Below are 72,089 nucleotides of genomic sequence, written 5' to 3'. Positions count from 1 at the left end.
GGATAAACCAGGGTCTAAACCACAAATGGGCCAGCTCCTAAACTTTACATTCCTGCTTAGTGATGTCGTGAACATAAAAATTTGGGTTTGCGAACGGCGAACGCGAACTTCCCCAACTGTTCGCGAATGGGCGAACCGGGCGAACCGCCATAGACTTCAATAGGCAGGCGAATTTTAAATCCCACAGGGACTCTTTCTGGCCACAATAGTGATGGAAAAGTTGTTTCAAGGGGACTAACACCTGGACTGTGGCATGCCGGAGGGGGATCCATGGCAAAACTCCCATGGAAAATTACATAGTTGATGCAGAGTCTGTTTTTAATCCATAAAGGGCATAAATCACCTAACATTCCTAAATTATTTGGAATAACGTGCTTTAAAACATCAGGTATGGTGTTTTATTGATCAGGTAGTGTAAGGGTTACGCCCGCTTCACAGTGACAGACCAAACTCCCCGTTTAAAGGGACAGTCTACACCAGAATTTTTATTGTTTTAAAAGATAGATAATCCCTTTATTACCCATTTCCCAGTTTTGCATAACTAACACCATTATAATAATATACTTTTAACCTCTGTGATTATCTTGTATCTAAGCCTCTGCAAACTGCCCCTTTTTTCAGTTCTTTTGACAGACTTGCAGTCTAGCCAATCAGGGCCTGCTCCCAGATAACTTCTCGTGCACAAGCACAGTGTTATCTATATGAAATACGTGAACTAACACCCTCTAGTGGTGAAAAACTGTTAAAATGCAATCTGAAAGAGGTGGGCTTCAAGGTCTAAGAAATTAGCATATGAACCTCCTAGGTTAAGCTTTCAACTAAGAATACCAAGAGAACAAAGCAAAATTGGTGATAAAAGTAAATTGGAAAATTGTTTAAAATTACATGCTCTATCTGAATCATGAAAGTTTATTTTGGCCTAGACTGTCCCTTTAACGCACCGCAAACAGTCCATTTGCACAACCGCAAACTCCCCATTTGCAAAAGGATGGATACCAAGCTAGCCATGTCCCCTTCCTTGTCTTCACTGATGTCATTGAAGGTCTCTTCCTCCACCCAGCCACGTACAACACCAAGGGTCCCCGAAAGGGGACAACAAGCCCCCTGGGATGCCTGCTGTGTTTGGTCTTCCACCTCCTCAAAGCCACATTCCTCCTCTGACTCCTCTTCTTCAGACTCCTCTCTCTGCATTGCCTCTCTCTGCGTTATTATAAGGTGTGTTAAGTAGTACTATTCCTATCAGTTTAATCCCTGTTACGTCCCCTATCAGGGGACGTGTATATGGCATCGATTTTAGGAACCGGGAAATGGAAAAAGATTCTTGGTCGGTCCTCCTACTTCAAATTTGGGGCACTGCGCATGCAATCTAATATGCCACCAGATAGGAGTGGTGTGTTAAGTAGTACTATTCTTATCAGTTTAATCCCTGTTACGTCCCCTATCAGGGGACGTGTATATGGCATCGATTTTAGGAACCGGGAGATGGAAAAAGATGCTTGGTCGGTCCTCCTACTTCAAATTTGGGGCACTGCGCGTGCAATCTAATGTGCCACCAGATAGGAGTGGTGTGTTAAGTAGTTCTATTCTTATCAGTTTAATCCCTGTTACGTCCCCTATCAGGGGACGTGTATATGGCATCGATTTTAGGAACCGGGAGATGGAAAAAGATTCTTGGTCGGTCCTCCTACTTCAAATTTGGGGCACTGCGCGTGCAATCTAATGTGCCACCAGATAGGAGTGATGTGTTAAGTAGTACTATTCTTATCAGTTTAATCCCTGTTACGTCCCCTATCAGGGGACGTGTATATGGCATCGATTTTAGGAACCGGGAGATGGAAAAAGATTCTTGGTCAGTCCTCCTACTTCAAATTTGGGGCACTGCGCGTGCAATCTAATGTGCCACCAGATAGGAGTGGTGTGTTAAGTAGTTCTATTCTTATCAGTTTAATCCCTGTTACGTCCCCTATCAGGGGACGTGTATATGGCATCGATTTTAGGAACCGGGAGATGGAAAAAGATGCTTGGTCGGTCCTCCTACTTCAAATTTGGGGCACTGCGCATGCAATCTAATGTGCCACCAGATAGGAGTGGTGTGTTAAGTAATACTATTCTTATCAGTTTAATCCCTGTTACATCTCCTATCAGGGGACGTGTATATGGCATCGATTTTAGGAACCGGGAGATGGAAAAAGATGCTTGGTCGGTCCTCCTACTTCAAATTTGGGGCACTGCGCGTGCAATCTAATGTGCCACCAGATAGGAGTGGTGTGTTAAGTAGTTCTATTCTTATCAGTTTAATCCCTGTTACGTCCCCTATCAGGGGACGTGTATATGGCATCGATTTTAGGAACCGGGAGATGGAAAAAGATGCTTGGTCGGTCCTCCTACTTCAAATTTGGGGCACTGCACATGCAATCTAATGTGCCACCAGATAGGAGTGGTGTGTTAAGTGCTTCTATTCTTATCAGTTTAATCCCTGTTACATCCCCTATCAGGGGACGTGTATATGGCATCAATTTTAGGAACCAGGAGATGGAAAAAGATTCTTGGTCGGTCCTCCTACTTCAAATTTGGGGCACTGCGCATGCAATCTAATGTGCCACCAGATAGGAGTGGTGTGTTAAGTAGTTCTATTCTTATCAGTTTAATCCCTGTTACGTCCCCTATCAGAGGACCTGTATATGGCATTGATTTTAGGAACCGGGAGATAGAAAAAGATTCTTGGTTGGTCCTCCTACTTCAAATTTGGGGCACTGCGCGTGCAATCTAATGTGCCACCAGATAGGAGTGGTGTGTTAAGTAGTACTATTCTTATCAGTTTAATCCTTGTTATGTGCCTTTTTTTTGGTTTGGTTTTGAAGCCACCGTGCAGCACCAGAGGCCAGAAAAATTAGGCATGTACACACGGCTGAAAAATTAGGTATTGTTGCAGCCGCTGCTGTAGCAGCGGCCAGAAAAATTGATGTTTGTTTCCCAGGCAGAAAGTGCCCTAAAACATTGCAGCTTGAACCCTAGTTGGTGGCGGATAAGTGACGCAAGTCATCCGGCATTCAGAGATAAAATACAGCAGCGTGTGGACCATTTTTAGCCCAAGGCAGCTCATCTCATCAGGCCTTTTTTAGTCAAATGTATCGCCCACTGTCAGTCCCTTCGGGATCCATCCCTCATTCATCTTAATAAAGGTGAGGTAATCTAGACTTTTTTTACCTAGGCGAGTTCTTTTCTCAGTGACAATGCCTCCTGCTGCACTGAAGGTCCTCTCTGACAGGACACTTGAAGCGGGGCAGGCCAGAAGTTTTATCGCAAATTGGGATAGCTCAGGCCACAGGTCAAGCCTGCACACCCAGTAGTCAAGGGGTTCATCGCTCCTCAGAGTGTCGATATCTGCAGTTAAGGCGAGGTAGTCTGCTACCTGTCGGTCGAGTCATTCTCTGAGGGTGGACCCCGAAGGGCTGTGGCGATGCGTAGGACTTAAAAAGCTCCGCATGTCCTCCATCAACAACACGTCTGTAAAGCGTCCTGTCCTTGCCGGCGTGGTCATGGGAGGAGGAGGATTACTTTCACCTCTTCCCCTGTTAGATTCCCGTTGTGCTGTGACATCACCCTTATACGCTGTGTAAAGCATACTTTTTAATTTATTTTGGAACTGCTGCATCCTTTCAGACTTGCAGTAATTCGGTAACATTTCAGGCACTTTATGCTTATACCGGGGGTCTAGTAGCGTGGACACCCAGTACAGGTCATTCTCCTTCAGCCTTTTTATATGAGGGTCCCTCAACAGGCACGACAGCATGAAAGACCCCATTTGCACAAGGTTGGATGCCGAGCTACTCATGTCCCGTTCCTCATCCTCAGTGATCTCACTGAAGGTATCTTCTTCCCCCCAGCCACGTACAACACCACGGGTACCAGATAGGTGACAACGAGCACCCTGGGATGCCTGTTGTGGTTGGTCTTTCTCCTCCTCCTCAAAGCCACATTCCTCCTCTGACTCCTCTTCCTCACAATCCACTTCCAGCGTTGCCGCAGGTCCAGCAAGCGATGCTGATAAGGCTGTTTCTGGTGGTGATGGTGACCACAACTCTTCCTCTTCACGCTCATCTATGGCCTGATCCAGCACTCTTCGCAGGGCACGCTCCAGGAAGAAAACAAATGGTATGATGTCGCTGATGGTGCCTTCGGTGCGACTGACTAGGTTTGTCACCTCCTCAAAAGGACGCATGAGCCTACAGGCATTGCGCATGAGCGTCCAGTAACATGGCAAAAAAATTCCCAGCTCCGCAGAGGCTGTCCTAGCACCCCGTTCATACAAATAGTCGTTAACGGCTTTTTCTTGTTGGATCAGGCGGTTGAACATTAGGAGTGTTGAATTCCAACGTGTCGGGCTGTCGCAAATCAAGCGCCTCACTGGCATGTTGTTTCACTGCTGTATATCTGAAAAGTGCGTCATGGCCATGTAGGAACGCCTAAATGGCCACACACCTTCCTTGCCTGCTTCAGGATGTCCTGTAAGCCTGGGTACTTATGCACAAAGCTTTGTACGATCAGATTACACACATGTGCCATGCACGGCACATGTGTCAACTTGCCCAAATTCAATGCCGCCACCAAATTACTTCCGTTGTCACTAACCACTTTGCCGATCTCCAGTTGGTGCGGAGTCAGCCACTGATCCACCTGTGCGTTCAGGGCGGACAGGAGTGCTGGTCCGGTGTGACTCTCTGCTTTCAGGCAAGTCAATCCCAAGACGGCATGACACTGCCGTATCCGGGATGTGGAATAGTACCTGGGGAGCTGGGGGGGTGCCGTTGATGTGGAGCAAGACACAGCAGCAGAAGAGGACTCAGCCGAGGAGGTTATGGAAGAGGAAGGAGTAGGAGGAGTAGAGGAGGTGGCAGCAGGCCTGCCTGCAAGTCGTGGCGGTGTCACCAACTCCTCTACAGAGCCACGCATTCCATGCTTGGCAGCCGTCAGCAGGTTTACCCAATGTGCAGTGTAGGTGATATACCTGCCCTGACCATGCTTTGCAAACCAGGTATCAGTGGTCAGATGGACCCTTGCCCCAACACTGTGTGCCAGACATGCCATTACTTCCTTTTGCACAATCGTGTACAGGTTGGGGATTGCCTTTTGTGCAAAGAAATTTCGGCCGGGTACCTTCCACTGCGGTGTCCCAATAACTACACATTTTTTGAACGCCTCAGACTCCACCAGCTTGTATGGTAAAAGCTGGCGGGTTAAGAGTTCAGTCAAGCCAGCTGTCAGATGCCGGGCAAGGGGGTGACTTTGTGACATTGGCTTCTTACGCTCAAACATGTCCTTGACAGACACCTGACTGTGGGCAGATGAGCAGGAACTGCTCAAGGCGAGACACGGAGTGACGGATGCTTGAGAGGGGGCAAGGAGGATAGCAGTGGTTGACGTGGCTGAAGATGCTGGACCAGGAGGAGGATGGCGGCTTTGAGTTTGTGTGCTGCTTGTACTCATGTGTTGATCCCATAGGCGTTTGTGATGTGCGATCATGTGCCTTCGCAAAGCAGTTGTACCTAGGTGGGTGTTGGACTTCCCACGACTCAGTTTCTTTTGGCACAGGTTGCAAATGGCATCGCTGTTGTCAGAGGCAGACACGCAAAAAAATGCCACACTGCTGAGCTCTGCAATGACGGCATTCTGGTGGTGGCAACAGCATGCGTTGATTGGCGTGCTGTCTGGCTGACCCCGGGTGCCGATGCATGCTGTCTGACTGTGCCACTTGCTCCTTGCGACGACCTCCCCCTCCTTCCAACTCGTCTCCTCCTCCTCTCTGTCTCCCCATTTGAACTTTCCCCCTCTTCTTCTTCTCTTCTAGCGGGCACCCACATGACATCCACGGACACATCGTCATCATCAACCGCTTCACTTGTATCTGACAACTCAGCAAAGGAAGCATCATCATCATCATCACACCGTACGTCCATGTGTGTAATGCTGCCTGACTGAGACATATCCCTGTTATCTACATCCTCTGTCAATAATGGTTGCGCATCACTATCACTCATTTCTCCCAACTGATGTGTAAATAACTCCTCTGACAGATCAAGTAAAGCGGCTGTGGTGCTAGTGTTGCTGGTGGCGGCAGGCGGGCGAGTGGTAACTTGAGAGGTGCCCGAAGGTAAGTTGGAGGAGGATGGTGCGTCAAGGTTCCGAGCGGAAGCTATAGAAGATTGGGTGTCCTGTGTTAGCCAGTCAACTATGTCCTCAGAAATGTTCGAGTTCGGGGTACGTGGCCTCTGAACACTGGGCATTATTCTAGGGCCAAAGGGAATCACAGTACCACGAACACAACGGCCCCTGCGGGGTGGCCTGCCTCTACCTGTCATTTTTTTTTCGATTAGTGGTACTATGCGTGCAAGCTACTGTGACAACAGATATGAGTGGCACTGTGCACTGGCAGAAGTTGGCAGAGTAGACGCTGTAGGCCTGACACACACGCTTGCAGACAACTAACTGCTATTCAATCTATTAAAGTCAAAATTGTATTTTTTTTTTTAATGTACACTACTGTTACACCAGATATGAGTGGTGGCACTGGGGTGACACTGTGCCCTGGCAGGCAGGCACTGAAACGCACACGTGTGAAGGAAACTGACTGCTATTATTTAACACAGTCAAAAAAGTGTTTTTTTTTTTTTTAAATCTACACTACTGTTACACCAGATATGAGTGGTGGCACTGGGGTGACACTGTGCCCTGGCAGGCAGGCACTGAAACGCACACGTGTGAAGGAAACTGACTGCTATTATTCAACACAGTCAAAAAAGTGTTGTTTTTTTAAAATCTACACTACTGTTACACCAGATATGAGTGGTGGCACTGGGGTGACACTGTGCCCTGGCAGGCAGGCACTGAAACGCACACGTGTGAAGGAAACTGACTGCTATTATTTAACACAGTCAAAAAGTGTTGTTTTTTTTAAATCTACACTACGGTTACACCAGATATGAGTTGCACTGGGGTGACACTGTGCCCTGGCAGGCAGGCAGGCACTGAAATGCACACGTGTGAAGGAAACTGACTGCTATTATTTAACACAGTCAAAAAAGTGTTTTTTTTTTAAAATCTACACTACTGTTATACCAGATATGAGTGGTGGCACTGGGGTGACACTGTGCCCTGGCAGGCAGGCAGGCACTGAAACGCACACGTGTGAAGGAAACTGACTGCTATTATTTAACACAGTCAAAAAAGTGTTGTTTTTTTTAAATCTACACTACTGTTGCACCAGATATGAGTGGTGGCACTGGGGTGACACTGTGCCCTGGCAGGCAGGCACTGAAACGCACACGTGTGAAGGAAACTGACTGCTATTATTTAACACAGTCAAAAAAGTGTTGTTTTTTTTTAAATCTACACCACTGTTACACCAGATATGAGTGGTGGCACTGGGGTGACTCAAACTCAAACGCAATTTCTTGATTCAAAAATACTTAAAGATCATGAAGGCAAAATTTCAACAGGCCTTTATAGAAAAGAGACGGCTACCAATAGTCTATTTCATCACAATAGCTCACATGCTCGAGGTACTATTAAATCCTTACTGACAGGGGAATTCTTAAGAATTCAAAGAAACTATAGCAATCAGGAACTCTTTATTCAACAAACAAAAGACATGGAAAATAGACTATTGGAGAGAGGATACAGCAGAAGGAGTATCAAGAAAGCCAAATCCTGGGCTATGAACAAGAACAGACAATTGTTACTCAAGAAAAAGAAAAAGAAAAACTGACACTCAAACTAGGCTAATCCTAACATATAGCCCCCAAATACACCAGATTGTTCAAATTTTGAACAAATACTGGAATATTTTTATGACTGATCCTGATCTCAAGTCTATAGTGGGTACAAAAGTTGAGGTAGGCTATCGACGTACAAAGAACATTAAAGATAAAGTATCTAGTTGTCATTTCTATCTTCCTAAAACCCGAACTGCTTTTAATCCAGGATCCTTCCCATGTGGTACTTGCTCCATGTGCCCACTTATAAAAAAGACCAACATGATCCTTGATCGATTTAATAAACATCACACACTTTTTAATTACATCAGCTGCTTTACTGAAGGAGTAATATATGTGCTTACCTGTACATGCCCCAAAATCTATGTAGGCATGACCAGTAGAAAACTAAGGGTCAGATTACAAGAGAATATTAGGAATATAAAAAATGCAGCCAAGGACAAAGAGAAAGGTAAAAATATTACCTCTATGGCTTCTCATTTTTTTACAATATCACCAATCCAATCCCACAAGCCTCCAATGTATGGGAGTGGAAAAAATCAGTCTAGGTATCAGAGGAGGTAATTTAGAAAAAGCATTACTACAAGCTGAATGCAAGTGGATCTATTTACTTAACTCTGTATATCCTAGAGGTATGAATGAACAAAATAATTATTTTTGCTTCTTATAATCAATATATTAACAATGTTTATCCAATGGGGAGGATTTTTTGAAACCTCATAAAATAAAAAGGCATACTCTCTTTTGTAATTGCTCTATTTCACATTCGAAGTAGTATCTATATCTCTATTGCTTTTTCACGAGTTTATCACAATAATTTTGTTGTTTTTCACTTTGAACACATATGCTACCTTTATTGGCAGCCTTATGCGAGTTCTGAATATTAACCAAGTATGGTAATTTTCTATTTTCCCTTCATTTAACTTATTTTTTCTTCAAAACAATGGGAAAATGTAGCATTCCTTTGCAAACTCACATAGCACTTTCACCATTTCACTCTTTCTTTCATTATAATTTTTGTAATGCCCCTAACTCTATGGGGAATGGAATTACATTGATTACACTGTTTACCTAATATAGTAGGTGGACAGTGTCCTAGAGACACTAGCGTAACATCGCACTAATATTCTGACAGTATCTCCACTAGTTTATCCACTATATCTAGAGAGTAGAGACACTCATAACCTAGTTTGTCCTCCTTACAGTGTAACTGTCCAATAGCTATATCTTATGAGAACCGAGTGGACTAGTCCACTTAATACTGCAGACGGACAGTGTCTCAGTGATGCCAGCACTATACCTGTTTCTACCATTAGATTATGAAGTGCCAGTATGCCATCACTCACATAGTTGAAGAAGCCTAACAACTGTTTAAATATATTCATTATAAATTATAATTCTATTGTGTACATACTGGCTATGCTCCTATTAACAGGTGATCACATTCACCACAAATACTAGTCTAATATTATTTAGTACCCAAGCCGGTACATATTGGTATATTATATTGATCATCCTTGCACAACCCATTTCTTTTGCAAGATGTACCGAGTCCATGGTTTCATCTTTACTTGTGGGATATTATCCTTCCTAACAGGAAGTGACAAAGAGAGCACCACAACAGAGCTGTCTATATAGCTCCCCCCTTAACTCCACCCCCCAGTCATTCTCTTTGCCGGCTCTAAGCAGGAAGGGTAAAGTGAAAGAGGTGATAAACTGTTAGTTTTTATTTTTCTTCAAGCAAGAATTTGTTATTTTTAAATGGTACCGGTGTTGTACTATTTACTCTCAGGCAGGAGATGGATGAAGATTTCTGCCTAGAGGATGATGATCTTAGCAATTGTAACTAAGGTCCACTGCTGTTCCCACAGAAGCTGAGGAGTACAGGAAAACTTCAGTGTGAGGAACGGTTTCTTGCTATACAGCAATGAGGTATGTTCAGTCGTTTTTTCTGGAGAGACTGTGATATTTCAGAAAGGCTGACAGTATCCCCATGAGGGAAGGGTAAGCAGTAATCCTAGTCTTATAAGGGGCATTACTAAGCTTGCATAAAGTGGCTAAATTTATGGTTGACACTCAGTTTGAATGAGATATAGCAAACTGTTGTGTGTTCTGGGAGTACAGTTTATAACACTTTAAGGGACAACTGTATTGAGGGTACACTTGGCTTTTTGAGGTTTTTATAACTCACATGGCTGCAAAAATGCTTGGTATGTTTCTTTGAAGGCCTTAGTAACATCGAGTGAGATGGGCGGGGCCTATTTTCACGCCTCAGTTGCGCAGTTGTTTTCTCTATACAAGCAGCAAGCTTCAACACCAGAGGGTCCCGGTGAAGTTTACACAGTAGGTAAGCGCGGTGTAGCGGCGTCCGGAACCGGAACCGGTAATGGTAGGTAAAATGCTCCAATGGAATGGTCTGGCAGAGTGCCGTAGCCAGCGATCAACTCAAAATCGCTGTATATACAAGAACAGGAGGGCAAATGGCAGGTACTCCAATAACCAGATAGGCGCAACTATATTCGGTAAAAAATTCAAAACTTTAATGAAAAAATGTTTAAAAATTGTATATAAAATACACAATCAAGCTGGACACAAAGACAGGGGGTGAAAAAGACAGGCCTGACGCGTTTCGCGCCCCCTAGTGGCGCTTATTCATAGGCTGCAGCACCTAGTGTGTGGTGCCTTTTTAAAGGGCAAGGAAAACCATTAACCCTTAGTGTGCAAATCATTATTAAAAACAGTAACAAAATAAAAACAACAACAAATTTACATTGGGATTACTTACAAAAAATATAAATACAGATTCAGATACAGACATACCTGAGCCAGTGTGTGGAATAATGTGATACCTAGACATAATAATGAGAAATTCAGTGTGAGGAACGGCGAAACGCGTCAGGCCTGTCTTTTTCACCCCCTGTCTTTGTGTCCAGCTTGATTGTGTATTTTATATACAATTTTTAAACATTTTTTCATTAAAGTTTTGAATTTTTTACCGAATATAGTTGCGCCTATCTGGTTATTGGAGTACCTGCCATTTGCCCTCCTGTTCTGGTCCTGGTGAAGTTCTTGGGCTAAATTGAAGCTTTATCCCCACATTTCCAATCCCTAAGGCAGGTAGGCGCCACAGCAGAGCTGTGGCAAGGTGCTGACAGGGGTTTTACTGGTTTTTGACACTTTGTCAATCCGGTTTCCATATTTGGGGGTTAATTGGTTAAATTGCTTGTGGTGCAATCTTACTAAAGCTTATTGATTATACTGTAAAAATTTCGGAAAATTTGAGATAATTTTAAGCAGTTTTGCAGTTTGTGTATGCCTTTTTTTCTCTTAAAGGCACAGTACCGTTTATTTTATCATTGTTGTTTTTTCATTCAATAAAGTGTTTTCCAAGCTTGCCTGTTTCATTACTAGCCTGTTCAACATGTCTGACATTGAGGAAACTCAATATGCTCAATATGTTTAGAAGCCATTGTGGAACCCCCTCTTAGAATGTGTCCCACATGTACTGATATGTCTATAAATTGCAAACAGCATATTTTGACTTATAAGAGTTTGGCACTGGATGATTCTCAGACAGAGGGAAATCAGGTTTTGCCATCTAGTTCTCCCCAAGTGTCACAACCAGTAACGCCCGCACAAGTGACGCCAAGTACCTCTAGTGCGTCTAATTCTTTTACCCTGCAAGATATGGCCTCAGTTATGAATACTACCCTCACAGAGGTGTTATCTAAACTGCCTGGGTTGCAAGGGAAGTGCAGTAGCTCTGGGTTAAGAACAAATGCTGAGCCTTCTGACGCTTTAGTAGCCGTATCCGATATACCCTCACAATGTTCAGAGGTAGGGATGAGGGATTTGCTATCTGAGGGAGAGATTTCTGATTCCCTCAGATTCAGATATGACGACATTTGAATGATTGTGACCCTATTGTAGTTCCAGAGAAATTGTGTAAAATGGACAAATATTTGGAGGTTCCTGTTTACACTGATGTTTTTCCGGTCCCTAAGAGGATTTCGGACATTGTTACTAAGGAATGGGATAGACCAGGTATTCCGTTCGCTCCCCCTCCTATTTTTAAGAAGATATTTCCCATATCCGACACCATGCGGGACTCGTGGCAGGCGGTCCCTAAGGTGGAGGGAGCTATTTCTACTCTGGCTAAGCATACAACTATACCTATTGAGGACAGTTGTGCTTTCAAAGATCCTATGGATAAAAAATTAGAGGGTCTCCTAAAGAAAATTTTTGTTCATCAGGGTTTTCTTCTCCAGCCTATAGCGTGCATTGTTCCTGTAACCACTGCAGCTGCCTCTGGAAGAGGCTCTTCAGGTGGAGACCCCATTAAACGATATTCTGGATAGAATTATGGCTCTTAAGCTAGCTAATTATTTCATTAAAGATGCCGCTTTTCATCTGGCTAAATTAGCGGCAAATAATTCAGGTTTTGCCATTTTAGCGCGTAGAGCGTTATGGCTTAAGTCCTGGTCGCCTGATGTGTCATCAAAATCTAAGCTTTTGACCATCCCTTTCAAGGGTAAGACCCTATTTGGGCCTGAACTGAAAGAGATCATTTCAGATATCACTAGACGGAAGGGTCATGCCCTCCCTCAGGATAAGTCAAATAAGATGAGGACCAAACTAAATATTTTTCGTTCCTTTCGAAACTTCAAAGGTGGTCCCACTTCCTCTTCCCCTACTGCAAGGCAAGAGGGGAACTTTGCTCAATCCAAGCCAGTCTAGAAACCTAACCAGGCTTGGAACAAAGGTAAACAGGCCAAGAAGCCTGCTGCTTCCACCAAGACAGCATGAAGGGGTAGCCCCCAATCCGGGAGCGGATCTAGTAGGGGGCAGACTTTCTTTCTTTGCTCAGGCTTGGGCAAGAGACGTTCAGGACTCCTGGGCTGTAGATATCGTAACCCAGGGGTATCTTCTAGATTTTAAAGATTCTCCTCCAAGGGGGAGATTCCATCTTTCTCAATTGTCTGTAAACCAGACAAAAAGAGAGGCATTCTTACGCTGTATAGAAGATCTATTTACCATCTGCCCAGTTCCAAAAACAGAACAGGGGCAGGGGTTCTTCTCCAATCTGTTTGTGGTTCCCAAAAAAGAGAGAACCTTCAGACCAATTTTAGATCTCAAGATCCTAAACCAATTCATAAAAGTTCCATCCTTCAAGATGGAGACCATTCGGACTATTTTACCAATGATCCAGGAGGGTCAATATATGACCACCGTGGACTTAAAGGATGTGTATCTACACATTCCTATCCACAAAGATCATCACCAGTTCCTCAGGTTTGCCTTTCTGGACAAGCATTACCAGTTTGTGGCTCTTCCCTTCGGGTTGGCCACGGCGCCAAGAATCTTCACAAAGGTGCTAGGGTCTCTTCTGGCTGTCCTAGGGCATAGCAGTGGTGCCTTATCTAGATGACATCCTAATTCAAGCGTCGACTTTCCAACTAGCCAAGTCTCACACGGACATCGTGTTGGCCTTTTTAAGATCTCATGGGTGGAAGGTGAACGTAAAAAAGAGTTCTATTTCCCCTCTCACAAGAGTTTCATTTCTAGGGACTCTGATAGACTCAGTGGACATGAAAATATTTCTGACGGAGGTCAGGAAATCAAAGATTTTGACCACCTGCCGAGCTCTTCATTCCATTCCTCGGCCGTCAGTGGCTCAGTGTATGGAGGTAATTGGATTAATGGTAGCGGCAATGGACGTAGTTCCATATGCTCGCTTACATCTCAAACCACTGCAACTATGCATGATCAGACAGTGGATTGGGGATTATGCAGATTTATCTCCTCAGATAAATCTGGATCTAGAGACCAGAGACTCTCTTCTTTGGTGGTTGTCACAGGATCACCTGTCCCGGGGAATGTGTTTCCGCAGGCCAGCGTGGGTTATAGTGACGACGGACGCCAGCCTACTTGGCTTGGGTGCAGTCTGGAATTCCCTGAAAGCACAGGGTTTGTGGACTCAGGAGGAGGCTCTCCTACCAATAAATATTCTGGAATTAAGAGCAATATTCAATGCTCTTCAGGCGTGGTCTCAGCTGGCTTCGGACGGATTCATCAGATTACAGTCGGACAACATCACGACTGTGGCTTATATCAATCATCAGGGGGGAACAAGGAGTTCCTTAGCGATGATAGAAGTTTCCAGGATAATCCGATGGGCAGAGACTCACTCTTGCCATCTATCAGCGATCTATATCCCAGGGGTAGAGAACTGGGAGGCAGATTTTCTAAGTCGTCAGACTTTTCATCCGGGGGAGTGGTAGCTCCATCCGGAGGTGTTTGCTCAATTGGTTCAGTTATGGGGCACACCAGAATTGGATTTGATGGCGTCTCGTCAGAACGCCAAACTTCCTTGTTACGGATCCAGGTCAAGGGATCCTCAGGCAGTACTGATAGATGCTCTAGCAGTACCCTGGTCATTGAACCTGGCTTATGTGTTTCCACCTTTCCCTCTCCTTCCACGTCTGATTGCCAGAATCAAACAGGAGAGAGCTTTGGTGATTTTGATAGCACCTGCGTGGCCACGCAGGACTTGGTATGCAGACCTGGTGGACATCATGGACTCTGCCACTAAGACAGGACCTTCTGATTTAAGGTCCGTTTAAGCATCCAAATCTAATTTCTCTGCAACTGACTGCTTGGAGATTAAACGCTTGATTTTATCAAAGCGGGGTTTCTCTGAGTCGGTCATAGATACCTTGATTCAGGCTCGAAAGCCTGTCACCAGGAAAATCTATCATAAGATATGGTGCAAATCCAAAGGCTACTCATGGAGTAAGATCAGGATTCCTAGGGTTTTGTCCTTTCTTCAAGAGGGATTGGAGAAAGCATTGTCAGCTAGTTCCTTAAAAAGACAGATATCTGCTTTCTCTATTCTATTGCACAAGCATCTGGCAGATGTCCCAGACGTTCGGGCTTTTTGTCAGGCTTTAGTTATAATCAAGCCTGTGTTTAAACCTGTTGCTCCACCATGGAGTTTAAATTTAGTTCTTAAAGTTCTTCAGGGGGTTCTGTTTGAACCCATGCATTCCATAGATATTAAGCTTCTATCTTGGAAAGTTCTGTTTCTAGTTGCTATCTCTTCAGCTCAAAGAGTTTCTGAACTATCTGCATTACAATGTGACTCTCCTTATCTTGTTTTCCATGCTGATAAGGTGGTTTTGCGTACCAAACCTGGGTTCCTCCCTAAGGTTGTTACTAACAGGAATATCAATCAGGAGATTGTTGTTCCTTCTCTGTGTCCTAATCCTTCTTCTAAGAAGGAACGTTTATTGCACAACTTGGACGTGGTTCGTGCTTTGAAGTTCTATTTGCAGGCAACCAAAGATTTTCGTCAAACATCTCCTTTGTTTGTTGTCTATTCTGGAAAGCATAGGGGTCAAAAGGTTATGGCTACCTCTCTTTCCTTTTGGCTGAAAAGCATCATCCATTTGGCTTATGAGACTGCTGGACAGCAGCCTCCTGAAAGAATTACTGCTCACTCTACTAGAGCGGTGGCTTCCAAATGGGCTCTTAAAAATTATGCTTCTGTTGAACAGATTTGAAAGGCTGCGACTTGGTCTTCTCTTCATACCTTTTCCAAATTTTCCAAATTTGATACTTTTGCTTCTTCAAAGGCTATTTTTGGGAGAAAGGTTTTGCAAGCAGTGGTGCCTTCCATTTAGGCTCCTGTCTTGTCCCTTCCTTCATCCGTGTCCTAAAGCTTTGGTATTGGTATCCCACAAGTAAGGATGAAACCGTGGACTCGGTACATCTTGCAAAAGAAAACAAAATTTATGCTTACCTGATAAATTTCTTTCTTTTGCGATGTACCGAGTCCACAGCCCGCCCTGTCTATTCAAGACAGATAGTATTTTTTATTGAAAACTTCAGTCACCTCTGCAACTTAAAGTTTCTCCTTTTTCTTCCTTGGCCTTTGGTCGAATGACTGGGGGTGGAGTTAAGGGGGGAGCTATATAGACAGCTCTGCTGTGGTTCTCTCTTTGCCACTTCCTGTTAGGAAGGATAATATTCCACAAGTAAGGATGAAACCGTGGACTCGGTACATCGCAAAAGAAAGAAATTTATCAGGTAAGCATAAATTTTGTTTTCTCTACACTGGGGATATTCCATTAGCCTTATGATACTGAGATACTTGGGTCAGTGATATTTCACAATATATTAGAAGCTGGCATCTTTTAGGTTCTTCTCATTTCTACCCTCTGGTTACTATTTGCTGAATTTAACATAGTCCACCAGTGATTCTCCAATTTCTATATTGTGAATGTCTTATTACTTATGGGCAGTATTTGCTAATTTATATCTGTTCTAAATTCATGCTGACATACAAACCTCACCGCATTAGTTAGATTTCTGTTTTTCTATGGGTATTTTTCCTTTTTTTAACCATTTCTATTAAAAGTTCATTTTTAAATCACCTTCTTGTCCCTTTTTTATGTATATATGGTTTAATTTCTATCATGGATAATATAGAGTGGCTGAGTGCTATTATGTACACGTTTTTTGTAGTGTGACTCTCACATTACTATTGGTGTATAGTATTTTCTGTGTACAGCACCTCTCCCCCTGAGAATACTTTATTCTACTGAGATTTACATTATATTCTGTAGGATTCACTATAAAGGTATTTTGGTATTTGGTACAATATATATCTATACCTATATATATAGGAATATCTATTTATAAATATAGAACATATTCTGCTATGTGCAGAACATTAGAATGTGACATATTTACAGTAAATACATAGTTAAACCCTTTGAATATTGCATAAATAAGCTTTTACATGTTTTCATCTACTTAACGGGATACTAAACCCTTCTTTTCTTTAATTATTCAGATAGAGCATGCAATTTTAAGCAACTGTCTGATTTACTCCTATTATCAATTTGTCTTAGTTCGCTTGCTATCTTTATTTAAAAAGCAGGAATAGTGATGTCGCGAATAGTTTGCCGGCGAATAGTTCCCGGCGAACATAGCATGTTCGCGTTCGCCGCGGCTTGCGAACATATGCGATGTTCGATCCGCCCCCTATTCGCCATCATTGAGTAATACTTGACCCTGTACCTCACAGTCAGCAGACACATTCCAGCCAATCAGCAGCAGACCCTCCCTCCCAGACCCTCCTACCTCCTGGACAGCAGTCATTTTAGATTCATTCGGAAGCTGCATTGTTAGTGAGAGGAGGGACAGTGTAGCTGCTGCTGATTTAGTAAGGAAATCGATAGCTAGGCTAGTGTATTCAGTATCCACTACAGTCCTGAAGGACTCATCTGATCTCTGCTGTAAGGACAGCACCCCAAAAGCCCTTTTTAGGGCTAGAACATCAGTCTGCTTTTTTTTTTTTCCTGTGTAATCTAATTGCAGTTGCCTGCCTGCCAGCGTGTGTGTCAGGCTCACAGCGTATACTGTGCCCACTTGCCCAGTGCCACCACTCATATCTGGTGTAACAGTAGTGTAGATTTAAAAACAAACAAACACTTTTTTGACTGTGTTAAATAATAGCAGTCAGTTTCCTTCAAACGTGTGCGTTTCAGTGCCTGCCTGCCAGGGCACAGTGTCCCCCCAGTGCAACTCATATCTGGTGTAACAGTAGTGTAGATTAAAAAAAAAAAACACTTTTTTGACTGTGTTAAATAATAGCGGTCAGTTTCCTTCACACGTGTGCGTTTCAGTGCCTGCCTGCCAGGGTACAGTGTCACCCCAGTGCCACCACTCATATCTGGTGTAACAGTAGTGTGGATTTAAAAAAAAACAACACTTTTTTGACTGTGTTAAATAATAGCAGTCAGTTTCCTTCACACGTGTGCGTTTCAGTGCCTGCCTGCCAGGGCACAGTGTCACCCCAGTGCCACCACTCATATCTGGTGTAACAGTAGTGTAGATTTAAAAAAAAAAAAAAAACACATTTTTGACTGTGTTAAATAATAGCAGTCAGTTTCCTTCACACGTGTGCGTTTCAGTGCCTGCCTGCCAGGGCACAGTGTCACCCCAGTGCAACTCATATCTGGTGTAACAGTAGTGTAGATTAAAAAAAACAAACACTTTTTTGACTGTGTTAAATAATAGCAGTCAGTTTCCTTCACACGTGTGCGTTTCAGTGCCTGCCTGCCAGGGCACAGTGTCACCCCAGTGCCACCACTCATATCTGGTGTAACAGTAGTGTAGATTTAAAAAAAACAACACTTTTTTGACTGTGTTAAATAATAGCGGTCAGTTTCCTTCACACGTGTGCGTTTCAGTGCCTGCCTGCCAGGGTACAGTGTCACCCCAGTGCCACCACTCATATCTGGTGTAACAGTAGTGTGGATTTAAAAAAAACAACACTTTTTTGACTGTGTTAAATAATAGCAGTCAGTTTCCTTCACACGTGTGCGTTTCAGTGCCTGCCTGCCAGGGCACAGTGTCACCCCAGTGCCACCACTCATATCTGGTGTAACAGTAGTGTAGATTTAAAAAAAAAAAAAACTTTTTTGACTGTGTTAAATAATAGCAGTCAGTTTCCTTCACACGTGTGCGTTTCAGTGCCTGCCTGCCAGGGCACAGTGTCACCCCAGTGCCACCACTCATATCTGGTGTAACAGTAGTGTAGATTTAAAAAAAAAAAAAAAAACACATTTTTGACTGTGTTAAATAATAGCAGTCAGTTTCCTTCACACGTGTGCGTTTCAGTGCCTGCCTGCCAGGGCACAGTGTCACCCCAGTGCAACTCATATCTGGTGTAACAGTAGTGTAGATTAAAAAAAACAAACACTTTTTTGACTGTGTTAAATAATAGCAGTCAGTTTCCTTCACACGTGTGCGTTTCAGTGCCTGCCTGCCAGGGCACAGTGTCACCCCAGTGCCACCAATCATATCTGGTGTAACAGTAGTGTAGATTTAAAAAAAACAACACTTTTTTGACTGTGTTAAATAATAGCAGTCAGTTTCCTTCACACGTATGCGTTTCAGTGCCTGCCTGCCAGGGCACAGTGTCACCCCAGTGCCACCACTCATATCTGGTGTAACAGTAGTGTAGATTTAAAAAAAACAACACTTTTTTGACTGTGTTAAATAATAGCAGTCAGTTTCCTTCACACGTGTGCATTTCAGTGCCTGCCTGCCAGGGCACAGTGTCACCCCAGTGCCACCACTCATATCTGGTGTAACAGTAGTGTAGATTTAAAAAACAACAACACTTTTTTGACTGTAGAATGCTTAATAGAATAATAATAGAATGCATCAGCCAATCCCATTTTTCCTACCTTAATTCCGATTGGCTGATAGAATCCTATCCGCCAATTGGAATTCGAGGGACGCCATCTTGGATGACGTCACTTAAAGGAATATCCATTCGTTGGGTAGGCGTCGTTGGAAGAGGATGGCTCCACGTCGGCTCGTTTGAAGAAGGCTCCACTCCACTTCGGATGGATGAAGATTGAAGACGCCGCATGGATGAAGACTTCTATCGGATGGAAGACCTCTTCAGCGCCCCTTGGATGATGACTTCGGCTGCTGCGGATGTCCTCTTCTGTTCCATCGTTGGTCGGCTGGCTGAAGACGACTAAAGGTAGGGAGATCTTCAGGGGGTTAGTGTTAGGTTTTTTTAAGGGGGGTTTGGGTGGGTTAGAGTAGGGGTATGTGGGTGGTGGGTTTTAATGTTGGGGGGTTGTATTTTTTTTTACATGCAAAAGAGCTGATTACTTTGGGGCATGCCCCGCAAAAGGCCCTTTTAAGGGCTGGTAAGGTAATAGAGCTGTTAACTTTTGTAATTTAGAATAGGGTAGGGCATTTTTTTATTTTGGGAGGCTTTGTTATTTTATTAGGGGGCTTAGATTAGGTGTAATTAGATTAAAAATCTTGTAATATTTTTTTATTTTTTGTAACTTAGTTTTTTTATTTTTTGTACTTTAGTTAGTTTATTTAATTGTATTTAATTGTAGGTATTTGTAGTTAATTAATTTATTTAATGATAGTGTAGTGTTAGGTTTAATTGTAACGTAGGTTAGGATTTATTTTACAGGTAAATTTGTATTTCTTTTAGCTAGGTAGTTATTAAATAGTTAATAACTATTTAACAACTATTCTACCTAGTTAAAATAAATACAAAGTTACCTGTAAAATAAATATGAATCCTAAGATAGCTACAATGTAATTATTAATTACATTGTAGCTATCTTAGGGTTTATTTTACAGGTAAGTATTTATTTTTAAATAGGAATAATTTATTTAATGGTAGTGTAGTGTTAGGTGTAATTGTAACTTAGGTTAGTTTTTATTTTACAGGTAAATTTGACTTTATTTTATCTAGGTAGCTATTAAATAGTTAATAACTATTTAATAGCTTTTGTACCTAGTTAAAATAAATTGAAATTTGCCTGTAAAGTAAAAATAAATCCTAAAATAGCTACAATGTAATTATTAATTACATTGTAGCTATATTAGGGTTTATTTTATAGGTAAGTATTTAGTTTTAACTAGGAATAATTTAGTTAATAACAGTAAATTTATTTAGATTTATTTAATTAATATTTAAGTTAGGGGGGTGTTAGGGTTAGGGTTAGACTTAGGTTTAGGTGTTAATAATCTTATTATAGGTTGCGGCGGTATAGGGGGGCAGGATAGGGGTTGATAAATGTATTATAGGTGGCGACGGTGTAGGGGGGGCAGATTAGGGGTTAATATGTTTAATATAGGTGACGGCGGGGTCCGGGAGCGGCGGTTTAGGGGTTAAACAATTTATTTAGTTGCGGCGGGGTACGGGATAGGGGTTAATAAATTTATTATAGGTGGCGGCGGTATAGGGGGGGCAGGATAGGGGTTAATGGGTATAATGTAGGTGGCGGTGGGGTCCGAGAGCAGCGGTTTAGGGGTTAATAACTTTATTTAGTTGCGGCGGGGTCTAGGAGCGGCGGTTTAGGGGTTAATACATTTATTATAGTTGCGGCGGGGTCTAGGAGCGGCGGTTTAGGGGTTAATAACTTTATTTAGTTGCAGGGGAGTTCCGGGTGCGCCGGTATAGGGGGGTAGAACAGTGTAGTTTCGTGTGGGTGCTTAGTGACAGCTTATCAATAAAGCTGGGAAAAAGCCGAAGAGCAGCGAGTTCGGATGAGTGATAACTATCACAGTCCGCTGCTCATCGCCCCATACTTGGTGCGCGGCTTTTTGACAGTTTTTTTGATAACTTTGGCGAACGTATTCAGGTCCGCGGCAGCGATGTGAGGCGAGCTTAGGCGAGCATATTGGGGCCGTCGAAGGCAGGTAAGTAGACACGTTGATAACTAGAGGCCAATGTGTATTAGACCTTAAAACAAAAACACACAAATGTACTGTGCTCTTTAATGCTTCCCTTACAGAAGAAACTCATTATTGGTGGCTCCATTAGTCTGTCTGCACTCTGCAGAGAATAGTAGAGCATGAGCGGCATATCAAGCAAACACATAGGAAGCTTTATGCTGTGGGATTTAGCTTCTGAACCGCTGCCTGAAAAGATGATTTGCAGCTTTTCAGCACACGGAGCTAACTCACACAGCATAAAGCTTAGATTCTCCTGCCTCAGTCTAGACTCTAGCAGTGCGGCAGGGGAGGCTATAGGCCTACAGAAGGGTGACTGGGGGAGAGGCCAGTTACCTGCAGCTGCTTCTTCTTGTTACGGTGCCTTACTATTAGAACATAAGGGATCCAGCACTGAATGTCCCATACTATATCGATCTGCTCTGTGTATTGTCCTTTCCCACGTGGAGGAGGTGTCAAGAACCTTCCTATCCTTTACAGGTTACTAAGTGATAGCAGGAATCTGCAGGCTCTTCTTTTCACTTCAATCGCGCGCGCTTCTTTTCTTGCCTTTTTTTTTTTTTTAAATAATTTTTTTTTGAGGTAACATGGCAAACAAAAATACAATTTCAAAAAGAAACATCATGGCAACATGCCCATTTGACATACATCAGGATTTACATGGTGAATTAAACAAGCATGTCTTCACATCTGTAGAATCTAAGCATATCCTAACCCAAAGGTACATTTTCTAGCCATGGATATTACCTCATTTTACATAAGTGCATTTTCAAAAGGACAAATAACACAAATAAAAACAACCAGCTTAGTATAAGCCTAATTTCAATGACCAATTCGTAACATATGCAGGCTTGATATATTCAACAAAACTTATAACAAAATAACATGACACTTGAAATTTTATATATACATTTTTTAACATGGATATAACATAACATAACAAATGGTAGTCATAAGACCTAATTTTTCATAAAAAATCTTGAAGAGGCGAGAAATAGGTCTTCTTGTGTCCACAGCATAAATAGCAGCCAGGGAATGCGATACTCTAGAGCTGCTTAACGCAGCACATAATCAAATAATAAGACTAAGGTTATATTATAATGTTAGGTGAACCTATTATCATGGGGAGTAGGGCCAATCTTGGACTCTGGGCATTCTACATATATCTATTGCTGGGTTAGCCACTTACAATGCCCAACTAGGAAGCCAATCTAAACACTAGCCTCTGCTAAATTCCTAGGGAAGCGTTTAGTAGTTTTATATGTGTCAAATTAAACATTGATTAACCAAATATCCCTCAGGATTAGGGTTACCCATTTAAAACCAAGCATTTCAGTAACAATAAAACTTTCATATATATAACTCATATTAATGAATATCCCACCTGGAACAATTAATTTACTAATGAACTTTACAGATATATAATTATACAATTAGTCCCCAAAGAATTAAGATTACTATTAAGTGAAGGAGACTACTTATGCTCAAAACTCGACCACACAGTTAGTAAACAGTTATAAGCCATCACAAGACAGAGTAAACTTCCCCTGGATTCAAAGACAAACCCCATAGGAAATACCATGAAGTTTAGGGTAAAGAATTTAAGACACTCAGGGGGTAAAAAAAGAGGGTGAGTCCTACCGCTATAAGCAAGCACCACATGTACTTGAACTAGTTAATGAGCCTGGGGTATGCCAAGACCACATGCTCCAGCTAAATCAACTTGGGATCTCTATGTATTACCAGGGCTTTAAGAAGAATTAGGAGCCAAACATACTGTCTCGGCCGCAGACAGTACACTGGGGCTACCATAAAGCTAGAGTAATCTATGTGGTAAAGAGACCCATCTAGACCTTTCAAGTAACTTTTATGGTAAAATAGCTGCAGTAAGGTGTAAGCCCCATAATGGCCTATATCTAACCTCTACCAATGGGGTCACAAATCACGCCAAAGCAGGCTACCCCCCCAAAAGTCCCCTCTTGTAGACAACATACTTAAAAAAAGGGTTAGTTTGAGGACAAGATACTATTGCGTCCAAGAGAGTACACTCTTGAAACTGCAGTATGGTTCAACATGGGTAAACATCTTAAATAATGTGATGTACATATAGAGCAGCATGGTAATCTACAATCAACATCTAACACTGGTAGAGTATATTATGTGCACTGGGCTTGGAACACATCCCATAGAGCTGCTGGCAATATCTAGAAAATATATTAAGCATTAATATCTAACATGGCTATCACATTAATAACTAAAAGAAAGTCACATAAGTCCCACATCTCAGACATAAAAATACCACTAGGCTTTATAACGGAGGCAACTTAATTCCTACAGGGTTCAATGCAGTACAGTTCGCATAGTCTGATAGTCCAGGGATACTGTCTTGCTCTGGTCATGGTATTCGCCGTCTACCCAACCCCAGCTCTCACCACCTTCAAAGCATAGAGGGCCTCAGGGCCCTGGAAGAACCATCGTGCATGGCTGGCCTTGACACACAGCAGGATCAAAGCACCCCCATCCAAATCCGGGCACCGAGGGTCAAAAGAGTAAGTAGATGCTCTATAAACCATGTGGCAGCCTTCCGGGGTGTGTGTATCTGTCGCATCGGGATCTTTCTGTCCAGCTCCCCCACATCCTATGTCACTCTTAGAATAGCCAGCGTTTCTCCCCGACGGCAGTAAAGTGAGATCTCACTCCTTCTGCATCACACTGCCCTCCAGCCGGGTAAGCTCAGTGGAACAAACAGAAGTCGGACGTCCGGCCACAGAGGCCTCAAAGCATTTTCCTAAAGTATAGGCTGTGCTCTCCGCTGCGTGTACTCCCAGATCTAGGGCAGGGAAGCCATTCTGGAGCTGTTCCTGCGACACTCCAACAATATTCTCCTCCATCCCATAAATTTCCACATCTGAGCACCTTAGCGTTAGTACTTAGTCTCCATTTTGCCCTGTGTCTCTCATTTGCGAAGTATGTGGGGTTATAATGTGATCAATCCTCTCACATATCCTCCTTCCACGGTCCTCCAGTAGTACCTGGATCATAATAAGTAGCTCCTCCATTATGTAGGGGTTATTAAGAACCTTTGGCAAAGGATATCAGTATTCTCTACTTACCCGGTTTCCCGGGGGGGGAGCCGAGATCTCTCTCCTTGGAGGCCGCCAGAGACACTCAGTGGTCCAGTTTGGGAAGCCCTGTTGTCGCAAGCAGAAATATTTTTATATATTGCCATTCAGCTAAATGTCCTCTGTGATATAAAGTATAAGATTTTGTTGGATGGCTATTCAAGCTGCAGATTACAGGTGGAATGTAACTCTGAGTAGCAGAGCTACCAATTTAGCACCCATCTTGGGCCATAGCCCGGACACGCCCCCTTTTCTTGCCTTTTAAACATGAATGACATCCTCTGGTGTAAACCCGCCCCTATGCAGTATCAGCCAATGGGAGTTTATGATTTCTTTTTTCTTTTTTTTTTTGGACGTCTATGTTTTAACGTCTGTATAGGAAATAAATGGAGTGAAGTAATTTACATATCAAGGGACACACAGCACATGTGTAAAAGTGCTATCAGGCAAGGCACATTGCAAAAATGCCCCACCTTTAGTTATCAATGCTATATTAGCCTCTTATTTTTTTATTATATTAAAATGGCGAGATGTTTTTTAACCCCCTCCCCCCAAACAAAAATTGTTATTACCCAACTATGCCACCAACTTTGCAATGTAATTTTTTTTTATATATATATACGTAAACTTTTTTTTATTTTTTTTAATAAACTTTTTATTTTATCCCCCCTCATAATGGGATACTTTGGGGGCACTGCCCCACTTGCCCCAATGGAAGAGCCTCCACTGTATCTGCTACATTCAATCAACTAGCGGGCAGTGTCTTAGACACTAGCGTAATACCGCTTAAGGTATTGTATTATGTTAACATTATACTGTAACTGAATATCTTGGGACAATATTACCATAAGAGGGTTGCTTCCCAGTATCATAGGCGCTTATGCCCCTAACTCTATGGGGAATGGAATTACATTAATTACACGTTTATCTAATATTGCAAGCGGACAGTGTCCTAGAGACACTAGCGTAACATTGCACTAATATTCTGACAGTATCTCCACTAAATTATCCACTATTTCTAGAGAGTAGAGACACTCACAACCTAGTTTGCCTCCTTACAGTGTAACTGTCCAATAGCTATATCTTATGAGAACCGAATGGACTAGCCCACTTAATACTGCAGACGGACAGTGTCTCAGTGACGCCAGCACTATACCTGTTTTTACCATTAGATTTTGGAGTGCCAGTATGCCATCACTCACATAGTTGAAGAAGCCTAGCAACTGTTTAAATATATTCATTATAAATTATAATTCTATAGTGTACATACTGGCTATGATCCTATTAACAGTTGATCACATTCACCACAAATACTAGTCTAATATTATTTAGTACCCAAGCCAGTACATATTGGTATATTATATTGATCATCCTTGCACAACACTTTTCTCTACACTGGGGACATTCCATTAGCCTTATGATACTTAGCTACTTGGGTCAGTGATATTTCCCAATATATAAGAAGCTGGCATCTTTTAGGCTCTTCTCATTTCTACCCTCTGGTTACTATTTGCTGAATTTAACATAGTCCACCAGTGATTCTCCAATTTCCATATTGTGAATGTCTTATTACTTATGGGCAGTATTTGCCAATTTATATCTGTTCTAGATTCATGCTGACATTCTAACCTCACCGCATTAGTTAGATTTGTGTTTTTATATGGGTATTTTTCCTTTTTTTCTATTAAAAGTTAATTTTTAAACCACCTTCTTGTCCCTTTTTTTTACGTATATATGGTTTAATTTCTATCTTGGATAATATAGAGTGGTTGAGTGCTATTATGTACACGCTTTTTGTAGTGTGACTCTCACATTACTTTTTGTGTATAATATTCTGCTATGTGCAGAACATTGGAATGTGAAATATTCATATTTTCATATTGAGTTAGCGCACATAGAAATATGTAATTGTGTTTGCACGAGAGTGGGGTGTGGTGATTTTTTTCCCACTTTTTTTTCTCCATTGACTTCTATAGGGAAATATACGTGAATGCACACACGTTATTCTAACTTCGTATTTTTGCGCTCGTTGGGTTACCGTGAGAGCGAAAACAGTTTACTTTCAACTCATAATATGATTGCAACCTGACGAGCGCAAAAAACTTCAAGCTTCACTTGTAATCTGGCCCACAAACTTTTCTCTGGGGTTTTTAACTGAAAGAAGAAATGCTATTTAAAAGGTTTGCTCTTACATGCCTTGCTTTCTGTCACACTTTATACAGATATTTATAGGAATATCTGTTTATAAATACATAGAACATATTCCCCTATCTGTAGAACATTGGAATGTGAAATATTTACAGTAAACACTTTTTTAAATATGAATATTGCATAAATATGATTTTACATGTTTTTATCTACTAAGGGATTAAATGCCCTATCCTCCTGCCGTAGGGGGAAATAACTAATAACATAACTATATTTATTTAATATAAACTTACAATTCTTGTATAACCTTAGAAATAAACAAACTTCAAAACAGAGTAGGTGAAATACCCGCAGATCACGTTTATTGTGGAACACAAGAACTCAACGACAACATCATCATAAATTAACAGGGGGCGGCAATCAAGTACTATATAAATCACCGTAACCCCTGCTAGGAAGATGGGTCGTGCCAGTGATGCAGGAGATAAGTGGAACTCGGCTACCACGCAAATGATGACTTTAGGGAGTTCTCTGCACTAGGCAACACGGACAGGGGACGCCCAGATGCGCATACAAAGACATCACCCCTGCCCGAAATTAGCCATCACTCAACCTCTTCTCATCCTGCACCACATGCCCGGACCAACCACCACACGAGATCACCCAAAATACAGGGCATTGCTCTCACCGCCACCACCCTCACAATTGTAGGAGTATATCTTGCCGAATATTCTCTAAGAACAAATCAATTCCACGATCTTGCAAATGCACCCCAACACTTCGATAAAGGCTTTTATCAGCCACTGATATGTTTGAGTGCTCCAGAACTAAACCTCCAACCTCAGACATAAGCTTATGCATTTCTCTGCTGAGCTTTTTTCGAATATGAAAATTCATGATTAGCCCATATAGCGCCAATCTGTGAATAATATTCAACCAACCCAATCTCACACCAGACAGCCACACTTAAAATGTTCTAAGGTTTTCCTGCATCACGGCACTCAAGTCACTACAAGGGGAGGCCCCTAAGTCATTGCCGCCCAGATGAATTTTCAGGATGTGTGGATTCTCCCAACGCCATGAGCGTTGCACAATAATCCAGGCAGACCTGACCAACATAGCCCTCTCCTACCCAACAACATAAGGACAGCCCTAGATGAGGGGAGGCTGAGTTGTTGTTGTTCCAGTCTTGAAGAGGCTAGAATAGCTACCCAATGGACATACAAGTGGGCGACTATCCATACTTTAAGCGGACCCCTTGTAGGCCCTGCAAAAGAAGCAAGAGTCAGAAACAGAACAGAAAACAAATTCAAAACATCAAAAAACACAATACTCTTACTGGGCAAAAAAGGGCCTCACATAAAGTTATACCTCTGTGACCTCCAGCACCCTAAAACTTTTATGTGGTCAGCCGACCAGCCTAATTCCGCTGCCATTGTTGTTGTCCTGGCACCTACCCTAAATGAATGGGGGGCTATGCTTGCTGGGTTCAAACTTGCTGTTTTGACTCCCCAACCCAATACCCAGTGAAACTGAAAACGAGTTAGGGGCGTATCATTGGTGTGAATTAAAAATCTCTGCGAACCTACTGGACACACATCCATATAGGATATTAAAGCTCTCGGGCAACAACAAATGTCCTGCTGGATGGGAAGTGAGAGCCAGACCCCTTTACCCTCCTGATCTACTTTGGACCGAGGGACGAACAGTAGGACACCTACATCCGTAAGCCGTACATGATCATACATGATCCCGCCACTGATTGGCTAATTTTGATGGAGGAACAAGTTCCCCAACCATTTAAGTCCCATGAAAAGCAAGGGTGAAAGCCGCTGAGAACAGGACATCGAACAGGGTGACCAGCCTATCCATGGTTTTGGTTCCCTAATATTCGTGTATAAAACCACCATGAACAATTAAATCCCCACTTATATACCGTGTACTCTGAAATACAAGGTATGTATTCTGTAGTTTGATTTCCACCACATTGTATGGTTGTTGTGTTAGGCGTTGATAGATTGTTACGTCTAAGAAAAGATAGAAAATATTGTATGTTATGGAATATTTTTGTATCATCTTCATGTGAACTTGAATGTGAATTCATTTTGAATCTAAATTTATTCGGCATTCCCATAAAATGGGGGGGGGGAGGTCCAACAAGAGGTGGCTTGTATAGTTGATATAAGAAGTAACTTGCATGCTACATTGCTGTGTATCATTGTGTGGGGTTAATGTTAATATATTCAAAATGTTATTGTAACATAGATTTTTAGATGTAGATTCCAAAATAAATACCTCACAACTTTGGTCGATATTACACCATTTTGGATCCTTACCTTCTAGGTTTATGCCATAATTATGTGAAGCATCACCGTACCAAGCAAACAAATTATAACATTTTACAGATACACAGGGTGTCCTATGTAATGGTGCAGACCTTTTTGGTCTCTCTAAAGGAATAGAGTTATTATTTGTGCTAAATAGTTCACAAACAGGTGTAAAATGTCCAGCATCTTCAGGTGAGTAATAACATGCCGTTATTAATACTATTGGGATATACACAAAAATCAATATCCCCATCAGAAAAAGGAAGATCTTGCAGGAATGTCTTGGATCCATGATTGAGATCACCATCCTGGTCTTTGTGAGGAGTGATCGATACCTTATCATCCGCTTCTCCTTTGTGAGGGGTGACCGATACCATGTCACCTGCTTCTCCCCTCTTTGGACAGAGTTTCACTCGTGAAGTGTGTATCCAGATGTCCTTGTTGTCAGTCAGTACGGCAGTCCTGGTTACAGTGATCACAGTGACGGGTTTGCTGAACGGGAAACCTCCTTTCTTTGCTTTATTCAGCTGGCGGATGCAGACAAGATCTCCAGGCTTGAAAGGATGGGTTGGTTCCTGTGAGGGAAGAGGTAAACGGGAAGACACATCACCATAGATGCCATTCAACTTATCAATCATTTTTTTTACATATTGTTCCTTAATACAATCTAAATCACCATTTTTAATGATAAGCGGGCCTTTTACCCATGGAGTCGGGAATGGTCTACCCATTAGGACCTCAAATGGAGACAACCTGGTAGTCCGATTTTGGGTCATTCGGATTTCTGCTAAAATCACAGGTAAATAGTTTTGCCATTTAACTCATGTACCTGCTGTTGCCTTTAAAAGTTTTTCCTTGATATTGCGATTCATTCTTTCTACAATCCCTGAGCTTTGAGGGTGGTAGGGAATATGAAAGTTCCAATTAATCTGTAACCATTGTACTAACTCATGTGTGATTTTACTAATGAATGCTGGACTGTTATCAGAATTAATCTGAAGTGGACAACCAAATCTGGGAATTATTTCAGTGGCTAAAACTATATCCACTGTTTTGTTTTTTTGTTACCCTCTGGGTAACAAAGGCTTCTGGCCACTTAGAAAATTGGTCAACTATTACAAGCAGATATAATTGTTTAGTGCCAGTTTTTGGAATATGTGTACTGTAAAGTCAATTTGTAGATGTGTGAATGGGGCTCTAGGTGGGGGTAAGTGGTTATGTTGGGCTTTATTGGGGATGGTTGCATTGGTTTGTAATGTAAGCAATATACACATCTATTAATATATGCCTTGCAATGGTCACCTATGCCTTCAATGTAGAAGGATTGTTTCAGCAAGTTAGTTGTTGGTTTTATACCTAGGTGTCCTACACCATGGGCTTGTGCTATAAAGAGTGGTGCGCTGTTTACTGGTATGCCCACCTTCCCCTCTTTGGAAAACAAACCATTCTCATCTAAAGTTAACCCATTAGTTGTCTAGAAAGATATGTCACTAGGAGTGGCATGTCCCTGGAGTTCAATAAGCATATGGTCTGTAGAACATGAATATATACAGACGGATGGTCCAGGTGTATGAGAAGCATAAGCAGCTTCTTTAGCAATTTTATCTGCAAGTGCATTACCTAAGGAAATGGGGTCAGACTTGTGTGTATGTGCATGGCAATGTATGATTGCTATGTCCTTTGGGAGGTGTATGACCTCTAAAAGGTCATTAATCAGGTCTGTATGAGAGATGGTCTTGCCATCTGCTGAAACAAAACCACGTTGTTTCCATATCATACCAAAATCATGCACAACCCCAAAGGCATAGCGAGAGTCAGTGTAAATGTTAACAGATTTATCCTTAAACAATTTACATGCTTTTGTGAGTGCAATTAATTTGGCAGCTTGTGCAGAAGGATAAGGAATGGGGCCTGCATCTAGCACAATGTCTGGTAGCTGCACAACAGGATAGCCTGTCTTATAAATACCGTCACTAGGTCGGGAATAAGAACCATCAACAAACACATTATCAGTATGGTCAAAAGGTTTGTCCATCAAGTCAGGTCTTGGTGTGGTAATGTGGTGTATTACCTCTATACATTCATGGTCTGTCCAGATTTGTATTATTCAGTAATATACATTCACAACCAGAAAGTCTTTGAGAAGTCATATGTTGGGTAGTGACATTTTTTACAAGATGTAAGACTTGGTGACTAGTGTGTAGTACTATCGGATGGCCTAGTATGATTGTTTCAACCATCTCTACAGCCATGGCACAAGCCGCCAATGCTCGGAGACACGCCGGTATCCCCTGTACCAGTATTGGAACTACTTTGGAAAAGAAAGCTACGGGACGCACATTGCCTCCACCATGCTCTTGGGCACAGACAGCAGCCATGGTTTTACAATTGTCCCTCACATACAAGTGAAATGGTTTACAATAATCAGGTAGTCCTAAAACAGGGGCACTAATAATGCTAGTCTATAGTGCTATGTAGGATTTAGTCATGTCTGTGGTCCATTGTATATGTTCTTGGCTATCCCCTTTTGTGGCTTGCCTTAAAATGGAATCGTGATGGGAGCACTCAGGAATCCATTGTCTGCAATAATTAATCATACCTAGAAAGGTGAGCATGTCCTTTCTAGTGGCTTGGTTTGAGATCTGTTGAATCGCTTGGATTAGTTTGGGACTGATGGACTGGTGGCCTTGGGAAAGCACAAAACCAAGGTAATCCACTTTTGTCACTCCTACTTGTAGCTTATGTTTTGCTATTTTGTGACCGTCGGCAGCAAGGTGTTTTAACAGACTAATTGTATCTACTGTATTTGCCTCCTGGTTAGGACTACACAACAGTAGGTCATCGACGTACTGAAGGAGGACGGAACCTTGGCTGGTTGTCCATGACCGCAAGGTACGTTGGAGCACCAGCGAATAGACCGCAGGTGAGTCCACATAGCTTTGAGGAAGACGGGACCAGGTAAGCTGACGCCCATCATAAAACAAAGCCATAAGTAGCTGTGTCTCAGGGTCCAATCGGACCGAAAAAAATACATTAGCTAAATCAATGACTGTAAATATACAGGCGTCATGTGGAATGGCTGTAAGGTTGTAACATCTGGGACTATTGGGGCAATTGGGATCACTATTTCATTAATCGCTCTTAGGTCTTGTACTAACCTATATTCATTGTCTTTCTTTGGGATCAGATTTATAGGAGTATTATAGGGAGTAACTACTGGACGGAGGATTCCTTGTTTAAGGAATTCCTCTATCATGGGCCTTATCCCTTCTTTCTTTTCTCTAGACAATGGATATTGTTTAATAAACACTGGAGTTGTATTAGGTTTCAATCTTGCCTTATACGGGGTACACTGAAATAAACCAACGTCAAGTTTTGAAGATGCCCATACAGAGGATGGGACATCTGTCAATATGTCATTATAAAAATACAGGTTAGTGGACCCTAGACTCATGTCTAACCCACCCCGTCTAGTGACAGCTACTTTCACTCTAAGGGGACCCATGAGATCACGACGCAAAAGGTTAAGGGGACACCCAGTTATAATACGAAATGGGTGCAAAAGGTGTTGGCCAGTAAAGGGTACCCTAACTTCAAGTGGTGGTGTGATGCAAGTCTGAGTCAGCACTCCATTAATCCCTAGAGAAGGTTCAGATTTTACAGTAGTGCCATCATACATATCTGAGCATAAGGTGGCGCATGTAGCTCCGGTGTCTACTAGAAATAGTAGGGGTTCTCCCTCCACCTCTAGGACCAAATATGGTTGCTCATGATAACTTGTTGACACCACTGGAAAAGTTGGAGTGATACCTTCTGGGCACCCCTATGGTCATTGTATGTTGTGTTTGGGTGCCTCCATGGGTGCAGGGGCTATGTAAGGCTATCAATTATACTGTCGGGATTATAAGGCGGCCAGAATTATTAGGGGGTTTTGGGCATTCCTTTTTCCAATGTCCCTGTTCCCCGCAGTTAAAACAATGTGTTCTGTTTGAAGTATAATTTCTCCTTACTCTTCCTCTTGCTCTCCCTCTACCTCTCACATACATTCTATTACTCCCTGTATTATCCCTTTCCCTGGCCTGGAATGGGTCACAATGTTGTAAACTCTGCTTTTGATAAAAAGCAGCTTTTTTCCCCTCTAATTTCTTGATGTCAAAACAACCTGCCCCTTCTTTCTCATGAATTCTTTTCAAGAATTCTGCTGGAGTCAACTCCGGCCAATCAGAGACAAGTTGTTTCACCAACAAAAAAAGCTGAGGTTGCATTTTACTAATGCAAGTCTGGACCTTCAGAGAGCCCATTGCCTCTCCTGATTCCATTTCAGCCTCTTCCTTCCAGCATTTATAAAAATGCTTAACAAATTCTACTACTGTTTCCTTTGTATTCTGTTTGCACGCTAGTGCAATTGACATACTTTGTTTATCCTTCCATATTCTATGCATTTCTATACTTAATTCTCTCCATATTTCGTTAAGTCCCTCACGTGTGTTTGGGGCATACCTAGTGGTTGGATCATGACTCAATTTACTAATAGTCTGTACATTACCCCACTCCCAACCTGATTCAGGGTCATAGTCTAGAAGTGCATCAATGATAATTCTTATGTCTGTCTGTGTCATGTTTTGTCCCTGTAACATTCTTTTTAAATACATAATACAAGCTGATGGATGTTGACGGGGGTTTGGGGCTCTCTTAGTAATATCCCTTAATTCACCCGGGGACAGAGATTTAATAATTAATTGGTCTCCCACAGGGAGAAATTGCATACTAGCTTTTGGTTCAGCCGCCTCCTCCCCTTCTACTTTTTCATTCCCTCTTCTATATTGTGGGGTTAATGTAGGGGGGTAGGAAGGTGTTACTGGTTCAACCTTAATCAGGTGTTTGGGCATAATTAGGGGTTTAGTGACCTGGTATCGGGGAGTTACAGAAGTTCCTGGCATAGTCCATTCCTGGGGTACCTGAGTAGAGGCAATAACAATGGTCTCTAGATCTATGTCACTAGGGGATGAAGGCTAGGATATAGTTTGTTGTATGATGGCAAAGGTAGGTGAGGGGCAATATGTGGGGCAGGGGGGTGAATATGTTGTCTGCCTTTGCTTCCTACTTTTACCCTTCTTTTTATTTCCATCCACATCAATATATTGCCAGTGTGGAGCAACTATCAGCCAATTTTCACCACCCTTTTTCATATAATTTATATCCCACCCTGGGACACCCTTATACCATGGAAATGCATCTTCATCACCTAGACACAACCCTTTTACCATATTCATATGAAATGTATCATTATCCCCCTCTCTGAGAAATAGATCAGAGCTTCTCATAGCTTCCATCCATCCTGCTATATTATCAACCCAGGGGACAACATACATGTATCCCTCGGGCGACACCCTTCCCACATAATCTTTACATGTCTCTCCCGGTCTAGGTGGTGGAAATTGTTTAGACTTGGATTTGTCCATTCTCAACTACTAACTTATCCTTTAAAAATTTACAACAAAAAAATGCAATACTTTACCTTTAAGAGCAAATGGCTGTACTGAACCAAAGGTTCCGACAAATCCGCTACCAGTTATTGTGCTTAAATGCTTAAGTTTGCAACAAGATAAAATATCACTATTCTGTTTCTTTCAGTTGTCACTGGCTTTCATCATTTCTGGGTCAAAGGGTTACCCCTTACCAGAGAGATGGTGCATTTACAACGTTCAGAAACCTAACAGCAATAAGCAACATTTTACTTTCTTAACACTTTATACAATAAGCAACATTTTGCCATACAGCATATTTAAAAAGCAAGCAGCATGAGAATGTGTGGTTTTATCCTTCAACCAGACTTTATATAACTTATATAACCTGATTTCTACCAAAGAAATCTATTATTCCCCTTTTAGTCTACCAAAAACTTAATAATTAAAATCTACCAAAGATTCACATATATGTTTCCCAACTATTCCTATGTGGATGGAACTTTAGGGATCCCGTGGTAAGAGAAAAGGTCAGAATAAAAGACTTTGTTCAACTTACCTTATGAGATCTCTTGTTCCATCCCACCTTCTGACACAAGTTTGTTGGGTATAGCGTTTGTTCCTTGTACTGGCTGACAGGATGCAACAACGCCTTCTCTTCAGAGCTCTGGGGATCAGCAAGAATGACACAGACACAAAATGTGTTTCTCACTAATTCCAATTTATTGTTAGTATGTACAATGGTTTTATAGTAAATTATACGTCACAAGAGGCCCCAGGAAATATAGAAAAAACGTAGTTAGCAGTTACACATCTGGATGAGGCCACAGGAAATAAGGGGATGCAAGAATGAGTAAGGGAAAGATGCAGAAAATGTTCATATAAGCATATATGGATAGAATTATATTAGAACCATATGTGAAAACTAATACAAAGGAAACTCGTGGAATGCTGCTGTGGAATGCTACTTGCTGCATTATATACATTTCATACAAGTTGTAAAATCCCCATTATGTGTCTGTTTAAAAGTCCCCACAAACATAATAATATATATAATATACCCATCAAAGACCAGGAGCCGCATGTAACGTACCACTTCAGGGGAAGAGGCGGACAGTCTGTTAATTGCGAAGACAACACTTCAGTTATCCATCCAAAAAAACCACTGACCTGTCTCTCAACTTGTGGCCCCATATTTCTAACACCACAATAAACTGAAAAAGCTCTAAGAGGCAAAGGTTCTTAGTAAGCCCTTCTGTCCACCACTCCTGAGGCCACGGCTCCATGCTCCACTCACCATTGAGGTGCGCTCTGTATCCATGCGAACCTGTAGCATTTGCAAAGAGTTGAAGAGATTGGTTGAAAGCTCGACCCTTGAGCCATGTACAAATGCCGTTCAAATCTAGCAGGAACCAGTCCCACACCCAAAGATCCTCTATCATCTCAGTGATCATCTGTATCCTTGCACATGGTGATTGAACCCCTTGGAGCTGCCGCTCCATCCGTTTGAGGAAGATTTTACCCATCAGAATGACCCTCCCCACAAAATTCAACAATCCTACATGGGATTGCAACTCTCTTAGCGTGCAATATGTAACAGAAGCAATCCGATGAACTTTGCATAGTATTCTCTGTATCTTGTCCAATGGAAGTCTGCACTGCATAGAAACGCAGTCAATCTAAATTCTCAAGAATGTAGAAAATAGTGAGAGTCCAGAACTTTCCAGCTCACAACACTGTGCAAGCTGCAGGGATAGAGACAAGTCCCAGCAAAATCCAAGGAAATACATAAAGCAGCAGCACCAGTGAATACATTTCCTTTTATATAGGACAAGAGGATAAAAATCACAACGTTTCGGGGCTCACCCAATAGTCATGTGTACAATTCTTACATGGTAGGTCATTACATTTATACCCTTCAGGTGAGAGTATTCACAGGTGTATCCATCACATAATCAATACATATCGCCATCTACTGACAGAAAGATAACATTACAACTTTTATGACTCAAACCTATAAAAAGAGTCATTACACATCGCCACCCACTGGTGAATATACCATATTACAGAATATTTTATTTTAATAGAAAAAAATTCTTATATATTAAATAAAAGTTTCTCATTAAAGACAGATCACATGACACAGGATAACTACTGAAGTCATGAACTCAATCACAGCATGTATCTCTAACTTAATCTCACATATACTGATAATTCAATCCTGAACCTGGCCAAAATAATTCAGGATTAAGGCATCTTATAGGAACAGCGACCAATCTAAATCCATATTTAGACCCCTAGGGTGCAAGGTATCTAATTTAAAAATCCAGAATGCCTACCGTCTCTTCAAAATAAGCTCTCTATTGCCCCCTCCCCTAGGCCTTTCTATCCTATCTATTATCTGAAATCTCCACTGTGAAATTTGATATCCAGCCCTAACAAAATGGTTAGAAACGGGGGCTTCTTCATCACCCCTCCTGATGTTTGACTTGTGTTGGTTGATACGCTCTCTGGCTTTCCTTGTGGACTCACCAATATATACCAGGCCACATGGGCATTTAATCAAATAGATAATAAAATCTGAATTACAGGTATAATAATCCTTTATATCAAACTTTGATCAGATTTCCCTTTTAACTTCAAATTTCAGGTCATGGGGAACCCTCATATACACACCTTTATTAGATAGTTGGTAAAAGATCTCTGCAATGGCGATGGGTTCCAATGTGGCCCCCAATTATGCAAATATATACATGAATTCCTTTGAGGAAAAACTTGTGTATAAGAATCCTCTGTTTATCCAGTATGGCGCCACATGGTGGTGCTATATTGACAATATATTTGGCGTTTGTGTGGGCGACATTGGAACCCTTCTAGAGTTCATGGCTGATTTAAATGGTTCTACTAGGTCCATAAAATTTAAAATCACTTTTAGTGAGTCTAGGCTTGATTTTCTGGACACATCAGTGTATAAAGGTGAGAGCCAATTGTGTGCAGATTTATACTTAAAGAGTATTGACCGTAATAACTTGGTTAAATATGATAGTGCCCACCCTGTGCCCCTGTTGAACTCACTTCCATATAGCCAACTCTTAAGAGTAAGGAGGATTGTGTCTGATGCTAATTTAGTTGAAGAGAGGCTCGGGGAGATGGAGAAGTTGTTTATTAATAGGGGTTATCCTGAGGAGCTAATAAAGAAAAATATTGACAAAGTACTGGCATTAAATAGGGAGGACCTACTGAAAGAGAATAAAATGAGTGAACAGAAAAATAAAAATAAGGACCAATATAACAGGCAATCTAAACAAATACAGAATATCATTAAAAAGCATTGGCATATCCTTAGGGATTGCAACCCTTTGGTTACTGAGTTCAGTCAATATCCTATGCCTGTGTATAAAAGAGCCCCGTCTCTTAGAGATGGCCTTATTAGGAGTGATGTTGGTAGTGCTAGAACTGGTGGAACAGGCTATATTACTAATAAGAATAAGGGTTGTTACCCCTTTCTGGGGTGTTTTAGCTGTAGCAATATGATCAAAGGACGCCAGTTTACCCACCCGCATACTGGAACAAAGTTTGATATAAAGGATTATTATACCTGTAATTCAGATTTTATTATCTATTTGATTAAATGCCCATGTGGCCTGGTATATATTGGTGAGTTGACAAGGAAAGCCAGAGAGTGTATAAACCAACACAAGTCAAACATCAGGAGGGGTGAAGAAGAAGCCCCCATCTCTAACCATTTTGTTAGGGCTGGAAATCAAATTTCACAGTTGAGATTTCAGAATATAGAAAGGATAGAAAGGCATAGGAGAGGGGGCAACAGAGAGCTTATTTTGAAGAGATGGGAGGTATTCTGAATTTTTAAATTAGATACCTTGCACCCTAGGGGTCTAAATAGGAATTTAGATTGGTTTCTGTTCCTTTAAGATGTCTTAATCTTGAATTATTTTGGCCAGGTTCAAGATTAAATTATCAGTATAAGTGAGATTAAGTTAGAAATACATGCTGTGATTAAGTTCATAACTTCAGTAGTTATCCTGTGTGATCTGTCTTTAATGAGAAACTTTGATTTAATATATATATAAAAAAATTCTATTAAAATAAAATATTCTGTAATATGGTATATTCACCAGTGGGTGGCGATGTGTAGTGACTCTTTGATTTATCTGTGTTTGTATTTTTATAGGTTTGAGTCATAAAAGTTGTAATGTTATCTTTCTGTCAGTAGATGGCGATATGTATTGATTATGTGATGGATACACCTGTAAATACTCTCACCTGAAGGGTATAAATGTAATGACCTACCATGTAAGAATTGTACACATGACTAAGGGGTGAGCCCCAAAACGTTGTGTTTTTTATCTTCTTGTCCTAAATAAAAGTAAATGTATTCACTGGTGCTGCTGCTTTATGTATTTCCTTCGATTCTCAAGAATGTGAGGAAGGTACATGGACCCTCTGTCTTGTCAATGGGCTAGAGGAACCCCGAATTTGGACAACGTCATCATCCTCATACTCTGCATCAACAGCTCACAATCCCTGGAACCCGGGTTGCCTACCAACAAAAATTCATCCAAGTAATGAGCGATTCTATCTTTCCCTGCCACTTCAGCCACAGCCCAATGAAGAAATGTGCTGAATGTGTCAAAGTAGGCACAAGAAATAGATCGGGAGACAACGATCCAAGTAGTAGGACTCGTCAAACCAACAACCCATCAAATAGAATGAAGAACTGGAATGTGCCGATTCCACATCCAGTTTTGCCAAAAACGCATCACATTCTGCCGTCCACACTACCTGTTGTGCTTCATCAAAGGAATGGTAATGTACTGTGCTCAGCTCAGTGGGAATAACATCATTAACAATTTAAAATCTCTGCAAACTTGTGAACCAAGTACCGTACCCGTGACTGGAATAACAAACCCATGCTGCAAGCCTCCCTTAAGCAAGGACGCCATGCACCTGTTGGGGTATAAGGCTAACTACCCCTCAGTGGGGTTTCCGCCGTTACCTGCTGTAGCACTCCTTTTTCCGGGCTTTTTATGTCTCTCAACTTTCTTGACGCAGTTCGCGGCGGGATGATTACCCCCTCTGCTGAAGCAAAAAGAGCATGCTACCCCTATTGGGCACTGCCTGTCTTGAAATTTCCAGTAGACCCCTGAAGCCCGAGGAGATGGGTGACCTGGTGCTTGGGTGGCCATTAGCGTGCTTGCCTACATTGCCCGCTCGGGTTCCAAGAGCGCCCACAGCTGCATCTCCACTGCCCCAAAGTCCAGAAGAGGGTTACTCACCATCTTCCTACTGAAGGCTGCGTCATATTCCACGGGAGGGAAAGAAAGCTCCTCCCCCCCACCAGGAATGGATGTAAATGTACCCCGCCCACTAACACTTATCATGCTCTCAAGCACATCCTCTACATGTACAACATCCACATGCTCCTTATTCATAAATGTATCCTGAACCTCATCCCTAAAATGACACTTTGAACATGCAAAGTGGGCCTACTCCTGCCCTTAAATGATGGTAAATCCTGACTAAGACTCTGAAAAAATGGGGCGTGACCTTTCTAGTAAGGACCCTATCCCCTGAACTGCTATGCTCACCGCTAAACACGACCACCTGATGCAACCTACTCAAGCTTTCGCTCCAAACATTCACACTAGAACAATGCACACCAGTGCCCCGAGTCGGAGGCCCCTTGCCCTGCCCACTTACACTTTCATGCGGTTGAGCCTTATTAGATTTCCACTGGCACTTAGAATGGCCTTCTCTACTGACTGGGGCATTCATCAGGGCCTTATTTCCCGCTCCCTGTCTCTGCACACTATTGCAAGCCTGATGTCCAGGCTTCATGCCCCTTTTATTTACACGGCTGAGCTCAGACCCCCCTGATGCGCTGTGATCCAACATAGCAGACCCTCGCAAGCACTGGCCCCCCTTTCCAGGCTTTGCCCAACCTCCAGGAGCATAAGCTTCATGCGTTCCTCTTTGCAGCCAGTCATCAACTGGTGCTTCCATAAATGACATCACCGGAAGTGCCAGGACCTGAAGTGAGGGCTGGACCGGAAGTGGAAATCGTGACCAGAGGATCTGACGTGGAGGCCATTGCCACACGGATGGGACCCGCCGCCGACCGACCAGAAGACTGGATGGCCGCGCTGGGAAAAACAGATAAGACCGCCACAAAGGACTGAAGGAGAGACATGGCTGTAGAGAGGGATTCTCCAGACCAGACCACCACCGTCCCAGGTAAGGACCCCATGCTCCCACTAGGAATGCCATTGATGAGGGGGTTAAGGGCAAAGAAGTGGGACAGAGAAAGGGACAGACCCACGGGTGGAACTACACACAGGGCCTAAATCCTTGGGAAAACCTGGGTCCCCCTCAAGGCTGGGAACCTCACAAGGCCCCCAATCACCAATTGACTTCATGTGTCGCCGGATCAGAGGAGTCCAGAAGAAGGGAAGAAGCACCTCCCTCACCAACCCTAACAGGAGAAGGGGAAAGGGACAGAGGGGGAAAAGGAGGGTGACCCAGCGCATCCGATGAAGAGGCAATCCAGTCCTCTGTGTCACTCTCCTCAACTTCTTCTCTTTCCACAGGCTTCTCCAGTGACTCCATGTAACTTCTTGGAGGAACACTAATTCCTGGAACGCTCCATGTGAAAGCTTCAGGCATATAAACAGAAAGAGGGATTGGACTTCCAGTTCAGCTCTTAAAAAGGTAAGTCTAAATCCCTCCAAGATAATAGCAACATTGTTGCACACACACACACACACATGGCCCACTCAATCATCAAGGCCTTAACCCTTATGTTCATTTCAAGCAATTTGCCTTACATTATCTTTAACTGCAAAGGGTTTCAATGCACTTCTATATATATCTATATATGCGAACTTATGCATTTATGTGTTTATATGTCTGTAAACACATATATACACATATAAATACCTAAATATATAAATATTTTTTATTGAGGTTATATGCATAATACATAAACATAAGAAGGGAATCACAACATACATATCGATGAGAATGCAAAATCATGCCTAGAGCTTCGCAAAGGAATCTAGGCCTACCAAAAAAAATACACACTTAACCTCATATTTTCTCATTTTTTCCTGTTAGAAAATAGTCTAAAAATATGAATGAAACATATTTAAGGCATGCAAGACACACAATATCTGAAATGATGAGGAAAGAACAATGATATCACCTGTCTTGCTACAGCTATTATATTATCATAACTGTTAGATAAATAAAATTATATTCTGATATTTGTGTTGACTAAACACACAAACTTGAAACATCACATCTGTTGCCCTAACAAGATAAAAATCATATCATATAAAATGACATACTCAATTGCACAAACACAAAAGCGTCTAACAGTTATATAACTAAACATCAAATAAAGTCAAAAACAGATATGATATATCATCAAAAAGTGTTTGTTTGCTCTCTTTTCTTTCAATAAAATGGTTGGTATAGCTCTATATTGCTGCGAGAATGACAATGTTAAAGATAGAGAGCATAGTTATTTATATGATTGAGTGTTTCCATATGAAACATATTACTGATAAATGCGGTTATTCACAAGGGAACCGCGAAATAAGTATCTGGTCTAATCATAAAAAAACAGAATACTATATAGTAAGGGGGGGGGGGGGGAGGTGGTAAAGTGAATTATTATATGAAAGATATGTAGCCTAGGAACCAAAAGGCTCATTGTGGGTCAGGGAGGAGTTACTTAAATAAATGTAGGAGGCAGCAAATACTAAGTAGATAAGCTTTAGTAACACTGGGCAGTATCATCGTATATATAGTCACATGAACATGTTGGTTAACCATGGGAGGATAAGAGTGAGCTGGTTTTATCAACTGACAGGGAAATTATATGTAAAATAACTATGGGGACAAAAGGCCTTAAGGATTGTAAACATTATATTTTCACGTACTCTCATGCCCAGCTTTAAGTGATATAAAACATTTAGGTCGAGCTATAAAGAGGCATAAATTGCCACAACTGGTACATTCCAATGAGACCAAATAAAGTGGACATTATTGAATATTAAATAATTGGACCTTCGGTGTTAGCTTGTAGAAGACAATGTTGTATAATTAAATCCTGCACCTGGGCACGGGCCATATGCCCATCGGCAGGTAAATCAATTAAATTATAAGTTAGATAGGTCCTAATGATATATTGTTCTATGTCTCTAGTATGTCTATTTTAACGGTCCTTTGTTAAGGCTACATGAATGAATGTGGGATAGTACGTAAGCAACTACCCTAAGGGCCAAGATTAAATCCAAACTTATAACGTGGATTGTGATACGTCCAACTAGTATATATTGTAGAGACCTCTAGAGACCCTCTAACATAAAATTTAGGCTGACATGTACAATGCAAACAATGACCATAATCAAACTTATGTGTATGGAATATAGAGATAAGACATGCCTTCTGTAAGAAAAGTAATAGTTATGTAAAACAGGCAAGCACATTCAAAGAATTGCTTAGTGGTCAACTGGGTTATGAAAAATATAGTAAAACACATTTTATGTGAAACTGTGGAGGCGTCCCCTAAGAGAAGCACTAGCAATCAATATCTTTTTTAGCAAGCTTGGACATCAATAGACAAAATGTGATAGATAACACTGCCATTACACAGAATGCTTAGAGATTGAGCCAGATATTACATAACACAGGATAAATAAACCACGGTCTGTAGTTTAGCATGTTAGACACAATACAAGACATTTGACCTAAAACAAACTAAACTTTGTAAGTGGGTAAAGTCTGGTAATTGTCTGCTTACCCTCCCTTAGCTACGTGGACGGTGAATATATCGCCCATTGTGCTGTAAAGGTGGTCTAAGTCTAGTGATTCACTAGTTTCACAAGATAGTTGTTGCTATTAGATGAGACCTACCCTATTTAACAAACTTAAGGGGTATAAGTCTATCAAAATATATTGAGGGATATAAGCAGAATATCCTAAACACGAATATGAGCTACATATTTAAACTTAAAGGGACATGCCACCCACATTTTTTCTTTTATGATTTAGAAAGAGAATGCAATTTTAAACATATTTTTAATTTACTTATATTATCTAATTTGTTTTATTCTCTTGATATTCTTTGATGAAAAGCATATCTAGATATGCTCACTAGCTGCTGATTGGTTGTTGCACATAGAAGCCTTGTGTGATTGGCCCACCATGTTCATTGCTTTTTTTTCAACTAAGGATATTTAAAAAATGAAGCAAAATAAATAATGGAAGTAAATTGTAATGTTGTTTATATTTCTATTCTCTATCTGAATCATGAAAGAAAGATTTTGGGTTTAGTGGCCCTTTAAGATACAACTGTGAAAAATAGACAGCTTTTGTGCACACTTAGTCCACTCATAGAGAGTAAGTTGTATAGTTGAACATAATGGTGTACTTTATATAAATATCTTGAAGTATTTTTCAACACACCTTGCAGTAAAATATTTAGTATGAAGCATATTTAATAGGAGCCTAAGTAACTGGTTTCTATACATATACCTATATTTTACTAACAAGATAAACATTTATATAGTGTTCAACTATACTAAGGAAAAGGCAATGAGACTATAGGGAGTATAAGGTAAACGAAATTGCACTGCTTAAACCTGCAAAACTTAAAATGTGTTAGCTGCATTAACTTTAACCCTATAAACTGACACAAACTGCAGGACAGTCCCATATAAAACAATATTCATATACATTTGAAAACATGCAACATATTAATAAAACAAGTGACCAGGGAGATATGAGCGATAAGCTACACTGTAGTGAAGGTTTGGCTATCCAGCTAAAGTCCAGAACAGAACAGTTCAAATGGCGCAACGCTGCATCTTCTCTGCATCCAAGAGGCCTAACCTACCCCAGCTCTAATGTCCAACCCTGCTGCTTTAACCAGTGCCAGTTGCGCTGTAAAAATGAAGAACGAGAGGCCTCCAGGGTCCCACCGTGGGGTCCATAATGTACAATGAGCCAGCAACCACCGATCTGCGCTCCATCCTTGCACGGCCCAGCCTCCCTGGGTAAGAAAGATTTGTATGTGACAGGCTATATCCATATCCGTATCAGCAGCTCTGACCAAATGGGACTTTCCACTCCTCTGATGTCCGGAACACAACTGCAGGTAAGTGATCTGGATCGTGGAGTGGATTACCATAGAGCTCCCAGAAATGACTGCAGGGCTAGCGGACATGAAATCTTTTCCTCCAAGATAGGAGCTTCTCCGACACCACCGAACTCCTGAACACACGATGCAAGGCTATCGTAAGTACTGACATCCTGTTTTGTTGCTACTTCAAGTGCCTGCGACAAGTTGGAGAAATGAGCATCAATCAGGGCCTTAACTTCTTTGCCCCATGAGATCAGCGCCATCTTGGATTCCTTATTTAGTCATATCTCCACACAGATTGCAACGTCCCTTTGATATATCGCAGTGATTAGAGCTCCAACGATACCGGGCACACAACAACAAAAGCTTATAAGAGTGAGATCTGTCTCTGAGCGATATTGACTTGAATGATGAAGCAGATAAGCCCCATATATTATCTCTAGAGCCAGGAGCTCCACAGAGATGCGACCATTTTCCTCAGTAGCTGGCTCCGCTCCCCGCCCTTACAATTTTTTAAATAATTTTAGTAGATGGTGTTATTATGAGTGTAACTGTACTTTGTAATGTATTTTTAATTTGGTTTGTGACACTTTTTTGTTTTGCGAAACAGTTAACTGGAGCTCCAAGGTCCCTATAATGCTTTCCCTGTCTGTACCCTGCAGGTGACACAGTCAGGAGAAAGTTATTGGACATGGGGTCGGTCTCTCCCTGCAGGTGACACAGACAGGAGGGAGCTATTGGGCATGGGGTCTGTCTGTCTCTCCCTAAAGGGTGACACAGACAGGAGGGAGCTATGGGACATGGGGTCTCTCCCTTCCCTGCAGGTGACACAGTGACACAGACAGGGGGAAGTTATTGGACATGAGTTCACAATGACAGATATTACATTTTCCCAACAGGCTGCTTTAGAACATAGCGTTATTGCTGGACGTAGAGGCTTTGGAAGCATTTTGTTGTTGCCAGTGGAAACTGTGGACAGTTCAATGACAACTATAACTATGATGGATACACCAACTCTATTTACACAGTAACACGGACAGGAAGAAGGATTAAGAAATTGGGTCATCCCCTTCCCTGCAGGTGACATAGTGACACACAGAGGGGGGAGCAATAAGACTTTGGGTCTGTCCCATCACTGCAGGTAACGGGGTCTGTCCATCCCCTGGAGGTGACACAGTGAGGAGGGAGCTATGGGACATGGGGTCTGCCCCTCCACTGTAGGTGACACAGTGACACAGACAGGAACGAGCAATAAGAAATAGGGTCTGTCCCTCCCCTGCAGGCGACACAGTGACACAGAGAGGAGGGAGCTATAAGACATGAGGTCTGTCCCTCCCCTGCAGGTGACACAGACAGGAGGGAGCTATGGGACATGGGATCTATCCCTCCCCTGCAGAGTGACACAGACAGGAGGGAAAAATAAGACATGGAGTCTGTCCTTCCATGGTATGATAGCACAGTGACACGAACAGCTATGGGACATGGGGTCTGTCTCTCCCTGGCATGGTGACAAAGTAACACTGACAAGAGGAAGCTATAGGCTATGGGGTCTGTCCTTCCCATAAAGGGTGACACTAACATAGACAGGAGGGAGCTAATAGCTATTGGAGTATATGATGAGGGTCTCTGGGTAGTGACACATATACCGTTTTCATTGGTTCTGTTTGGCGTTGTGACTCTTGTGACCTGTAGAACTGGGAGCCAAATGAAAGAACTTGCTTAGATTTGCTACAATCAGCTGTTGACTAATTCAAGAATGTGATTAATTGACACAGTCTCGCTGAGGTCATAATCTGCAAAACATGACACATCACAAGGTCCACGTTGTAAAGTAAGCTAAAGTCCAGGAGTCTCCCCAAAGCTGCTATAAATAGTGTCACACTGCAGTGTGATTGTCACAGTCAGACGGCACAGGACTCAGGTAAGATGCAGCACAAAGCAACAGTGACAAACAGGGATTATGTTAGGATGACAGTCACAGTGCAATCTAATGACTTCTGGCTACAACAAATGTCAGCAAGAACCTTATGAGACTGCTAAAAGCTGTAAGGACACTTTCTCACTGCACTGTCGGTATATTTAGGGTATCACATGGTACATGTAGGTGATCACATTGTGCATTTAGATAATTACTTTGTACATTTAGGTGATCATATGGTACATTTAGGTGATCACATGGTACATTTAGGTTATTACTTCGTACATTTAGGTGATCACATGGTAGATTTATATTACTTTGTACATTTAGATGATCACATGGTAAATTTAGATGATCACATGGTACATTAAGGTGGTCACATGGTACATTTAGATTATTACTTTGTACAATTAGATGATCACATGGTACATTTAGATTATCACATATATATTTACATTATCACATGCTACAGTTAGATGATCTCATGGTGCATTTAGATGATAACATGGTACATTAATATTATCAAATGGTATATTTACATAATCACATGGAATATTTAGATGATCACATGGTAGATTTATATTAACACGTGGTACATTTAGATGATAACGTGGTACATTAATATTGTCACATGGTACATTTACATAATCACATGGAATATTTAGATGATCAAATGGTACATTTATATTATCACATGGTAAATTTAGATGATCGTATGGTACAATTAGATGATCACATGGTACAGTTAGATGATCACATGGTACAGTTAGATCCAAACCACAATAGTTGTTTAGCACTCAGTGGAGTAAATCCGTGCAAGCTGCTAGGGTTTATACCAAAACCCAAGCAAATATAGCAAACAGTCCAGAATGCAGCAGCACCGTATAAATAAAAATATTTTGTGGCTTGAAAAAATCTTTTTATATATACGGTGCTGCTGCATTCTGGACTGTATGGTACAGTTAGAAGATTACATGGTAAATTTAGATGATCATACTATAGTGCCTCATTGAGGCCCCAGAGCTTAAGCTAGATAACCCTGATTTATTAACGCACCTATACTGTATGAGAAACATCCAAGAGGGCAGTAGGAGGTTGTTACTCAATGACATGTCATGAAGTCACTTTTCTTCCATACAGAGACTGACAGTTCTAGAGAATCACCATGATGAAGATCATAGCTCTTGCATTGTTTGTCTGCGCCATCACAGGTGAGTAAGATAAACACCAGCAGTGTGAGGGTTAAGGCAATGGTAGTAGAGAAATTGGTTATCGGGGGAGGCCTCACCATGATTAAACAATGTCAAGAGAACTATAAATGTAATATTTAGGGAGCTTATATAGGTCTTACTATATATTTGAAGTGGATTTAGGGTTTGGCTTAAGGCTATTTCTAGGGTTAAATAGGGTTCAGTATAGGCGTAGAATTAGGTCTAGAAATAGGGTATGAGTAAGGGATAGAGTTCTATACAGATACTATAGGTTTAAGGCTGGAGTTAGGATTTGAGTTTAGGTTTGGATTCACTTTATAGATTGGATTTGAGGTTTGGTTAGGGTTTGGATTACGCTTAGGTCTAGGTGAATGTTTGGTTTAGCTTTAGAGTTTGGTGATACTGTGTGACAGAGCAAGCTTAAAATGGTTGCTTCTCAATAGGTTGTATAGTTCTCCTGAATTGAACACATTATTTATGCATTGATATAGAGCCTATAGAATATTGTAACATCTGAGATTTCACAGCTGTGATATTTCATTATTTGTAGTAATAAATCAGTGGAGTATAGTCAGGGCAAAATGAAAAGAAGGACATAAATGACCACCAATTCAGTAGTATTATTTACTGTGACAATGTTGTCAATATGTTGTGCTCCTTCTTATAGCAGACAAATGGTCTGGGTGTCTTAAGGTAACAATGAATCTTCTTTTATCAGGCTCTCAAGCTGATGTCAGTGCTGACCAGGTGGCAACTGCTTTCTGGAATTACTTTACACAACTGACCAGTAATGCCAAGGATACAGTGGAACAGATCCAGCAGTCTGATATCAGTAATAAACTCAAGTGAGTACAAAGAAACATAGAAACATAGAAACATAGATATTGATGGTAGATAAGAGCCATAGGCCCAGCAAGTCTGCCCGACCTTACCTAACAGTATAAACGTATCTAGTTTGTAGCGTAGGATAGCCTTATGCTTGTCCCATGCATTTTTAAAGTCCCCCACAGTGTTTGTTGCTACTACCTCTTGAGGAAGTTTATTCCATAAATCAATCACTCTTTCTGTATAGAAGTGCTTCCTCAAATTACTCCTGAATCTACTACCCTTTAGCTTGAGCTCATGACCCCTTGTTCTTGAATTTTCCATTTTATGTAAAATACCCACAGCCTCAGTTTTACTAAACCCTTTAATGTACTTGAAAGTTGCTATTATATCACCTCTTTCCCTTCTCTCCTCTAAGCTATACATATGTAGGGAGCATATTGGGCATGTAATGAGTTTTTACTTATCATATTAATATGTAACTGTCAGTGTAACTCATCTCTCTAGCTCGAGTGAGGTGTTATTAACTTAGCTTTCTCTGTGAGGTGTGACTGATGTATCACCCAGTGAAATGTAATGTTCCTCTGCATGTCTGAGTGATGTGTAACTTGTCTCTCTAACTCCCAGTGATGTATAACTTATCTTTCTTTGGGCCTGATAGTTAAAACCTTGCTTTTCAGTGATGTGTGGCTTCTCTAAGTCTCAGTGATGTGCAACTTGTCTAAGTCTCAGTGATGTGCAACTTGTCTATGTCTCAGGGACATGCAACGTGTCTCTCTATATCTCAGTCATGTGTAACTTGTCTCTCTATATCTCAGTCATGTGTACCTTGTCTCTCTATATCTCAGTCATGTGTACCTTGTCTCTCTATATCTCAGTCATGTGTACCTTGTCTCTCTATAGCTCAGTCATGTGTACCTTGTCTCTCTATAGCTCAGTCATGTGTAACTTGTCTACCTCTGTCTCATTGATTTGTAACATTTCTCACAATGTCTCACTTGATATATGAGTATTAACTGCTTTATTTTGTACATAGTGCACTGATTCAGGAGAACTTGCAATCTGTAAACCTCTATGCCGGCGATCTACAGCAACAGATCCTCCCCTTTACCCAGCAACTTCACAGTAAGTTGACACAGGACTCTGAGAAATTGCGAGAGGAGATCCGCCAGGAGCTGGAGGAACTGAGGTTGAAGCTTTCACCATATGCAGATGAGGTGCACAAGCAGTTGAGAAGGAACGTGGAGGAGATGCAACTCAAATTGACTCCCTATGCTGAAGAACTTCGTAGTCAGCTAGAGAAGAACACTCAGAAAGTGGGTCAGCAACTAAAAGATGTCACAACGGATCTAAACACTAAAATCCGTGAAAGCGCTGGCAATGTGCAGACATCACTGAAACCATATTCACAGGAACTTCAGGACAGGATAGAGGCTAGTGTGAAATACCTAGAGCAGAACGTGGAGCCCTACACCCAGGAGATCAAGGAAAAGATTGATCAGCAGGTACAGGAAATGCATCGCAGTCTGACCCCCTATGCTGAGGATGTGCAAGAGAAGCTTGGCAGGCAGATTGATAACATGGCCTTTCAAATGAAGAAGAGTGTCAATGACATGAAGAGCAAGATCAGCGAGAACACTGAGCAGCTGAGGAGCCAACTGAGCCCCTATGCAGAGGAGCTGAGGGAGAAATTGCAAGGTAACATAAAGGATGCCAGGCACACTCTGGAGCCCTACCTGACTGATCTGAGCCAACGCATGGAGCAAGCACTCTCAGATTACAAGAAAACAGTAGCGCCCTATGGAGAGAACCTGAACAAGGCCGTAGTGCAGAGGCTGGAGGAGATGAGACAAAAGCTGGGACAGTACACTGTGGGAGTGCAGGACCAGCTGGAGTTCCTAGAGAAGGAAGTGCAGGACAAAATCAGCACCTTCATCAATCAGGGTGTCCCCTCATCCTAATGTGTCATCACAGTCAAATGGGTCATTCCATTGTAGTCCTGTAGTCCTTGTGCATATCACATTTCACACAACCCTGGCCTGTCACTTACTGTAGCCTCACCATCTCATTCTATTTAACCCTGACTTTTGTCACTTACTATACATCCCATCTCACATGACCCTGACATGTGAATTAATCCCTACATCATAGCCAACGGTAAGAAATAGTGAGATGAAACATAATATCTAGTAATGATTGCTCTAGCAACAAACTGCTGCAGTGTCTCTCAACACAAAAAACTGCTTGTAAATGTGGCACAGAGAGCACAACTCCTGAGGTTTGTTACACAGCCATGAGGAAGTACTGGTCAACATCATGTGATGTCATATCCCCTGCTAAAGTCATAAGCTGTAGCCTGTTCATATCATCTGGTTGGTTATGGAGATGAAAAGCATAAACATTTATTTTGCTGTAATTACTATTTCTGCTATTTTGGCTCTTGGTACTATGGTGTTTGTCATATGGATGTGAAAGGTTTCTCTTTAAATGCACTTCAATAAAATGCAACTCAGCAATGCACTTGGTGTCCTCTTTACTAAACGGTTGTTATTCTTATCTTGTTTTCTCTCAAACTGATGCAAAAAGAAGATTTAGTGAATACACATATTTATACAATTGTTTCTTATTCTCAGCAGAACATTGTTTCTCATATAACCCTAATCTGATCCACACTTCTTCATAATGCTTCATATAAGCTATCCCAATATCTCCTCCTCTTGTATCAGCAGGCAGGTGAGATTAGCAAGGTGAGACAGGCTGGGGTAATACACTGACAAGTGAGGTCGGTCACAATGTGAGACAGGCTGGGGTAATACACTGACAGGGGAGGTCACGAGGTGAGACAGACTGGGGGGTAATAAACTGACAGGTGAGATCACAAGGTGAGACAGGCTGGGGGTAATAAACTGACAGGTGAGATCAGCAAGGTGAGAAAGGCTGGGGTAATACACTGACAGGTGAGATCAACAAGGTGAGACAGGCTGGGGTAATAAACTGACAGGTGAGATCAGCAAGGCGCGACAGACTGGGGTAATAAACTGACAGGTGAGATCACAAGTTTAGGCAGGCTGGGGTAATAAACTGACAGGTGAGATCACAATTTTAGTCAGGCTGTGGTAATAAACTGACAGGTGAGATCACAAGGTGAGACAGGCTGGGGTAATAAACTGACAGGTGAGATCACAAGGTGAGACAGGCTGGGGTAATAAACTGACAGGTGAGATCACAAGGTGAGACAGACTGGGGTAATAAACTGACAGGTGAGATCACAAGGAGAGACAGGCTGGGGTAATAAACTGACAAGTGAGATCACAAGGTGAGACAGGCTGGGGTAATAAACTGACAGGTGAGATCACAAGGAGAGACAGGCTGGGGCAATAAACTGACAGGTGAGTTTACAAGGTGAGACAGGCTGGCGTAATAAAATAACAGGTGAGATCACAAGGTGAAACAGGCTGGGGTAATAAACTGACAGGTGAGTTCACAAGGTGAGACAGGCTGGGGTAATAAACTGACAGGTGAGGTCACAAGGTGAGACAGGCTGGGGTAATAAACTGACAGGTGAGTTTACAAGGTGAGACAGGCTGGGGTAATACACTGACAGGTGAGATCACAAGGTGAAACAGGCTAGGGTAATAAACTGACAGGTGAGATCACAAGGAGAGACAGGCTGGGGTAATAAACTGACAGGTGAGTTTACAAGGTGGGACAGGCTGGGGTAATAAACTGGCAGGTGAGATCACAATGTGAAACAGGCTGGGGTAATAAACTTACAGGTGAGATCACAAGGTGAGACAGGCTGGGGTAATAAACTGACAGGTGAGGTCACAAGGTGATACAGGCTGGGGTAATAAACTGACAGGTGAGATCACAAGGTGAGACAGACTGGAGGTAATAAACTGATAGGTGAGATCACAAGGTGAGACGGGCTGGGGTAATAAACTGACAAGTGAGATCACAAGGTGAGACAGGCTGGGGGTAATAAACTGACAAGTGAGATCACAAGGTGAGACAGGCTGGGGTAATAAACTGACAAGTGAGATCACAAGGTGAGACAGGCTGGGGGTAATAAACTGACAAGTGAGATCACAAGGTGAGACAGGCTGGGGGTAATAAACTGACAAGTGAGATCACAAGGTGAGACAGGCTGGGGGTAATAAACTGACAAGTGTGATCACAAGGTGAGACAGGCTGGGGGTAATAAACTGACAAGTGAGATCACAAGGTGAGACAGGCTGGGGGTAATAAACTGACAAGTGAGATCACAAGGTGAGACAGACTGTGGTAATTAACTGAAAAGTGTGATCACAAGGTGAGACAGGCTGGGGGTAATAAACTGACAAGTGAGATCACAAGGTGAGACAGGCTGGGGGTAATAAACTGACAAGTGAGATCACAAGGTGAGACAGACTGGGGTAATAAACTGACAGGTGAGAAAGGCTGTGGTAGTAAACTGACAAGTGAGATCACAAGGTGAGACAGGCGGGGGTAATAAACTAACAGGTGAGATCACAAGGTGAGGCAGGCTGGGGGTAATCAGCAGGTAGGTGAGGCCAGCAAAGTGAGACAGGCTGGGAGTAATCAGCAGGTAGGTGAGACCAGCAAGGTGAAACAGGCTGGGGGTAATCAGCAGGTAGGTGAGACCAGCAAGGTGAGACAGGCTGGGGATAATCAGCAGGCAGGTGAGACCAGCAAGGTGAGACAGGCTGGGGGTAATCAGCAGGCAGGTGAGACCAGCAAGGTGAGACAGGCTGGGGATAATCAGCAGGCAGGTGAGACCAGCAAGGTGAGACAGGCTGGGGGTAATCAGCAGGCAGGTAAGACCAGCAAGGTGAGACAAGCTGGGAGTAATCAGCAGGTAGGTGAGATCAGCAAGGTGAGACAGGCTGGGGGTAATCAGCAGGCAAGTGAGACCAGCAAGTGAGACAGGCTGGGGATAATCAGCAGGCAGGTGAGACCAGCAAGGTGAGGTAGACTGGGGGTAATCAGCAGGCAGGTGAGACCAGCAAGGTGAGACAGGCTGGGAGTAATCTGCAGGCAAGTGAGACCAGCAGGTGACAGAAGTTGGAGGTAATCAGTAGGTAGGTTAGACCAGCAAGGTGAGACAGGCTGGGGGTAATCAGCAGACTGGTGAGACCAGCAAGCTGAGACAGGCTGGGAGTAATCAGCAAGTAGGTGATACCAGCAAGGTGAGACAGGCTGGGAGTAATCAGCAGGTAGGTGAGATCAGCAAGGTGAGACAGGCTGGGGGTAATCAGCAGGCAAGTGAGACCAGCAAGTGAGACAGGCTGGGGATAATCAGCAGGCAGGTGAGACCAGCAAGGTGAGGTAGACTGGGGGTAATCAGCAGGCAGGTAAGACCAGCAAGGTGAGACAAGCTGGGAGTAATCAGCAGGTAGGTGAGATCAGCAAGGTGAGACAGGCTGGGGGTAATCAGCAGGCAAGTGAGACCAGCAAGTGAGACAGGCTGGGGATAATCAGCAGGCAGGTGAGACCAGCAAGGTGAGGTAGACTGGGGGTAATCAGCAGGCAGGTGAGACCAGCAAGGTAAGGGAGCCTGGGGATAAAGAGGGTATTTCGGGTCTGGACTGATCTTGTTAGGTGGGATCAGACAAATCTACTTCAGAAAAGTTCTCCTCAGTAGAAATGTGTCAGTCTTCAATGTTTTGGAAAGAAAATCTAGGAAAAAGCATGAGTGAGACCACAAGGTGAGACAGGCTGGGGGTAATAAACTGACAAGTGATATCATAAGGTGAGACAAACTGGGGTAATAAACTGACAGGTGAGAAAGGCTGTGGTAGTAAACTGAAAAGTGAGATCACAAGGTGAGACAGGCTGGGGTAATAAACTGACAGGTGAGATCACAAGGTGAGACAGGCTGGGGTAAGAAATTGACTGGGGAGATCACAAGGAGAGACAGGCTTGGGTAATAAACTGACAGGTGAGATCACAAGGTGAGACAGGCTGTGGTAATTAACTGAAAAGTGTGATCACAAGGTGAGACAGGCTGGGGGTAATAAACTGACAAGTGAGATCACAAGGTGAGACAGGCTGGGGGTAATAAACTGACAAGTGAGATCACAAGGTGAGACAGACTGGGGTAATAAACTGACAGGTGAGAAAGGCTGTGGTAGTAAACTGACAAGTGAGATCACAAGGTGAGACAGGCGGGGGTAATAAACTATCAGGTGAGATCACAAGGTGAGACAGGCTGGGGGTAATCAGCAGGTAGGTGAGGCCAGCAAAGTGAGACAGGCTGGGAGTAATCAGCAGGTAGGTGAGACCAGCAAGGTGAAACAGGCTGGGGGTAATCAGCAGGTAGGTGAGACCAGCAAGGTGAGACAGGCTGGGGATAATCAGCAGGCAGGTGAGACCAGCAAGGTGAGACAGGCTGGGGGTAATCAGCAGGCAGGTGAGACCAGCAAGGTGAGACAGGCTGGGGATAATCAGCAGGCAGGTGAGACCAGCAACGTAAGACAGCCTGGGGATAAAGAGGGTATTTGGGGTCTGGACTTATCTTGTTAGGTGAAACGTTCTCCTCAGTAGAAATTTGTCAGACTTCAATGTTTTGGAAATAAAATCTAGGAAAAAGCATGAGTAACATCTGGAAAAACTATAAAAGGTCTGGTTGCAGGGTCATGTTACTACATTCATTCTCTCTAACCAGGATATGTCAAACTTAATCTAAGAAAGGTGCAATGAAGCCTGTTGAACACCTTTTCTGCAGCCATTAATAGAAGGATAGGGGTTTATATTAAATGTAGCAAATTGTAACTGTGACAGTTTTAAAAGCGTTGTATTGTGTTTCTCTTTCCGACGTAAAGTCCAATTGGGGCTAAATTAAAAGTACAGCAGTAATTACCGCTCCTGTTGATCATTAAAATTGCAAGAGGATAATTTTTGCATGTTTGGGGTATTGCTGGTATTACAAGATGAAGGTAAAAACCAGATGCACGCAACCAGAGGATATTGCATTCCAGCAAGGTGAGACAGGCTGGGGGTAATCAGCAGGCAGGTGAGACCAGCAAGGTGAGACACGCTAGGGGTAATCAGCAGGCAGGTTAAACTAGCAAGGTGCGACAAGCTGGGGGTAATCAGCAGGCAGGTGAGACCAGCAAGGTGAGACACGCTAGGGGTAATCAGCAGGCAGGTTAGACTAGCAAGGTGCGACAGGCTGGGGGTAATCAGCAGGCAGATGAGACAAGCAAGGTGACACAGAGTGGAGGTAATCAGTAATCAGTATCCCAAGGAGAGACAGGCTGGGGTAATAATCTGACAAGTGAGATCACAAGGTGAGACAGGCTGGGGTAATCAACTGACAGGTGAGATCACAAGGTGAGACAGGCTGGAGGTAATCAGCAGGCAGGTGAGACAGGCTGGGGTTAATCAGCAGGCAGGTGAGACCAGCAAGGTGAGACAGGCTGGAAGTAATCAGCAGGCAGGTGAGGCAGGATGGGGGTAATCAGCAGGCAGATAAGAACAGGAAGGTGAGACAGGCTGGGGGTAATCAGCAGGTAGGTGAGACTAGCAAGGTGAGACAGGCTGGGGTAATCAGCAGGCAGATTAGACTAGCAAGGTGTGACAGGCTGGGGGTAATCTGCAGGCAAGTGAGACCAGCAAGGTGACACAGGGTGGAGGTAATCAGTAGGTAGGTTAGACCAGCAAGGTGAGACAGGCTGGGAGTAATCAGCAGGTAGGTGAGACCAGCAAGGTGAGACAGGCTGGGAGTAATCAGCAGGTAGGTGAGATCAGCAAGGTGAGACAGGCTGGGGTAAACAGCAGGCAAGTGAGACCAGCAAGGTGAGACAGGCTGGGGGTAATCAGCAGGCAGGTGAGACCAGCAAGGTGAGACAGGCTGGGGGTAATCAGCAGGCAGGTAAGTCAAGCAAGGTAACACAGCCTGGGGATAAAGAGGGTATTTTGTGTCTGGACTGATCTTGTTAGGTGGGATCAGACGAATCTACTTCAGAAAAGTTCTCCTCAGTAGAAATTTGTCAGACTTCAATGTTTTGGACAGAAAATCTAGGTAAAAAGCATGAGTAACATCTGGAAAAACTAACAGCTAGATCACGAGTTTTGTCGGTAAGGTTGTGCAGGGCTAACGCTAAAAGCCCCCCAAAATAATAAAATTTCCCTACCCTATACTAAATTACAAATATCAATTAAAATGGCCTTTTGCGGGGCATTGCCCCAAAGTAATCAGCTCTTTTACCTGTAAAAAAAAAATACAATACCCCCCAACATACAACCCACCACCCACACACCCCTACTCTAAAACCCACTCAATCCTCCCTTAAAAAAACCTAACACTAACCCCCTGAAGATCACCCTACCTTGAGCCGTCTTCACCCAGTCAGGCACAAGTGGTCCTCCATACTGCAGAAGTCTTCATCCGATCGGGGCAGAACAGGGCCTCCAGACGGCAGAAGGCTTTATCCATGCAGCATCTTCTATCTTCATCCTTCCGGAGCGGGTCCATCTTCAATCCAGCCGACGCGGAGTATCCTATTCAAACGAAGTCCTAACGAAGAATGAAGGTTCCTTTAAATGACATCATCCAAGATGGCGTCCCTTGAATTCCGATTGGCTGATAGAATCCTATCAGCCAATCGGAATTAAGGTAGGAAAAATCCTATTGGCTGATGTAATCAGCCAATCGGATTGAAGTGCAATCCGATTGGCTGATCCAATCAGCCAATAGGATTGACCTCACATTCTATTGGCTGTTCCAATCAGCCAATAGAATGCAAGGTCAATCCTATTGGCTGATAGCATCAGCCAACTGGATTTTTCCTACCTTAATTCTGATTGGCTGATAGGATTCTATCAGCCAACTGGAATTCAAGGGACGCCATCTTGGATGACGTCATTTAAAGGAAACTTCATTCTTCGTTAGGACTTCGTTTGAAGAGGATGCTCCGCGTCGGCTGGATTGAAGATGGACCCGCTCCACTCCGCTTCTTCGGAAGGATGAAGATAGAAGATGCCGCATGGATGAAGCCTTTTGCCATCTGGAGGACCTCTTCTGCCCCGATCGGATGAAGACTTCTGCCGTATGGAGGACCACTTGTGCCCGGCTGGGTGAAGACGGCTCAAGGTAGGGTGATCTTCAGGGGGTTAATGTTAGGTTTTTTAAGGGGGGATTGGGTGGGTTTTAGAGTAGGGGTTTGTGGGTGGTGGGATGTAATGTTGGGGGGGTATTGTATTTATTTTTTACAAGCAAAAGAGCTGATTACTTTGGAGCAATGCCCCGCAAAAGGCCCTTTTAAGGGCTATTTGTAATTTAGTATAGGGTAGGGAAATTTTATTATTTTGGGGGGCTTTTTTATTTTATTAGGGGGATTAGATTAGGTGTAATTAGTTTAAAATTCTTGTAATTCTTTTTTTAATTTCTGTAATTTAGTGTTTTTTTCTCTCGTAATTTAGTTTATTTAATTTAATTGTAGGTAGTTTAGGTAATTAGTTTAATGATAGTGTAGTGTTAGGTGTAATTGTAACTTAGGTTAGGATTTATTTTACAGGTTATTTTGTACTTATTTTAGCTAGGTAGTTATTAAATAGTTAATAACTATTTAATAACTATTGTACCTAGTTATAATAAATACAAAGTTGCCTGTAAAATAAAAATAAACCCTAAGATAGCTACAATGTAACTATTAGTTATATTGTAGCTATCTTAGAGTTTATTTTACAGGTAAGAATTTAGTTTTAAATAGGATTAATTTAGTTAATTATGTTAAATTAATTTAGTTTAATTTAAATTATATTTAAATTAGGGGGGTTAAGGTTAGACTTAAGTTTAGGGGTTAATAAATTTATTATAGTAGTAGCGACGTTGGGGTCAGAAGATTAGGGGTTAATAATTGTAGGTAGGTGTCGGAGACGTTGGGGGGGCAGATTAGGGTTTAATAAAATGTAACTAGTGTTTGCGAGGCGGGAGTGCGGCGGTTTAGGGGTTAATACATTTATTATTAAAAGTACAGCAGTAATTAATGCTCCTGCTTGAGCATTAACATTGCAAGAGGATAATTTTTGCATGTTTGGGGTAGCGCTGGTATTACAAGATGAAGGTAAAAATGTGATGCGCGCAACCAGAGTATATTGCATTTCAGCAAATTGAGACAGGCTGGGGGTAATCAGCAGGCGGGTGAGACCAGCAAGGTGAGACAGGCTGGGGGTAATCAGCAGGCAGGTGAGACTAGCAAGGTGCGACAGGCTGGGGGTAATCAGCAGGCAGGTGAGACCAGCAAGGTGACACAGAGTGGAGGTAATCAGTATCACAAGGAGAGACAGGCTGGGGTAATAATCTGACAGGTGAGATCACAAGGTGAAACAGGCTGGGGTAATAAACTAACAAGTGAGATCACAAAGTGAGACAGGCTGGGATAATCAACTGACAAGTGAGATCACAAAGTGAGACAGGCTGGGGGAATACACTGACAAGTGAGATCACAAGGTGAGACAGGCTGGGGGTAATAAACTTACAAGTGAGATCACAAGGTGAGAGAGGCTGGGGGTAATAAACTGACAGGTGAGAAAGGCTGTGGTAGTAAACTGAAAAGTGAGATCACAAGGTGAGACAGACTGGGGGTAATAAACTGACAGGTGAGATCACAAGATGAGACATGCTGGAGGTAATCAGCAGGCAGATGAGACAGGCTGGGGGTAATCAGCAGGCACGTGAGACCAGCAAGCTGAGACAGACAGTAGATAATCAGCAGACAGGTGAGACCAGCAAGGTGAGACAGGCTGGAGGTAATCAGCATGCAGGTGAGACAGACTGGGGGTAATCAGCAGGCAGGTGAAAACAGGAAGGTGAGACAGGCTGGGGGTAATCAGCAGGTAGGTAGAGACTAGCAAGGTGAGACAGGTTGGGGTAATCAGCAGGCAGGTGAGACCAGCAAGCTGAGACAGGCTGGGAGTAATCAGCAAGTAGGTGATACCAGCAAGGTGAGACAGGCTGGGAGTAATCTGCAGGCAAGTGAGACCAGCAGGTGACAGAAGTTGGAGGTAATCAGTAGGTAGGTTAGACCAGCAAGGTGAGACAGGCTGGGGGTAATCAGCAGACTGGTGAGACCAGCAAGCTGAGACAGGCTGGGAGTAATCAGCAAGTAGGTGATACCAGCAAGGTGAGACAGGCTGGGAGTAATCAGCAGGTAGGTGAGATCAGCAAGGTGAGACAGGCTGGGGGTAATCAGCAGGCAAGTGAGACCAGCAAGTGAGACAGGCTGGGGATAATCAGCAGGCAGGTGAGACCAGCAAGGTGAGGTAGACTGGGGGTAATCAGCAGGCAGGTAAGACCAGCAAGGTGAGACAAGCTGGGAGTAATCAGCAGGTAGGTGAGATCAGCAAGGTGAGACAGGCTGCGGGTAATCAGCAGGCAAGTGAGACCAGCAAGTGAGACAGGCTGGGGATAATCAGCAGGCAGGTGAGACCAGCAAGGTGAGGTAGACTGGGGGTAATCAGCAGGCAGGTGAGACCAGCAAGGTAAGGGAGCCTGGGGATAAAGAGGGTATTTCGGGTCTGGACTGATCTTGTTAGGTGGGATCAGACAAATCTACTTCAGAAAAGTTCTCCTCAGTAGAAATGTGTCAGTCTTCAATGTTTTGGAAAGAAAATCTAGGAAAAAGCATGAGTGAGACCACAAGGTGAGACAGGCTGGGGGTAATAAACTGACAAGTGATATCATAAGGTGAGACAAACTGGGGTAATAAACTGACAGGTGAGAAAGGCTGTGGTAGTAAACTGAAAAGTGAGATCACAAGGTGAGACAGGCTGGGGTAATAAACTGACAGGTGAGATCACAAGGTGAGAAAGGCTGGGGTAAGAAATTGACTGGGGAGATCACAAGGAGAGACAGGCTGGGGTAATAAACTGACAGGTGAGATCACAAGGTGAGACAGGCTGGAGGTAATCAGCAAGCAGGTGAGACAGGCTGGGGGTAATCAGTAGGCAGGTGAGACAGGCTGGGGGTAATCAGCAGGCAGGTGAAAACAGGAAGGTGAGACAGGCTGGGGGTAATCAGCAGACAGGTGAGACCAGCAAGGTGAGACAGGCTGGAGGTAATCAGCAGGCAGGTGAGACAGGCTGGGGGTAATCAGCAGGCAGGTGAAAACAGGAAGGTGAGACAGGCTGGGGGTAATCAGCAGGTAGGTGGGACTTGCAAGGTGAGACAGACTGGCATAATCAGCAGGCAGGTTAGACTAGCAAGGTGCGACAGGCTGGGGGTAATCTGCAGGCAAGTAAGACCAGCAAGATGACACAGGGTGGAGGTAATCAGTAGGTAGGTTAGATCAGCAAGGTGAGACAGGCTGGGGGTAATCAGCAGACAGGTGAGACAGGCTGGGAGTAATCAGCAGGTAGGTAAGACCAGCAAGGTGAGACAGGCTGGGAGTAATCAGCAGGTAGGTGAGACCAGCAAGGTGAGACAGGCAGTAGGTAATCAGCAGGCACGTGAGACCAGCAAGGTGAGACAGGCTGGAAGTAATTAGCAGGCAAGTGAGACAGGCTGGGGTAATCAGCAGGCAGGTGAAAACAGGAAGGTGAGACAGGCTGGGGGTAATCAGCAGGTAGGTGGGACTTGCAAGGTGAGACAGACTGGCATAATCAGCAGGAAGGTTAGACTAGCAAGGTGCGACAGGCTGGGGGTAATCTGCAGGCAAGTCAGACCAGCAAGATGACACAGGGTGGAGGTAATCAGTAGGTAGGTTAGACCAGCAAGGTGAGACAGGCTGGGGGTAATCAGCAGTCAGGTGAGACAGGCTGGGAGTAATCAGCAGGTAGGTTAGACCAGCAAGGTGAGACAGGCTGGGGGTAATCAGCACGCAAGTGAGACCAGCAAGTGAGACAGGCTGGGGATAATCAGCAGGCAGGTGAGACCAACAAGGTAAGGCAGACTGGGGGTAATCAGCAGGCAGGTAAGACCAGCAAGGTGAGACAAGCTGGGGGTAATCAGCAGGCAGGTGAGACCAGCAAGGTGAGACAGACTGGGGGTAATCAGCAAACAGGTGAGACTAGCAAGGTGAGACAGGCTGGGGGTAATCAGCAGGCAAGTGAGACCAGCAAGGTGAGACAGGCTGGGGGTAATCAGCAGGTAGGTGAGACGAGCAAGGTGAGGCAGACTGGGGGTAATCAGCAGGCAGGTAAGACCAGCAAGGTGAGACAAGCTGGGGGTAATCAGCAGGTAGGTGAGACCAGCAAGGTGAGACAGACTGGGGGTAATCAGCAAACAGGTGAGACTAGCAAGGTGAGACAGGCTGGGGGTAATCAGCAGGTAGGTGAGACCAGCAACGTAAGACAGCCTGGGGATAAAGACAGTATTTCGGGTCTGGACTGATCTTGTTAGGTGGGATCATATGAATCTACTTCAATGTTTTGGACTGAAAATCTAGGAAAAAGCATGAGTAACATCTGAAAAAAACTATAAAACGTCTGGTTGCAAGTTCACGTTACTACATTCATTCTCCCTAACCAGAATACCTTTTTTTGAAACTAGGACATCATATGTCAAACTTAATATATATTAATATATATATATATATATATATATATAAACACACATACATCTTTAGACATGTATATGTTAAAGCCTTTTGCCTGCTTTTTTTCCTAACACCTGGGACCTCATATCTTTGAGCCCTTATAACTTTTTAAATCATTTTAGTAGATGGTGTTATCAAGAGTGTAACTGTACTTTGTAATGTATTTTTGATGTGGTTTGTGACACTTTTTTGTTTTGCGAAACAGTTAACCGGAGCTCCGAGGTCCCTTTAATGCTTTTCCTGTCTGTACCCTGCAGGTGACACAGTCAGGAGAAAGTTATTGGACATGGGGTCGGTCTCTCCTTGCAGGTAACATAGACATGAGGGAGCTATTGGGCATGGGGTCTGTCTGTCTCTCCCTAAAGGGTGACACAGACAGGAGGGAGCTATGGGACATGGGGTCCCTCCCTTCCCTGCAGGTGACACAGTGACACAGATAGGGGGAAGTTATTGGACATGAGTTCACAATGACAGATATTACATTTTCCCAACAGGCTGCTTTAGAACATAGCGTTATTGCTGGACGTAGAGGCTTTGGAAGCATTTTTGTTGTTGCCAGTGGAAACTGTGGACAGTTCAATGAAAACTATAACTATGATGGATACACCAACTCTATTTACACAGTAACACGGACAGCAAGAAGGAGTAAGAAACTAGGTCTTCCCCTTCGCTACAGGTGACACAGTGACACATACAGGTAGGAGCAATAAGACACAAACAGCTATGGGACATGGGGTCTGTCTCTCCTTGGCATGGTGAAAAAGTAACACTGACAAGAGGAAACTATAGGCTATGGGGTCTGTATTTCCCATAAAGGGTGACACTAACATAGACAGGAGGGAGCTAATAGCTATTGGAGTATATGATGAGGGTCTCTGGGTAGTGACACATATACAGTTTTCATTGGTTCTGTTTGGCTTTGTGACTCTTGTGACCTGTAGAACTGGGAGCCAAATGAAAGAACTTGCTTAGATTTGCTACAATCAGCTGTTGACTAATTCAGAACTTGCTTAGATTTGCTACAATCAGCTGTTGACTAATTCAAAAATGTGACTAATTGACACAGTCTCGCTGAAGTCATAATCTGCAAAACATGACACATCACAAGGTCCACGTTGTAAAGTTAGCTTAAGTCCAGGAGTCTCCCCAAAGCTGCTATAAATAGTATCACACTGCAGTGTGATTGTCACAGTCAGACGGCACAGGACTCAGGTAAGATGCAGCACAAAGCAACAGTGACAAACATGGATTATGCTAGGATGACAGTCACAGTGCAGTCTAATGACTTCTGGCTACAACAAATGTCAGCAAGAACCTTATGAGAATGCTACAGGGTGTAAGGATACTTTCTCACTGCACTGTTGGTACATTTAGGTGATCACATGGTACATTTAGATTATTACTTTGTACATTTAAGTGATCATATGGTACATTTAGGTGATCACATGGTACATTTAGGTTATTACTTCGTAAATTTAAGTGATCACATGGTACATTTATATTACTTTGTACATTTAGATGATCACATGGTACATTTAGGTGTTCTGATGGTACATTAATATTATTACTTTGTACATCTAGATGATTACATGGTACATTTAGATGATCACATGGTACATTAAGGTGGTCACATGGTACATTTAGATTATTACTTTATACATTTAGATGACCACATGGTACATTTAGATGATCACATATACATTTACGTGATCACATGCTACAGTTAGATGATCACATAGTACATTTAGATGATCTCATGGTGCATTTAGATGATAACATGGTACATTAATATTATCACATGGTAAATTTACATGATCACATGGAATATTTAGATGATCACATGGTACATTTATATTATCACATGGTACATTTAGATGATAACATGGTACATTAATAATGTCACATGGTACATTTACATAATCACATGGAATATTTAGATGATCACATGGTACATTTATATTATTACATGGTAAATTTAGATAATCGTATAGTACAATTAGATGATCACATGGTGCAGTTAGATGATCACATGTACAGTTAGATGATTACATGGTAAATTTAGATGATCACACTTTAGTGCCTCATTGAGGCCCCAGAGCTTAAAGGGACATAATACTCATATGCTAAATCAGTTGAAACTGATGCAGTATAACTATAAAAATCTGACAGGAAAATATCACCTGAGCATCTCTATGTAAAAAAGGAAGATATTTTACCTCACAATTTCCTCAGCTCAGCAGAGTAAGTTCTGTGTAAAATGTTATACTTCAGCTGTTGCTCAGCTGCGGCTAAAAAAAAAATGAAGAAATGAACAGCAGCCAATCAGCATCAGCAGTGCTGAGGTCATGAACTCTTTTACTGTGATCTCATGAGATTTCACTTAACTCTCATTAGATTTCATAGTACACTTCCTTAAACTGAAAAGGGAAATAAAATGAGTGCGCACATAAGCTCACTCCCTTAGCTGTCCCGGGACAGACATATTGATTTGCTGCTTAGAAGTCCTTTACAATGGGATGTGGCTACTGAGGAATTTTTGAGGTAAAATATCTTTCTTTTTTACATAGAGATGTTCAGGTGATATTTTCTAGTCAGCTTTTTACAGGTATGCTGCATCTCTATCAAGTATTTCAACATTTATGTATTATGGCCATTTAAGCTAGATAACCCTGATTTATTAACGCACCTATACTGTATGAGCAACATCCAAGAGGGCAGTAGGAGGTTGTTACTCAATGACATGTCATGAAGTCACTTTTCTTCTATACAGAGACTGACAGTTCTAGAGAATCACCATGAAGATCATAGCTCTTGCATTGTTTGTCTGCGCCATCACAGGTGAGTAAGATAAACACCAGCAGTGTGAGGGTTAAGGCAATGGTAGTAGAGAAATTGGTTATCGGAGGAGGCCTCACCATGATTAAACAATGTCAAGAGAACTATAAATGTAATATTTAGGGAGCTTATATAGGTCTTACTATATATTTGAAGTGGATTTAGGGTTTGGCTTAAGGCTATTTCTAGGGTTAAATAGGGTTCAGTATAGGCGTAGAATTAGGTCTAGAAATAGGGTATGGGTAAGGGATAGAGTTCTATGCTGAGGACCATGGCTACAGATACTATAGGTTTAAGGCTGGAGTTAGGATTTGAGTTTAGGTTTGGATTCACTTTATAGATTGGATTTGAGGTTTGGTTAGGGTTTGGATTACGCTTAGGTCTAGGTGAATGTTTGGTTTAGCTTTAGAGTTGGTGATACTGTGTGACAGAGCAAGCTTAACATTGTTGCTTCTCAATAGGTTGTATAGTTCTCTTGAATTGAACACATTATTTATGCATTGATATAGAGCCTATAGAATATTGTAACATCTGAGATTTCACAGCTGTGATATTTCATTATTTGTAGTAATAAATCAGTGGAGTATAGTCAGGGCAAAATAGAAAGAAGGACATAAATGACCACCAAAGATTTAGTAGTATTATTTACTGTGACAATGTTGTCAATATGTTGTGCTCCTTCTTATAGCAGACAAATGGTCTGGGTGTCTTAAGGTAACAATGAATCTTCTTTTATCAGGCTCTCAGGCTGATGTCAGTGCTGACCAGGTGGCAACTGCTTTCTGGAATTACTTTACACAACTGACCAGTAATGCCAAGGATACAGTGGAACAGATCCAGCAGTCTGATATCAGTAATAAACTCAAGTGAGTACAAAGAAGAGAGAGCATATTGGGCATGTAGTGAGTTATTACTTATCATATTAATATGTAACTGTCAGTGTAACTCATCTCTCTAGCTCTAATGAGGTGTTATTAACTTAGCTTTCTCTTTGAGGTGTGACTGATGTATCACCCGGTGAAATGTAATGTTCCTCTGCATGTCTGAGTGATGTGTAACTTGTCTCTCTATCTCCCAGTGATGTATAACTTATCTTTCTTTGGGCCTGATAGTTAAAACCTTTTTTTTCTGTGATGTGTGGCTTCTCTAAGTCTCAGTGATGTGCAACTTGTCTAAGTCTCAGTGATGTGCAACTTGTCTATGTCTCAGGGACATGCAACTTGTCTCTCTATATCTCAGTCATGTATACCTTGTCTCTCTATATCTCAGTCATGTGTACCTTGTCTCTCTATATCTCAGTCATGTGTACCTTGTCTCTCTATATCTCAGTCATGTGTAACTTGTCTCTCTATATCTCCATCATGTGTACCTTGTTTCTCTATATCTCAGTCATGTGTACCTTGTCTTTCTATATCTCAGTCATGTGTACCTTGTCTCTCTATATCTCAGTCATGTGTACCTTGTCTCTCTATATCTCAGTCATGTGTACCTTGTCTCTCTATAGCTCAGTCATGTGTACCTTGTCTCTATAGCTCAGTCATGTGTAACTTGTCTCTCTATAGCTCAGTCATGTGTACCTTGTCTCTCTATAGCTCAGTCATGTGTAACTTGTCTACCTCTGTCTCATTGATTTGTAACATTTCTCACAATGTCTCACTTGATATATGAGTATTTACTGCTTTATTTTGTACATAGTGCACTGATTCAGGAGAACTTGCAATCTGTAAACCTCTATGCCGGCGATCTAAAGCAGCAGATCCTCCCCTTTACCCAGCAACTTCACAGTAAGTTGACACAGGACTCTGAGAAATTGCGAGAGGAGATCCGCCAGGAGCTGGAGGAACTGAGGTTGAAGCTTTCACCATATGCAGATGAGGTGCACAAGCAGTTGAGCAGGAACGTGGAGGAGATGCAACTCAAATTGACTCCCTATGCTGAAGAACTTCGTAGTCAGCTAGAGAAGAAAACTCAGAAAGTTGGTCAGCACCTAAAAGATGTCACAAAGGATCTAAAAACTAAAATCCGTGAAAGCGCTGGCAATGTGCAGACATCACTGAAACCATATTCACAGGAACTTCAGGACAGGATAGAGGCTAGTGTGAAATACCTAGAGCAGAACGTGGAGCCCTACACCCAGGAGATCAAGGAAAAGATTGATCAGCAGGTACAGGAAATGCATCGCAGTCTGACCCCATATGCTGAGGATGTGCAAGAGAAGCTTGGCAGGCAGATTGATAACATGGCCTTTCAAATGAAGAAGAGTGTCAATGACATGAAGAGCAAGATCAGCGAGAACACTGAGCAGCTGAGGAGCCAACTGAGCCCCTATGCAGAGGAGCTGAGGGAGAAATTGCAAGGTAACATAAAGGATGCCAGGCACACTCTGGAGCCCTACCTGACTGATCTGAGCCAACGCATGGAGCAAGCACTCTCAGATTACAAGAACACAGTAGCGCCCTATGGAGAGAACCTGAACAAGGCCGTGGTGCAGAGGCTGGAGGAGATGAGACAAAAGCTGGGACAGTACACTGTGGGGGTGCAGGACCAGCTGGAGTTCCTAGAGAAGGAAGTGCAGGACAAAATCAGCACCTTCATCAATCAGGGTGTCCCCTCATCCTAATGTGTCATCACAGTCAAATGGGTCATTTCACTGTAGTCCTGTAGTCCTTGTGCATATCACATCTCACATAACCCTGACCTGTCAATTACTGTAGCCTCACCATCTCATTCTACATAACCCTGACTTTTGTCACTTACTATACATCCCATCTCACATGACTCTGGCATGTGAATTAATCCCTACATCATAGCCAACTGTAAGAAATAGTGAGATGAAACATAATATCTAGTAATGATTACTCTAGCAACAAACTGCTGCAGTGTCTCTCAACACAAAAAACTGCTTGTAAATGTGGCACAGAGAGCACAACTCCTGAGGTTTGTTACACAGCCATGAGGAAGTACTGGTCAACATCATGTGATGTCATATCCCCTGCTAAAGTCATAAGCTGTAGCCTGTTCATATCATCTGGTTATGGAGAAGAAAAGCAGAGTCTAAACATTTATTTTGCTGTAATTACTATTTCTGCTATTTTGGCTCTTGGTACTATGCTGTTTGCCCATATGGATGTGAAAGGTTTCTCTTTAAATGCACTTCAATAAAAATGCAACTCAGCAATGCACTTGGTGCCCTCTTTACTTAAGGGTTGTTATACTTATCTTGTTTTCTCTCAAACTGATGCAAAAAGAAGATTTGGTGAATACACATATTTATACAATTGTTTCTTATTCTCAGCAGAACATTGTTTCTCATATAACCCTAATCTGATCCACACTTCTTCATAATGCTTCATATAAGCTATCCCAATATCTCCTCCTCTTGTATCAGCAGGCAGGTGAGATTAGCAAGGTGAGACAGGCTGGGGTAATACACTGACAAGTGAGGTCGGTCACAATGTGAGACAGGCTGGGGTAATACATTGACAGGTGAGGACATGAGGTGAGACAGGCTGGGGGTAGTAAACTGACAGGTGAGATCACAAGGTGAGACAGGCTGGGGGTAATAAACTGACAGGTGAGATCAGCAAGGTGAGAAGGGCTGGGGTAATACACTGACAGATGAGATCAACAAGGTGAGACAGGCTGGGGTAATAAACTGACAGGTGAGATCAGCAAGGTGAGACAGACTGGGGTAATAAACTGACAGGTGAGATCACAAGTTTAGGCAGGCTGGGGTAATAAAGTGACAGGTGAGATCACAGTTTTAGACAGGCTGGGGTAATAAACTGACAGGTGAGATCAAAAGGTGAGACAGGCTGGGATAATAAACTGACAGGTGAGATCACAAGGTGAGACAGACTGGGGTAATAAACTGACAGGTGAGATCACAAGGAGAGACAGGCTGGTGTAATACACTGACAAGTGAGATCACAAGGGGAGACAGGTTGGGGTAATAAACTGACAGGTGAGATCACAAGGAGAGACAGGCTGGGGTAATAAACTGACAGGTAAGTTTACAAGGTGAGACAGGCTGGGGTAATAAAATGACAGGTGAGATCACAAGGTGAAACAGGCTAGGGTAATAAACTGACAGGTGAGATCACAAGGTGAGACAGGCTGGGGTAATAAACTGACAGGTGAGTTTGCAAGGTGAGACAGGCTGGGGTAATAAACTGGCAGGTGAGCTCACATTGTGAAACAGGCTAGGGTAATGAACTTACAGATGAGATCACAAGGTGAGACATGCTGGGGTAATAAACTGGCAGGTGAGGTCACAAGGTGATACAGGCTGGGGTAATAAACTGACAGGTGAGATCACAAGGTGAGACAGACTGGAGGTAATAAACTGATAGGTGAGATCACAAGGTGAGACGGGCTGGGGTAATAAACTGACAGGTGAGATCACAAGGTGAGACAGGCTGGGGGTAATAAACTGACAGGTGAAACCGACTGCAGTAATAAATTGAGAGGTGAGATCACAAGGTTAGACAGGCTGGAGTAATAAACTGACAGGTGAGATCACAAGGTGAGACAGGATGGGGTAATAATCTGACAAGTGAGATCACAAGGTGAGACAGACTGTGGTAATAAACTGACAAGTGAGATCACAAGCTGAGACAGGCTGGGGGTAATAAACTGACAAGTGAGATCACAAGGTGAGACAGGCTGGGGGTAATAAACTGACAAGTGAGATCACAAGGTGAGACAGACTGGGGTAATAAACTGACAAGTGAGATCACAAGCTGAGACAGGCTGGGGGTAATAAACTGACAAGTGAGATCACAAGCTGAGACAGGCTGGGGGTAATAAACTGACAAGTGAGATCACAAGGTGAGACAGGCTGGGGGTAATAAACTGACAAGTGAGATCACAAGGTGAGACAGACTGGGGTAATAAACTGACAGGTGAGAAAGGCTGTGGTAGTAAACTGACAAATGAGATCACAAGGTGAGACAGGGTGGGGTAATAAACTAACAGGTGAGATCACAAGGTGAGGCAGGCTGGGGGTAATCAGCAGGTAGGTGAGGCCAGCAAGGTGAGACAGGCTGGGAGTAATCAGCAGGTAGGTGAGACCAGCAAGGTGAGACAGTCTGGGGATAAAGAGGGTATTTGGGGGTCTGAACTTATCTTGTTAGGTGGGATCAGACGAAACTACTTCAGAAAAGTTCTCCTCAGTAGAAATTTGTCAGACTTCAATGTTTTGGAAAGAAAATCTAGGAAATAACATGAGTAACATCTGGAAAAACTATAAAAGGTCTGGTTGCACGGTCATGTTACTACATTCATTCTCTCTAACCAGGATACCTTTTTTTGAAACTAGGACAACATATGTCAAACTTAATCAAAGAAAGATTCAATGAAGCCTGTTGAACACCTTTTCTGCAGCCATTAATAGAAGGATAGGGGTTTATATTAAATGTAGCATATTGTAACAACTGTGACAGTTTTAAAAGCGTTGTCTTGTGTTTCTCTTTCGGACGTAAAGTCCACTTGGGGCTAAATTAAAAGTACAGCAGTAATTACCGCTCATGTTGAGCATTAACATTGCAAGAGGATAATTTTTGCGTGTTCGGGGTATTGCTGGTATTACAAGATGAAGGTAAAAATCCGATGCACGCAACCAGAGGATATTGCATTCCAGCAGGGTGAGACAGGCTGGGGGTAATCAGCAGGCAGGTGAGACCAGCAAGGTGAGACACGCTAGGGGTAATCAGCAGGCAGGTTAGACTAGCAAAGTGAGACAGGCTGGGGATAATCAGCAGGTAGGTTAGACTAGCAAGGTGCGACAGGCTGAGGGTAATCAGCATGCAGGAGACCAGCAAGGTGAGACATGCTAGGGGTAATCAGCAGGCAGGTTAGACTAGCAAGGTGTGACAGGCTGGGGGTAATCAGCAGGCAGGTGAGACCAGCAAGGTGATGCAAAGTGGAGGTAATCAGTAATCAGTATCCCAAGGAGAGACAGGCTGGGGTAATAATCTGACAAGTGAGAACACAAGGTGAGACAGGCTGGGGTAATCAACTGTCAAGTGAGATCACAAGGTGAGACAGGGTGGGGGAATAAACTGCCAAGTGAGATCACAAGGTGAGACAGGCTGGAGGTAATAAACTTACAAGTGAGATCACAAGGTGAGACAGGCTGGGGTAATAAACTGACAAGTGAGATCACAAGGTGAGACAGGCTGGGGGTAATAAACTGACAAGTGAGATCACAAGGTGAGACAGACTGGGGTAATAAACTGACAGGTGAGAAAGGCTGTGGTAGTAAACTGAAAAGTGAGATCACAAGGTGAGACAGGCTGGGGTAATAAACTGACAGGTGAGATCACAAGGTGAGACAGGCTGGGGTAAGAAATTGACTGGGGAGATCACAAGGAGAGACAGGCTGGGGTAATAAACTGACAGGTGAGATCACAAGGTGAGACAGGCTGGAGCTAATCAGCAGGCAGGTGAGACCAGCAAGGTGAGACAGGCTGGAGGTAATCAGCAGGCAGATGAGACAGGCTGGGGTTAATCAGCAGGCAGGTGAGACCAGCAAGGTGAGACAGGCTGGAGGTAATCAGCAGGCAGGTGAGGCAGGATGGGAGTAATCAGCAGGCAGGTGAGAACAGGAAGGTGAGACAGGCTGGGGGTAATCAGCAGGTAGGTGAGACTAGCAAGGTGTGACAGGCTGGGGGTAATCTGCAGGCAAGTGAGACCAGCAAGGTGACACAGGGTGGAAGTAATCAGTTGGTAGGTTAGACCAGCAAGGTGAGACAGGCTGGGAGTAATCAGCAGGTAGGTGAGACCAGCAAGGTGAGACAGGCTGGGGGTAATCAGCAGGCAGGTGAGACCAGCAAGGTGAAACAGGCTGGGGGTAATCAGCAGGCAGGTAAGGCCAACAAGGTAAGACAAGCTGGGGGTAATCAGCAGGCAGGTGAGACCAGCAAGGTAAGACAGCCTGGGGATAAAGAGGGTAATTCGTGTCTGGACTGATCTTGTTAGGTGGGATCAGACAAATCTATTCTACTTCAGAAAAGTTCTCCTCAGTAGAAATGTGTCAGACTTCAATGTTTTGGACAGAAAATCTAGGAAAAAGCATGAGTAACAGCTGGAAAAACTAACGGCTAGATCACAAGTTTTGTCGGTAAGGCTGTACGGGGCTAACGCTCCTTTTTTTCTTACCGCTCCCTTAATCCAACGCTGGTATTACGAGTTTTCTTTAAGCCGGCGTTAGCCTCAGAAAAGTGAGCTTTGAGCAAAATTTAGCTCCACATCTCACCTCAATACCAGTGTTGCTTACGATAGCGGTAAGCTGGCAAAACGTGCTCGTGCGCGATTTCCCCATAGGAAACAATGGGGCTGAGCTGGGTGAAAAAAAAACCTAACACCTGCAAAAAAGCAGCATTCAGCTCCTAACGCAGCCCCATTGTTTCCTATGGGAAAATAAAAAATATGTCTACACCTAACACCCTAACATGAACCCCGAGT

General features: G+C 42.8%; 2 protein-coding genes across 2 annotated transcripts; both read left to right on the top strand.

Annotated features, from left to right (window-relative positions):
- Nucleotides 1-46,184: 46,184 nt before the first annotated feature.
- On the top strand, nt 46,185-50,764 carry LOC128639167 (apolipoprotein A-IV). The gene is made up of 4 exons (XM_053691383.1): nt 46,185-46,213; nt 47,351-47,421; nt 48,140-48,266; nt 49,283-50,764. Exons 2-4 carry the CDS (start codon nt 47,376-47,378, stop codon nt 50,205-50,207), a joined length of 1,098 nt encoding a protein of 365 aa, XP_053547358.1. The 5' UTR covers nt 46,185-46,213; nt 47,351-47,375; the 3' UTR covers nt 50,208-50,764.
- Nucleotides 50,765-64,494: 13,730 nt separating this feature from the next.
- On the top strand, nt 64,495-67,804 carry LOC128638197 (apolipoprotein A-IV-like). The gene is made up of 3 exons (XM_053690058.1): nt 64,495-64,625; nt 65,362-65,488; nt 66,318-67,804. Exons 1-3 carry the CDS (start codon nt 64,583-64,585, stop codon nt 67,240-67,242), a joined length of 1,095 nt encoding a protein of 364 aa, XP_053546033.1. The 5' UTR covers nt 64,495-64,582; the 3' UTR covers nt 67,243-67,804.
- The last annotated feature ends 4,285 nt before the right edge of the window (nt 67,805-72,089 follow it).

Source organism: Bombina bombina, chromosome 8, assembly GCF_027579735.1.
Source record: "Bombina bombina isolate aBomBom1 chromosome 8, aBomBom1.pri, whole genome shotgun sequence".
Lineage (NCBI taxonomy): Eukaryota > Metazoa > Chordata > Amphibia > Anura > Bombinatoridae > Bombina > Bombina bombina.
The sequence above is the reverse complement of the archived record's forward strand: the minus strand, read 5'-3'. Positions and strand labels throughout refer to the sequence as shown.

What these genes read in the sequence shown, in the direction of transcription:
- LOC128638197 (XM_053690058.1), top strand. Translation starts at nt 64,583, where the DNA reads ATGAAGATCATAGCTCTTGCATTGTTTGTCTGCGCCATCACAG. An exon ending in GTTTGTCTGCGCCATCACAG is followed by an intron (nt 64,626 to 65,361) that starts GTGAGTAAGATA and finishes TTCTTTTATCAG; the next exon opens with GCTCTCAGGCTGATGTCAGT. An exon ending in GATATCAGTAATAAACTCAA is followed by an intron (nt 65,489 to 66,317) that starts GTGAGTACAAAG and finishes TTTTGTACATAG; the next exon opens with TGCACTGATTCAGGAGAACT.
- LOC128639167 (XM_053691383.1), top strand. Translation starts at nt 47,376, where the DNA reads ATGATGAAGATCATAGCTCTTGCATTGTTTGTCTGCGCCATCACAG. An exon ending in GTTTGTCTGCGCCATCACAG is followed by an intron (nt 47,422 to 48,139) that starts GTGAGTAAGATA and finishes TTCTTTTATCAG; the next exon opens with GCTCTCAAGCTGATGTCAGT. An exon ending in GATATCAGTAATAAACTCAA is followed by an intron (nt 48,267 to 49,282) that starts GTGAGTACAAAG and finishes TTTTGTACATAG; the next exon opens with TGCACTGATTCAGGAGAACT.